Here is a 72089-nt window from a genome sequence, read left to right on the forward strand (position 1 = left end):
AAAGCTGTTCATAGACCACACAGGTCTGGTCACTGCTGTGTGGCTATGGTTGGACGTGTGGCCAAGGGTATTTTAAGTAGTGTTCAAGAGGTATCTAATACATTCTCTTGGAGTTTTTCTTACCTCCTTGGCTGCTCTTTCTCCCTCTCCTCACATCGGGCCTCCTTGCTTCGTAATGCTGTTTCTTAAAATCAAATTTTGTGATACAATTCACATAAATGTACTGATTTTAAGTGTACAGTTGGGTGGTTCTGACAAATACTTATACACCTGTTTAACCACCACCTCAATTGTGACCAGTGGAGGTCACAAATCGTATCCAGTTCTCTCCCCAGTTCTCTCTTGCCTCTTTGTATTCAACACCCCCAGCCATGCCTTCCGGCAATCAGTGATCAATAAAGATGCTTAGCATTGTTTTATATGCACTTTGGCTATTTTTTATTATTTTGTGAAATTTTTGTTCAAGCATATTGTCCAGTTTTACTTCCATTTGTTTTCTTGTTATTGAGTTAGAAGACATCTTTATGTGTTGCGGTTATACGCCCTTCATCAGATGTACGTATTATGAATTTTTCCTATTCTTTGGTTTGCATTTTTATTTATCTTTAGCAATGTCGCTTAGAATTTTGATGAAGTCTAATTTTCAATTTTTTAATCATACAGTTCTGCTTTTTGTGTGCAATCTAAGAAATCTTTGCCTATCCTGTTACAGCAGATTTTCTTCTGTTTTCTACTAAATGTTTTATACTTTCAGCTCTTATGTTAGGCTTGTGACACATTGCAGATTAATTTCATATATTGAATGAGTCAAGAACGAAGTTATTTTTTTTAAAAAAATATGGCTCTTCTATTGTTCACTACTGTTTGTTGAAAAGATTACCCTTTCTGCATTGTGTTGCCTTGGCATTTTTGTAAAAAATCAGTTGACCATATATATGTGGGTTTATTTCTAGATTCTTGTTTCTTTGATCTACATGTCTGCTCTTACATTAATACCACACTAACTGTATTATTGCAGTTTTATAGTAAGTACAGATATCAGGTAGTATAAATCTTCTAACTTTGTTCATCTTTTAAAAATTATTTTGGCTCTACTTGTTCCTTTATACTTACATGAGAATTTTAAAATCAGTATGTCAATTTTCACATAGCTTGCCATATTTTGGTTGAAATAGCATAGCTTTCACAAAGCTTGCCATATTTTGGTTGAAATAACATGGAATCTATGGACCAATTGGGCAGAATTGACATTTTAACAATAGTGAGCTTTCCTATCAATAAATGGGATATACCGGTCCATTTATTTCACACTTCTTTAATTTCTCTTAACAGTATTTTGCCATTTTCAAGTACAGGTAGTTTCTATCTTTTGATAACCTTATCCCTGGGTATTTTATGGTTATGCTACTATTGTAAATGGTATTTTATGATTTTAAATTTCCAATTGTTTTTTGATAGCATATCTTCATAAAATTGATTTTGTATATTCTTATATATTTTCATGAATTGTATCCTACAGCCTTCCAAAATTCATTTATTAGTTCTCCTAGTTTTCTTTGCTGATTCATTATAAATTTATATGTACTCAATAATCTTATTTGTGAATGAAGATAGCTTGCCTCTTCTATTTACCTTTTATTATATATATATATATATACCTTTTATTTCTTTCTCTGGCCTGATTTCCTTGATAGGACTTTCAGTATAATGTTTAATAGAAGGGATGAGAGAAGATATCCTTGGTTTGCTCTTGATCTTGGAGTGGGGGAGGAGAATTTTGTTTTTCACCATGAAGTGTATAATAACTATAAGGTTTTTTAGATGTTCTTTATCTGGTGAAGGAATTTTAATTTTAGTTCCAGTTTATGAGAGTTTTGTCATTAGTGAGTGTTGAATTTTTTTGACAAAAGCATAGGCCCAATTTCAATACTGGCTTTCCCTTTGATCTTTAATTAAAGCATTTACTTAATACAGTCATATTATTCAGATATTAAAAAGTGCTAGTTACTTACATTCATCTTCCCAGTTTCCATTCTTTACCCACAGATGAACACTTTTATCAATTTCCAATATAATAAGATTTCTGAATTTTTAAAATATAACTTACAGAAAATATCAATATATATTCTAATTTGCTCCATCTTTTAAACACATAGCATTCTATGAAATGGTTTTGCACAGTGCTTTTTTTTACTTAATAGACCTTAGAAAGCTTTTCTTGTCTAGTGCTGTTATGGACTGAATGTTATGTCTCCCCTCCACTTCCCCTAAAATCCCATGTGATGATATTTGAAGGTGGGACTTTTGGGTTGTAATTATGTCTAGATGAGGTTGTGAGGGTGGAGCCTCCATAATGGGTTGTGTCCTTACAAGAAGAGGATGAGACCAGAGCTCTCTGTCTTTCCATCATGTAAGAATTTGGCTAAAAAGTGACTGTCTACAAGCCAGAATTGGCAAAGAGGACCTTTGCCAAGAACTGGATCCCTGCTGGTACCTTGATCTTGGCCTTCCCAGCCTCCAGAACTGTGAGAAATAAATTATGTTATTTAAGCTGCTTAGTCTATGGCAATTTGGTATAGCAGCCGGGGTAGACTAAGACAATGTGTGGAGAGATACCTTATTATCTGTTACAGCTACATAATATTCTATTGCAAGGATATACCATCATTTAGAAAACTAGTGCCCTTTGATTAAAATCTGGGTTGTTTCCAATTTTTTGCTGTTGTAGTAACACTGCAGTGGATAAATCATGTATGGATGTCAAATCCCATAACTAGTAACCCAGTTCAAAGGGTACATGCATTTGTAATTTTGTTAGTACAAATTTGTATTAACTTGTTATTTCTCACTACCATGAAAGGATGAGACTCTTGCTGAGATGTGTTATGGGAATATTCTGTCCTGCTCTTGTCTAGATCCTGTTCTTCATTTATTGTCTGGCTCCAAGTCATGTGCTTTTTCTCTTTTAGTTGTCAACAACATATCTCAGAATAGGCTGTGTCAGAATGATTACACTATTTATCATGATTTTATAGTGACTGTAAAGAATTCATAATCCTTTGTTTTGCTCTTGCTTCAGCTCAATATCAGTTACATTCAGTTGTATTTTTGTGCTGCTGGTGTTGCTAGATTACTATAGAAAACATACATGCAGAATTACAGCATAAAAAGATTTTTACTCTCCAGTTAGGCTAGAAAATACCTGCTATAAAATTAAGCTTCCTATCTTTCTTTGCACCACACTCCTTCTTTGCACTATTTCTCTCTGTCCCTGAGAAAAGGGTTATATAGTTCACTTGGAGTAGGAGGAGGAAAAAGACTGACAAATTCAGTCCTATCTGATTTCCCACATTTTGAAAAAGAGATTGGCTCTATCTTCTATCAAAAACAATTGCGTTGGCATCTAAGCATGTTTTACTGAACTGTTTATGTACCCTGGGTGGAGACCATCCCTACTTTTGTTATCTCATGAAACGGTATGATAGGAACTTTCACAAATCCAGTAGATGGGGCCTCAAATATTACTTGCCTATATGTAGGGCTGACTCTGGATTTATTCATTACATTAAAATAAATGCCAGCTTGTACTCCTTGTGGAAAAGAACTAGAAATGGTTATGTATGCTGGAAATAACACTTTAGATGGCCAGTAAATCCAAATAAAATAACACACTTTGTTAATATATTATCCTGCTGTCTCTGAAATTTATGATGATAGCCCTTTCCTATTATTTCTATTATTCCTATTATTTCTATCTTTGGAAGCACCTCTGAAGAGAGTAAAAAAGGCAGAAGGGGAGATATATGCCAGGAGAATAGAACTCACTGTACAGAAACTAAAAGGGTGATGAAATCTCTTGAAGGAACAGAACAATATGCAAAGCGTTCTTGTGTGACTTTACCTTGAGCAAATTACAATGTGATAGAATTTAAATAATTAACAGTATTTTAAGAAATGGTGTAGAAATGTAAAGTGTCAAAATATTTCAGACCCAATGTTAGATTTATATTCCTCTCAAATAGTTTTTTGTTTTGTTTTGTTTTGTTTTTTGTTTTTTTTTTTTCTCAAATAGTTTTGGATGTTGGTGTGAGGGAGCAAGGAGACATTTAAGGCTAGAGACAGCAGAGCAATAAATTCCCTCCTACTGCTTTTAGTTAGAATGAATATATTTTATTCATTTATTATGATCTTTCAATTAAGCATATTTAATTGGAATCACTTTTATATCCCTTTTGTACTAATATATTGAGTTAGTTATTGGTTTGCTGACTTGAAAGAAATACTGGTTAAGAGCAGTGGCTCTGGAGCTTGAGCCCAAATTTGAATTTTGGTTTCCCCATTTATTAACTAATTGTCTCACATAAGCCCTGATTCCTCAGAGGCATAATTTCCTCCTTGGTAAAACAGACATAAAAATACTTATTTTTTAAGGTCATTGTAAGGATTAAATGAGATGATATGTGTTAGACATTCAACGTAGATTCCAAATAATTGTTCAATAAATGATAGCAAAAATGAAAGGAACAAAAATCATTTTCCATTCCAGGATAGGTACACTAATTAAATATGAGGAAATATGCTTCGAGATTATTACTTTAAGTAAAACAACTCAACATACAGAAAAACTTTATATAGACATATATTGTGTATATGTACACGTGCGCACACATAGACACACAAACCCAGATACATATATGCATATGGGGAAAAGCACTTTAGGTAGCAAGAAATGAATATGATTAATCCATTTATGTATGTTTTACAATTCCTTATTCTAATATTTGTATCTGTTTCTATATTAGCACATTCCAGAAGAGTAAGCAATATTTCTAGCACTGCTTATTCAGAAAACACATCTGCATGTACTTTAAGAATCCACTGGGGTTCTAGGCTCCCTGTAGGATAATGCTGTTGAGTATAACTTAGGCTGGAAATCTTTCAGGGATAGCATCATAACACGTCCCGTGACTTCATGCATTATCTGCCTGGCATTGTTCCCAGTGGGGCAAGAAAGACACACACCAACATGGCTGTCGAAACAAGTTAAGATGAATCATCTGAAAATATTTTACAGAATAGGATTAGTGAGGACAGCCTACTAATTTTCATTTAAGTGTTTTGTAATATCACTTGATATTAGGCTGTCTGTTCAGGCACATACCACCTGCAAATTCTATTTCTTTATTAAATCCAAAAAGTCTAACTTTAGAGTAGATGACAGAGAGCTAAAACGAAATGGGGAAAACTAGAAACTTATAAAGAAGAAGTTTTAAATGAGATGACTGAAATTATCCAGAGAATCATTTTTATCATCAGTAAATATGCTTTTCACCCTTTCCTCTTGATTCACATAAATTTAATAAAGAGAGTAAAAAAAAAAAAAAAAAACGTGTGCTGGCCTGCATTTTATTATGTCATAACGTTTGCATGGTACCGCTTCTCTGTTTCTCACTTCATCAGAGCTGTTTTTCATTTGGTTGGACCTCCTCAGCTGTGACAGTGTCGGAAAAAAGCATCTGTAGTTGTGCAATCATCTACTGAAAGCTATTCTGTTTCCATGTAACCATACGTCTCTTTGAGACCAAATGGGAGATGGTTAATGTTAATAAATAAGCAGTTTCTGCATAAATAAAGACCAGGCCCTGAAATCTACAGACTTGATTAATTATTTTTTTTCTGTGCCAAGCCAAATGGACTCATAAAACAAGCGATAAAGCTGTGAATTGTACACTTAGTTACAAATGCATTCAGCATAAATATGGTTTCTATTTGTAAATACAAATATTATAGCGCTACGGGATTCAACCTTAATCCATTACAATAGAGAAAAATACAAATATATGACCCTTGTGCATAAAGTACATTTGTGCCAAAGTACTGCAGCAATGGATAATATGTTTGTCTTTGTTTTAGATGCCAAAAATGTGCTTCAAAGCCCTCGAAGATGTGATCAACTCACCTCCTCTCTGGCCTCTCACTGTTCCTCACAAACTTTAATATTTAATCTGATCAAACGGGGACATTGCATGGTGATTTTCATACTAGCTGTGTATATTTGTGTGCATTTAAGAACATGGTCTTTAAAAAAGTCATGGTACTAATTTTTAAAAGAGGTTGCTTTATACTTCTATAAATGTAGAAGCCGAGGAGTGTAATAAAGGAGGAGTTATGTTAGCTTTTATTTTTCTATTGCTGTGAGGATCATTTTTACTACTGTTTGAATAATTTGGACAAATATTCCCTTTTGCTGCAATTTTTCTCATTTGTTACAGTGACACCATAAAGTCACGACCCACCACAGTAACAGTCAGTTGCCCTAGATTGGATTTTGATGCCATAAATTTACCATTTCACTTTAGGGTCCAATAGCAGGAGAACTCAAGCTGGGAGGAAGGAAAAACCCTGATTAAGTATAAATAGCTTTGACAATCATCTGGGATAGTTAAAAGGATTATGAGAAACACATGAAAGGTAATAGATACTTTTTTTTTTTTGACAATAGAGTTCGAAGTTTCTTCTGTTCTGAATGTTCTACTCTACAAAGAGAAAATATAAACCAAAAAGATAAATTATTATATTGATTTGTGGCCTTGTTTCCATTTAACAACAAAACTATGATGATAAGATTCTGGTAAACTATTGTCTTCTTTTTAAGAAGGAGATTTAGAAAGATTGGCACTTCAAGAATACCCATTTACAATTAACATAAAAATATAATTAAAAAAATAAGCAATGCCTTCAGGAATTTGAGGTTCCTATTAAGAAGCCCCATGTGTTTTGTAAAGTCCAGATAGACTTTAGCTGGCTCCAATGGCAATTGCCTTATGCCCAGTCTGTGTTTCATACCTTCTGCATTCAACTCTCCCTGTCCAATGTGGATCCAGTATCTATGTCCCACTGTGTAAATATTCATATATTGACCCCTGAAAAGGGGGATGGTGACCAAAGCCACTTCTACACCAGTATATATTTTTCAGGCCTAAACTGAAAATTGAATTCAATTCTCAAGTCAAATGGTACCTGCCCTATGAAATTCTCTTCAATTTCTCAACTCTAAATTTAAGTCTTCCTCCTTCTATAATCCTATTACTTATGTAGATACACATGCACACTTCCATTAGAGACACAATCACACTTTAATGTATGCCATGAGTTTGGCCGAGCACCTCTTTTGTAAGATATGGAAAATGTCTTTTTATTGTACACTTGGGTTGATAATCATCTGGGATAGTTAAGATACCCAAGTAATATGTGATGAGTAACTAATTAATTCAAAGTACTTAGAAAATTTAATTTGAAATCCTGGATTGCAGATAAGTTACTGATTTGATACACTCTTTCTTCAGTCTACATGAACCTGTTTCCAGGCCCATAACCTAAAATGTGTTGAATAGTAGAATGAAACAATATTACTTATGTTGTGTTTCCAAATTCTGAGGGAATTAAATGGATTTCTATGAAAAGTATGTGAAGCCAGAAGCAAATAATAATGGAAAAATCATTCATAAGAAGATTCTATAAACACAAAGTATCTTAAATATTTTGGAGACTCTTGGAATGGGGTGTTCAAGTCATTAGAATTTTGGAATCCAAGTGGTCTCTTGCTACTTCAAGTCTTTTTTTTTTTTTTTTTTGAATAAAGAGAGTAATAAACAGGGGAAGTGCATACGTGCATTTAGAAATGTTTGGATTTAGGCAATTAATATTCTATATGTTCTCTTTTGTTTTTGTTGGATAGGGAAATTTACATATTTATCTTCCTATTATATATATTTTGTAATTGAAAGCAATGCTCTTATTAACCATTAATTAGTCTGTTCGAACTTTCTATACCTAGATTTGTCTCCACAAAGGACCTAAAAAAAAGAGGAGTATAAACCACTTAGGCATCACAAGATCCCGAAATTGAAAAGATATGCTTGTCATTTTCTATTGCTACTGTCAACTCATTCCCTTGAATGTTAAATTATCTTCTTTTAGTCTTTGTTTATGGCTTTACAGCCATTGGAGTTACTTTAATATCAATGGTATTATAGTTGCCCCTAAAATGGCACTTACTTTTCTTAATTTGGGTTTAAAAATTTTAAGGTCCCACACATGATATTCACTTTAAGAAATGAACCATCAAAATCTTACCCATGTTTGGCTAAAAGTGGTAGAAGCAGCTCTCAAATCAGCTTAAATTAAAAAAGAGATTTATAGGAAAGATGTCAGGGTGGACCACCGAAGGAAGGTAACAGGAACTAAGACAGCCCCAAATGTCAGAAACTCTCTGCCTCTAATCAGTGCTTTCTAGGTGTTAGGGACATGGCTGCCGGAAATTCTGATGTTGTCTTTATATTGGAGTATCAAGATCAGAAAGGAAAGAGATTCTTATCATCTCTAGCAGAAAAATCCTAGAGGAGACATTTGACTGCCTTACTTGAACACATATAGCCATCCCTGGACCTATCCATGTAGCCAAAATTAAAGCAAATTATGAGTTATCCAGTCTAGGTCTCATGATGGGCTCTATGGTCAAGATATAGGATTTTTTTTTTTTAAAGGAGGGTGATGGGGATGCCAGGCCAACAATGGCAATAGCAACTACAAAAAGAACCCAATTATTTTTATTTCATTAACTTTTTATGACTTATTCTGTAACATCATCAAGATTACAGAAAACCAGATTTACATTAGGTGTCAAATATCTGTAATGGTTCTATTAATTTGAAGGTGGAAATATTTCATCTGTATAGCATTTAAATATTTGCTCTAAGTAGGGATTATTACTTTTTTATTCTAGCTAAGGGTTATTAAAACAAAACAAAAAAACCCACTATTGAGGCCAGATGTTAAAGTGAAATTTTAATTGAAATATTAGAATGTAATGGGCTATGAAATTCTAGAGTGAGATGCCAAACCAAGATGAACATTTTCAAAGGAAATTTCTGTACAAGGGCTTCTTGATGCTCAAAATCTCTTACTCTCTTTGGGAATATAAATAACAAAGAGCAGAGGGTGTGGAGATTAGTGAAAAGGATTTTTCGAACAGAATTAGGATTCCCACTTAATCTACAGTGAAGCGACGATTTCTAACAGGATGATTCAGAGACTGAGCAATGGCCTTAGGGAGTCACAGAAATGTGGAGGGCAAGGGAGCGGCTAGCTACAATGGGAGTGGAAATGTAGCTCCTCTGTTGAGATTGTCCTGCTATACTCCAAGTAGGGGGAAAAGGACGCCTCAGCACTTTGTGCTCATCATATATGGTTGAGAAAGAGACTTTTCATAGATGTTTATTAGATAGCATACAGGAAGGTCTGCAAGAAGGCAAAGAAGCCTCAAAAGGGAGGTTTGGAGGGTAGGGCATCCCAAACAAATATAAAAGTTCCCCAGAAGAGAAAGTATTAGCTTTAAACATCCACTGGTGCTTGAGAGATAGATGGCAACCTAAGACAATGGTAGGTCAAATAAGAATGTTCTTGCTCCAGCTCATCCCTTGTCCTTCCTCTCATGTCTTCTCTAGAGGGAAGCTTTAATAACCACAGTTAGCGAGAGAGTGGTGTAGGAATGACGGCCTAAGGAGAGGAGTTAAGAGGGAAAGAGATACCAAATGAGTACCTCTCACCACTTTACTGGCTTCTTAGAACAGGCCTGTATGCTCCACGTCAGGACGGGGTGTAGCTCTAATTTTCAGTGAAGTTGGATACTTTGACTATTACATGGGCCTGGACATTCTGGGACCAATTCTGAGCTTTGAAACCTGGAGTCATCATAGTCCTTTTTATTATCCGTAAGTGAGAAGAACAGTTACGGGGCTACTTGGGTTTTATTCCAGAGTCAAAGTGAAGAGCTCCTATAGCCGAATAAATTTTGAAAGGAGAACAAATGGGGGAAGAAAAGTGCATTTCTGATTATAATCTTTGAGTTATTTTTTTTCTTGCTTGCTTGCTAAATTTTTCTTTTTCATTTTTAAGCAGATATAGTGCTTTAGCTGAATTATCAGGTTCTTAGGCTATACCTAGCCGAACAATTCTTGTGAAGTGGTGGACGTTTTATCATCTTTGATATATAGAAATTCTGTTTTCTGCATTATTTGTGTCTGTGTGAATGTACCTTTTGTGTTCTTTATCATTTAATTCGTCTGATGTCCCAGTACAATATCAATTATAGGAACACCTTTGTTGAACTTAGAAATTATTTGAGAGTCAGATTCATATTATAAAAGCAATAGAGAAAAATCACCCGCTAATTAGAGCTTGGAAAATATATTTTTACAGATTAAAATGAAAAACAAAATGCCATTTAAATGTTTTAATTGGTTTCAGTTTTACAACTGCAAACCAGATGGTTTCTTTTCAAGTAGTTTACAGTGTCTTTGCCGAATAACTGAATTACCAAACCAGCTGTTATTATTAACATTTACCTAAACAGAAAAACATGTCTGCTATTTGTTTGCTAAAAAAAGTACCTGCTTTGCAAAAGTTTGGCAAGCAAATCACGACTCTGCTCTGGATAGCGTAGTATTTTAATAAAACAAAGGGCAGAGATAAAGGTGCACATATTCATGTATATCCTAAAATGAATGCTAATTTAAAACTTTAACTTATTTGCCAGGTGTCAGAACCAAGCAATCTCTTATGGATCCTTCCAATTTTATAATTCTACAATTGTAAAATGTAGATCCATTTACATGTAAATGTAATGATTACAAATGTAAATCCATTTACATTTTTAATGTGAAGAGACTGCATTTAGACTTGCTTTAAAACCCTGTTAGTAATTCTCTTTAACTGCTTGTTAAAATATTATATTTTGGAAACAACTGGTCCTTGCATAAATTTGTTTCTGATGCAAACTGAGGCTGTCTAACTGTAAACTACCGATAAATGTAAACTAGTAGATACCAGCTGTAGTTGGAGGGCTGAATGCACAATCACTTCTCTTTAGAGTCAGTTAAGGAAGAAGACATTTAAGGGGAAGTAATGGTGAAGAATGCTGTTTCTATCCTTTCACCCAAATGATAAATTATCAGGGAAAACTCTGATTACAGAAATGATGTTGTAAACATTCTGTCATTGTCACTTTCCAATCAGAATTTTCCTTGTCACTTACCTCTTTGGTGAAGGGAGTGAAAAGTAATTTTTGTCCCACAGCTCTATGATTGCCTGGGTATTTTTATTGATCTGGGGTTAGCTTACCTGATCTCAGCAGGACTCTCTCAGACGTCTCTCTCTAGTCATTTGGAGGCTCTGAGGGGGCTGGTTGGTGCAGGATGGTCAACGTAGTGCTGACTCAGCTGTCCTCCTGGTATTCCTCACATTTCCTCAGCAAGCTGGCTCTGGCATGTTCTCATGGTTCTGCTAAGGAGCAAGAGAGCAAGTCACAGTGCATAAGAATTTTTTCTCACCTCTGGTTGTGTCATGTTTGATAACATTCCTTTGGCCAGCACAAGTGCTGTAGGTGAGCCTGGCATCAAGGAGTGGGGGAAGAATGCCCTGACTTCGAATGGGAAGCATAAAGAACTGGAGCCATCAATCAATCAATCACACATTCCTATAGGTTTACAATTAATAGCATTCCTGGGTATGATATATCGTAATTTACTTATTTTTCTATCTAAGGATATTCAATTGATCCTTTTTTCTTTGTAATTACAATCCATGTTGCAATAAAAATCTAGGTACACACAGCTTTATCCACAGGTATGGGTATTTTTAAAATTCTGAACATACAAAAATATGTCCTCACCACTGAGATAAGATAGCTTTTTATATCTTATCGTACTCGTTTCAATCTTCATCAGTATTTTGTTTGTTTGTTTGAAGAAACAGCAACAGCTGCAGCCCCATCTTTTATCCGTGCCTCCATTTCCAGAGGCAACCACTACCCTGAAATTGCTCTGTGCAATTCCAGTATGTGCTATACATAGCTACTATATGCATAAACCTATACTGCTTGCTTTACATTTGAACATTTTTAGATCAGTGTTATACTCACAGAAGTTTCTGCAGCTTCTATTTTTACCCAACATTATGTTTTTGAGATTTAGCCATATTGATGCCTGTAGATTTACTTCAATAACTTTTTAACAACTATCTACATCATTCCACTGCATAAGTAAACCAGTTATTGGAGATGGTTGTATTTTTCCAAAGTTTTGTTGTTGCACAGTGCTCAGTGACCATCCTGTATACATTTCTTTGCGTGTGTATGTGGAAGTTGTCAAGGGTAGAAACCCAGAAACAATTTCTGTTTTGTAGTGGCGCCTGGGTGGCTCAGTGGGTTAAGTGTTTGCCTCCGACTCAGGTCATGATCTTGGGGTCCTGGGACTGAGCCCCAAGCCAGGCTCCCTGCTAAGCAAGGAGTCTGCTTCTCCCTCTCTAACTGTGCTCTCTCACTCTCTCTCAAGTAAATAAATAAAAATCATTAAAAAAAATTACTGTTTAGAGTATATGCATATTGTCTTGCTTTTTTACAATCTCGCCAGGAATGTATAAATGATTTGCATTTCCTCACATCTCATGAAACTTTGATCTTATCTAATCTAGTAGTTTATGTCAATCTGATGATTCTAAAATTGTATTTTATCGTTACTTACATTTATATTCCCATGATTTTAAGAATATTCTCAATTCCAGTTTCTATTGTGTTCCTTTGCTTTTTCATATACATTTTTGGATTTACTTGTTAGGTTCCATAAAAGTCCTGTGGATTGAAACTGCATTAATTTTATAGATTAATTTTGGGAGAAACTGTCATATTTTTATTATTCATGATTGCTATTCATAAACATGTTATAGCCCTTAATTAAGACTTTTACGTGCCTCTGAATAATATTTTACTGTATTTTCTGTAAATATTATACCTCATTTATCAGATTTATCCTCAGGAAATTTATGGGTTTTGTTACTATTGTAGATGATATCTTTTTTAAAATACATTTTTTGTTTGTCACTCAAGTATATTGACCACTACTGATTTTATATACTGAGCTTATGTAAAGAAAAACTTGCTAATGTCTTTTATTCACTGAAATTATCTGTAGGTTTTCACAATAATGTTTTGTTTTTCTTTTTATTTTTTTTAAAGAAATAGTGACAGTATTCTTTCATTTCCAAATGCTTCTTCTATTTCCTATTTTTTAAATAACTCCTTTACCTTATTTAACTGGCAAGATCTCCCAATGCAATGCTGACTAAAATGTTTCTGAATTATAAGGGATTGTCTATCATGTTTAGATTGCTTATCATGTTTTGAAATTGAGTTTGTTATCTGCAGTGGGTTTTGGTAGATAGCGCTCATTAGGGAGAGAAGTTTCCTTCTGTTCCTAGTTGGCTAGTAGTTTTATTAAGTTCCACATATGTGATGAATTTTATCAAAATTGTTTACTTCTGTTGAAATATTTATATGTTTTTTTTTCCTTTAAAGTCACTGTGGTGAATTTACATTAGTCGCTGTAGAGAGCAAGATGGAGTCACTCATGTCAAGCAGGGACCTGTGTCAAGCAAGGACGCCAGCAGTTAAGGGCACCGCAGCTACCAGATATCGTGGAGACCAGCACCAGCTGACCATACCCCAGAGCTGATAACAAGTAGAAGCAGAGGAGGTCTGCAGGAGCCCAAGACTGATTAAGTCCCTTTAAAAAGAGGATTTTCGCAGCAAACTATGGCTCCTCAGACACTGACCCCTCTATGTCTGACCACTTCAAAAGGGCAGCTGCCGCCAGAGGCTTTGCCTGATTGATCTCTGAACAGAACTGAGGTCCTTCGTTGCTTGATCATAACAAACATAAGTGCCCAGAGCTGACCTGGACTGGACCCAGGCCTTATCTCAGCCGTGCGCCCACCAGACTGACTTTGCGTGGGTTCTTTCGCTTACTACTCCCTGTGTTATCTTGTTTGGGTTGTGACTTGTCTTGTGCTCTGCTTTGTGTGCCTTGTAAGAAGTCAAGCTAATCACGTGGTGAAATGTCACTGGGTTTGGATTCCTGAACTTGCTTTTAATTATGTTAGCCTTGCTCTATCACTGAGTAAAGCTGACACTGTGGAAAGACACAACTCCTGTGTGGCCATCATAGTGCGCTCATGACAGGAGCTGTTACAGAGTTAATCACCTTACATTCCTGGGTTCAATCTATTTCTTAATAGGCTGCTATTTTTTTTTTTTTTTTTGGCTAAGATTTTTTTATTTAGAATTTTACATCCAGTTCATAAGCCCCTCATTTTTCTTTCTTTCATTGTCTTTATATAGTCTTTATGTTAAAATTATACTCTCTTCACAAAAAATTGGAATAACCTTCCCTTTCATCTTGCTCCTCTTAGGATCTTACCTATTTCTCAAGTTTTCAGCAATTTCCCTACAATGCATTTGTTGTCTATTAATTCTTTCTTTCCTGCTTGTACTTGAGGGATCTGAGATTTTGTACCTTCTGTCAACTTTGGAAAATTCCAAGCCATTCCAAAAACTATTGCCTCTCTTTTATCCTCTGTTCCCTCTGTCTGGATTCATTTTTATGTTGGATATCCTCATTCTATCGTCAACATCTCTTAACTTCTCTTTAGTAATTTCTGTGATATCTCGGTTCCAGATTGTAGATAATTTCTTAGACTTATTTTTGAGTTTAGTAATATTCTATTTAGTTTTTTTGTTAAAGATTTAATTTACTTATTCATGAGAGACAGAGAGAGAGAGAGAGAGGCAGAGACACAGGCAGAGGGAGAAGCAGGCTCCATGCAGGGAACCTGACGTGGAACTCGATCCCGGGACCCCAGGATCACATCCTGAGCTGAAAGCAGAGGCTCAACCACTGAACCACCCAGGAGGCCCAATCCTCTCTTTAGTTTTTATGTGTTCAATCACTTTAAGAATACTGGTTCTTCTTTAAAGTTTTGTTCTTTAATCTCATATACTTGTGGATAATAATGCTGCTGTTTATACTTTTTGGCTTTGACTAATTCTCTTTTCTTTTTTTCTTTTTTGTATGGGTGGAAGCTATATCTTCTATTTTTTAATCATTTAATATTTTAATATACATACTTAAAAAAATGCAAAGTTATACAATATTTCTACTTTTCTTCTCCCAAAGAAAATATCACACTATTTTCACTCTGATTATTCTTCCTCCTACCTCATATGTCATTGTTGTCTAGGGTTTAATTTCCACTAAATTCTCCCAAATTGAATGTTATTACTCTTTAGGATCGAGGTTTGTTTAGATTTACTCATTTGTATATTCATCCAAATTCTTCTTTCTGGTTTAAATTTCTTCATTCCTAATTTCTTTATTAATTCTTTATTTAATTGTTTATTCCTTTAATTTCTTTATTCCATTCTTTGGACAATATCTCTATAAAAGCTATTGATCATAATGATCATTTTTTTGTTTTTCCAAAAATGTCTTTTATATTGCCCTCAATTTGGAATGATAGATTGATTATAAAATTCTATGTTGAATCTTATTAGCTGCAGTAGTTTAGAGTTGTTATTCCACAACCTTTGGCTTCTATTGATACTATAGCAAATTATACTCTCAGTTTATTTTTCTTCTTTTTAAGGCTGTGGTTAATCTTGAGAGGCATTTACCATATTTCCTTTGTCTATGGTATCTGGTAGTTTTCCTAACATGTTTCTAGGTGCAGATTTTGTTTTATTTATCCTGCTTGAGATGTATAATGTTGCTCAAAAGTAAAAATTCTGCTCTGGAAAATCCTAGCCATTATGTTTGGAATATTTCTCTCTCTTTTTTTTTTCCATTCTGTCTATTCTCTCCTCCTGAATTCCTGTTTCCTCCATATTTAAAAAATTATATTTCATATTTTCCATCACTTTGTAGTTTCCTCAGTTTACAAGTCACTACTTTCCTATTTTGCTGCTTCTCATGCCTTATTTAATTTTAAATAATATTCTTTTAAAATTTATTAATATTCATTTTATTTTTGAAAAATATGTCTGGCTTCATTTTTTTATAATGAGTTACTTTCTAATTTAAAAAAAATTTAAACTTTTTTTATATACTATAATCTATCTTTTTTTTATCAGATGTTTCTGAGGGTCTACTTTAGATGACTATCACTTCTCTTGTGCTTGCTGCTGCTGGTTGGTTTTTTCACATGCTCCCTAATTCTGCATTTGAAATGTATGTACAGAGGTAAATGGGTAGAGAGAATAGTAGCTTAGATTTTTGAGGATATTACAACAATATTGTTTTTGTCACCTGCTCTGTAGTCAAATGCAAAATTTGTCTTTTGAAATACATCTTTATAGGTGTGCCTGGCTGGCTCGATCAGTAGAGCATGCAACTCTTGAGTTCAGTGTCATGAGTTCAAGCATTTCATTGGGTGTGGAGCAAATGAAAAACCCCATATCTTTATGTTTGGTGTGTGATTACGATAATTGAACTAATCATAGAATTTGATGATTAATTTTTGGTTGAAAAATTATATCTTACAGAACATAATAACAAATTATAATAGGGGTGCTTGATGAAAATAGAAAGTTGTTATATGTCATGTAGTGTGATGACAGCTTTACAGGAGTCACACAATAATTATTTCCTGCCAAAATAGAAAGGCAGTCAAAACTATACTGTATAGTTACATATTAGATAGGCAAATGTATACTCTAGTCATAATATTAGGATTTCCCCTTTTCAGATCATATAATTCATGGTTCGAGAGATTAGCCACTTGTGTAAGGTCTTAAAGCTAAGTGATAGACCTGTACTCAGATTCTAGTTTACTTGACTTCAAAATCCTTTCTAATCTCTACTTATATTGACTCTCAGTAAAACCTCATGCATGAAAGGCTCCCAGTTACTATACATTCCTTGATTTTTAGCTGGGCACATGGTAGCCCAAATACAAATAGCATTTTCTACCCTGATTTACATTTTGGTTCATGATATAGGAGAGTTCTTTTCAAAGAAATAGAAGTGATGTGTTATGTGTAGTTTTCAGAAACTGACCTTAAAGAAAAGGGCATGTAATTCACTTCTGATTCCTCCTTTGTTTACCTGGGACACAGATGTGCTCAAAAAAGATTGATTTTAAGGATATGGCCATGTTAAAAAATTAATTTTCAATAAGGAGTAAGACAGTTTTGTTTTCATCATTGCTAGTCTCGTAATACTAAAAACCTAGCTGAAGTCAATTTTTAAAATGTAAACCCTTTGACTGGTTTTGATAAAAACGTTCAAGTGAATTACTTTTTACACTGTATTAATTTTTTCTTCCAATAGAGGTCCAATGTTACCACAATAAATAAATATAAAATTACAGAGAAAAGAAAACACCCATTAAATTAATACCCTTTCACTCACATTTTGTGATTTTTCTTCAAGCTGTTTTTTATAAACTTTATTTTTAACAAAAGACATATAAGCCAAAACACCGATAGAATATTTTTATTTTTTTTCATTTACCATTAGTAAGCTATATTTTTACATATTTCCACTTGGTGGTTAAAATCATTGCTTTAAGTGAGTGCCTGGTAGTGCAAGGACAGACTATGTTTATTTAACTAGACATTTTATGTTATTCCCAAGTTTTGCTGGATAAAACTCATCTCATCTCCACTAAAGATGTAAATTTTGAGAAGTTACTTCTGGATCTCCCTTACCTTCTCTGTAAATGAGGATAGTAATAGTATGTACCTCTAGTGTTCTAGAGAAGATTAGATGTGCCCATGTACTTGATATCTAGAGTAGTCTGGGCATACATGGTAAACACTCACAAAAGTATAGTTACTTTTATCATATTTTTTGTAATGGCTTAAGATTATTGAACAAGCCAGACGATGAAATATAGGTGGAAATTAACTTTATTCTTTCTCGCTCCCTTCCTCCCTCCTTCTTTTTTTTAGGTGCAAATATCAGGATTTTACTGTCTCTTGGTAATAACTCAAAAACTCTCTATTCTGATGAGAAAAAAAGTTTAGTCTAGTCTCATAACTATCCATCATTACAATTCAGTCCAGGGAAATAATAAAAACTTTAAACATTTACCTAGTTTAAAGCTTTTCTCTCCCAGTCCTTGTGCCTGAAGAGGAAGGAAGGGAGGTGTATGTTTTTTCCACTTTATCCTAGCTTTCCCTTCTCCTTGTTGTCTAATAAAAGTTGCTAAATAATAAATTATTTTGGAATTTTCTCCATTTGCTTAAAAAAATCTCCCCTCCCCCAGAAAAATGTGGCTATTTTAGAGACAGAAGAGAAGAAGTTTTACCTGGAAAGAAATAGTTTATTCTTTTTTCTTGACAACTGGCCAATTGATGTCATTTTATTTTCTCACAGAATCCTTAATAATTTATCTATGGAAAGCGATGCCAATTTGAAAACTCCCTGGAGTCCCTAAATTAAAAGAAAAAAATACTGATGATTTTATGTGGGCCTATTACCAGCTGAGTAAAATTTTAAAATTACAGTATTTTTCTTTTGCCCTGTTCTGTTCCAAATAATGTTCTAGTAGCGATTGTTCTTTATAGCATAAAAAAGTTACGGAAGAATTATTGTTAACAATGTAGCTTTTGCTCCAACTTATGATTTTTAGTCCCACTTAATATTTCTTAGCAAAGTTCATTTGTTTTGGAATACTATGTCCTATTTCAAAGCCATCTTTCAATCATGGAAAACACATCAAAAAGCCCAAAGTTTTTGGGACTCCTAACAAGGACTTATTTCAAAGCCCATATCTATCATCAACACTGAAACACAGATTTGTGTCCCTATAACCACTCCATATTCAACCTGAAAAATGGGATAATCAGTGAGGGGAAGAGGATTAGAAAAGATGCTCTTAGCTGAGCTAAACTTTTGAAATATGAATCTTAAGAGATGCACAAGTAGGTGAAATTTTCCAAAGTTTCTGGAATAATTTCTTACAAACCACTGTGTTGATGAAAAACTGAAATATGGCAGGTTCCAAAATTTATAAATGTTTGTATTTCACAAATGATGAAAGAGCTACGACAGAGGTATTTTAAAGTTATAAAAATTTTTGACAACAGTGGTATATCTGGCAGATTAAAATTTTATTTTTTTATTCAAGTTATTTAAATTCTAGTTAGTTAACATACACAGTAAAATTGATTTCAGGTGTATAATTTAGTGATTCATCACTTACATATAACACCCAGTGCTTGTCACAAATGCCCTCCTTAATGCCCATCACCCATCTAGCACATTCCCCACTCAACTTCCTCCATCAACCCTCTGTTCCCCATTGTTAAGAGTCTCTTATGGTTTGCTTCCTACCGCCCTCTTTTTTTCCTTCCCATATGTTCATCTGTTTTGTTAAATTCCACATATGAGTGAAATCATATAGTATTTGTCTTTCTTTGACGGACTTATTTTGCTTAGCATAATACAGTTTAGCTCTATCCATGTCATTGCAAATAGATTTCATTCTTTTTGTTGGCTGAGTCATATTTCATCATCATAATACACACACACACACACACACACACACACCATATCTTCTTTATTCATTCATCTGTTGATGGACATTTAGGCTATTGTTGATAATGCTGCAATAAACATTGGGGTGCATGTGCTCCTTTGAATCTGCATTTTTGCTTCTCTTGGGTAAATACCTAGTAGTGCAATTGCTAGGTCATAGGGCAGTTCTATTTTTAACATTCCTAGGAAGCTCCACACTGTTTTCCAGAGTGACCACACCAGCTTGCATTCCCACCAACAGTATAAGAGGGTTCTCCTTTCTCCCCATCCTCTCCAACATGTGTTGTATCCTGTGTTGTTAATTTTAGCCATTCTGACTGGTGTGAGGTGGTATATTATTGTGGTTTTAATTTGCATTTACCTGATGATGAGTGATGTTGAGCATCTTTTCATGTGTCTGTTGGCCATCTGTATGTCTTCTCTGGGAAAATATCTGCTCATGTCTTCTGCCAATTTCTTAACTGGATTATTTATTTTTTGGGTTTTGAGTTTGATGAATTCTTTATAGATTCTTTATCTGATATGTCATTTGCAAATATCTTCTCCCATTTTTTTGTCTTTTGGTTTTGTCAACTCTTTCCTTTGCTGTGCAGAAGCATTTTATCTTGATGAAGTCCCAATAGTTCATTTTTGCTTTTGTTTCCCTTGCCTCTGGCAATGTGTCTAGTAAGAAGTTGCTACAGCTGAGGTCAAAGAGGTTGCTGCCTGTGTTCTCCTCCAGAATTTTGATGGTTTTCTGTCTCATATTTAGGTCTTCCATCCATTTTGAATTATTTTTGTGTATGGTATATGAAAATGGTCCAGTTTTTCCAACACCATTTATTGAAGACATTGTCTTTTTTCCATTGGATATTTTTTCCTGCTTTGTTGAAGATTAGTCCTTATTATAATCAACCTAATTTTCTTAATGTTCTAAACAGACTCTTTTTTAAAAAAAATTTTAATGTTCTAATAAAATAATATGTCAAAACTTTTTGCAAACTATAAGATTCTATCAGACAGTGTTAATTATTATTAACACTTTTTGTAATGCTTTGCTAACAAGCACAAAAGCACAAGTCAGAAACAATCTTCTAAGTCATTCATTTCATTTAAAATGATCCAAAAATGTTAATTCTCATGAATTCATTATCTAGTAACATATTCCATATGTATGCATTAGTACACTCTACAAAAAGCAAGATCAAATTATTTTCCAAGATTGTGTCAAATACCAAAAAACATTATCCATTATTTTTTTAAGGTTTTTCTAATGTAGCTTTCTTAGAAGTACATTAATGAAATTTATTTAGTAAACATTTTAAACTATATACAATATCAGGCAAAATATGAAATATCTCATCATTTCTTCTTTAAACGATGTTTATTGTATAAAACTGGACACTTAAAATAATAAAAATGTCATCCACATACCCATTATCTAAAAAATTAAGTCCATATTATGGTATATTTCTTCTCAGTGTAGTGTGTATGTGCATGCATATCATGTTTTTCAATATTCTTGGGGTCATATTCTATTTAACTTGGTATACACGTATTTTTCTCCCACTTGGGATTAACATCACTGTCTTCTAGGCTTAAGTCTTTCATAAATGTCATTTTTAATATGACCACAATAATAGTTAATTGAATGTATGTATCCCAATTTCCATATTAGATATGTTTTTAAAATATTAAAAAAATCTCTGTGCATAAGGCTGATTTTATATTTAGGATTATTTTCTTAGGATAGATTCTGAAAAAAAAATCATCCCTATTTTAAAAGAATCTTAGCAGACATCAATAGATATCACTAATAAAAATGGTAAAAATTCTCAAAATTTATATTGTTTTTCATATATACCAATGCCTTAGAATAGCATTAAAAGGGTGAAAAATCTCTCAGTAATTTTCTTTGAACAAATTTTATTTTTAGAAACAGCAGAGTAAACAACAGGTTCAAAGGGGCCTTGTGCTTTTCAAATCAGGGCAAATTTACATTAGAAGACTACTGGTTGGGATAAAAAAGGGAGATGTATTTATCCTTCTGGTGTCAATGCTACTCCTGTCCAGACCTCATTCTTTCTACCTGGATTCCCTTTTACTTTACCTGGATTTGGACTTAGGGTTGTCATCACCCTAGACACTTTCAGGTTTGGGGGAAAATTCTAGTTTTGTGGGCTAGGGTTCCAATAGCTGTTCTGTTATTTTTCATCCTTTGAATCAACGGAATTTAATTACTAAAAAGCATAAAAGAAAAGAAAAATGTTTGAAAATCCAGGTTGTGATGAAATTTTCCAATGTTCTACTCTGGTGAAGGTGAAAGTCTGTAAAAAAAATAAATAATAATAAGAAGTTTTTTTTTTTTTTTTAAAGGAAAGCAATTGAGCAGAATTTGAACACTTCTCTTATATTTTAAGATAGTGTAACATATTGGAAAATGAAAACATCAGAGTTAATGCCTTAAATTTTCCACATAAACTTTTTTTACTTTGGGCCATTCAAGCTCTGTGATCATTTAATTTCATATACAATAGAAATAGTAACACCCATAACAGCCATACCAATACCACACTTTTGTTTAGATCAAATACTATAATATGTAGGGACATGCTTCACTAGAGGGATAAATACAATTATTACTGTTATACCCTACATAAATATTGTTTTAAATGTGTAAAAATTAGAAAAAAGTACTCACATTATAGAAAGTATGAAAAATGCAGATAAATTGAAAGTTCTCTTTGAATCCTATTCCTTGGGTTCCACCCACCTATAAAAGTGTAAGAGGGAATTACTTGTTGGAATTACTTGTTGGTTTTCTCTAACTGCACCGCTCAATATGGTAGCTTCTAATGACATGTGGCTGATAAATGGAAATGACATTTAAATAAAATTAATATCGTTAATCATGCTAGCCATATTTCAAATACTCAATGGCCACATATTGCTACTGTATTGGACAGAGCAGATATAAACCATATCCACCACTGAAGTCCTGGAAGAGAGCATGTAGTAGGCAGAACAATGCTCCCCTTTACCCTAAAGATATCTATGTCCTAATCTCCAGAATCTGAAAATGTTACCTTGCTTGGCAAAAGAGACTTTGCAGATGTGATGAAGTTAAGGATCTGGAGAGGAGTAGATAATCCTGGATTATCTGGGTAGGCCCAATGCGATAGCAACGGTTCTTAGAAGATGTCCAGCAGATCAAAGTCTGAAAAAGATGTGATCAAAACAGAAAGTAGAGTGATGTGTTTTGAAGGTGGAGGAAGGGCCTTGAGCCAAAGAATGGAAATGGCCTCTAGAAGTTAGAAAAGGCAAGGAAACAGACACTCTCCCAGAGCCTCCAGAAGGAAGGCAGACTGCTGACACTGATTTTAGGATTTCTGACCTGCAATACTGAAAGATGGTAAGTTTGCACTGTTTGAATCCATTACATGGGTGGCAATTTGTTACAGTAATGCTAGGAAACTAAGATATACAACAATAGGTATTTCCATTCCCCTCTTAATGAATAATAACTGTCTCCAATTATTTCTATCATAAATAAAACTACAATAACAGTTTTCTATATGCAGAAGCCATATTAGATGGTGAAAAGTGCTATAGAGAAAACTAAACCACAGAGAGAGGATGTTTATATCAGTGGGGATATGTGCAGTGTTATGTTGGTAAACGTTTAAGAATTTCTTTTCCAAAAGACACAATAAAAAAAATCACTGATTTGTGCATTTTCCAATTCCAGTGGTGTAAATACTTTTGGCTACTAACATAACGTCACTGAACACAGTGCTAAGAAGTCAAGTCAGCTTTTGCACACTGTCAGACCTGTGTCTGTGCATGTGCACATGTGTGTGTCTAGGTGTATACGTGTATCTATGTGTGGAGTTTCTATTTTAAATAGGAGGTCTCTCTGATCCTTGTCAGAGCAGAGACTGAAGGAAGTGATGGAGACACTTCTGCGAGTAAATGAGGAAAAAGCATTCTTAGCAGAGGGAATAATAAGTGCAAACACCTGATGGGGGAGTAGTTGGTGTATATGATGGATTTCAGGTGTGTTTGAAGGCTATCGGGGATGCTAATACGGCTGGAGGAGAGTGAGTTGCTTAATTGTGGGAGATAAGGTCAAAGAGTTCATTCTGCATTTGTATGTGTGTTTGTACTTGGCAGGCAGGTAAACCTGAAAAGTCATTGTAGGAACTTTTATTTTGATGGAAATGGAAGGGGTTTGAGGAGAAGAGTTACATAATCTGAGTTAAACCTGGCTCTTCTGTCCAGGATAAATAGAAACAGTCTGAGACACAGTCAGGAGGGTGTTGCAATAATCCAAGTGAGAGATGAAGGTGACTTGGCCAAAAGGGATCAGATACTACAAACAGAGCTCACAAAATGTGTTGAAAGATTGAGTGTGGGGTGAGAGAAAGAGAGGAGCCAAGGATGATTCCAAGATTTTGGCTTGAGTAATTGGAAAAATGGAAGTGCCGTCAGCTGTGGTAGAGAAGTTGGTGTTAGGAGCAGGTTTGGGATATAGGGTATTATCAAGAGCTAATTTTGGATGTGTTAAATTTAGGTGACTTAAAATTCCAGCCTAGTGGAGAATTGGATATAAAGGTCTGATTAGGGAAGAGAATTAGCAGGAGATGTAAAATTGGTACTTAAAGTCATGGATGAGATCACATAGGAAGAGTGTGTAGATAGAGAAGAAATCTGATGACTGAGCTCCGGGGTACTTCAGTATCTAGAGATAAAGGACACAAGGAGAAACCAGAAATGGAGAATGAGTGGTTGTCAAGTAGGAGAAAACCAAAAGAGAATAGCATCAAATTAAAGAAAATGTTTCCTGGAAGGAAGAATTATAAAGCCCAACAGATACTCCTTGTTAGTCAAATAAACTGAAGTCTGAGAATTGGCCACTGGAGTTAAAGTATACTTACTTATGTTGACATACAACAACTTTGAGAAATAAGAACAAAAGTCTGATTGCAGTAGCTTCAGGGGAAAATGGAAGTAAAGGAACTGGAGACATCAAATTTAGCCAATGCTTTCTAGTTTTTTTGTCAAAGGGCAGTAACCAAAGATGGGATCAAGAAAGAGGTTTTTAAAAAAATTTTTTTTTAATTTATTTATTTTACCGGGGGGGGGGGAGGGAGAGAGCACAAACAGGGGGAGCAGCAGGGAGAGGGAGAAGCAGGCCCCCCCATGGGGCAGGGAACCTGATGTGGGGCTTGATCCCAGCACCCTGGGATCACGACCTGAGCTGAAGGCAGACGCCTAACTGACTGAGCCACCCAGACTACCCCAAAAAAGTCTTTAAAAGAGTAGACATTACAACATGTGTACAGAGGGGAAAAAAAAACCCAGCAAGAAAGGAAAATTCATAAAGAAGAAGAAGAGAGAATTAAAGGTCCTTAAGAAAGGGAGGGGACTGGGATCTAGGGCACATGCGGAGTGGACATCTTAGATGGTTCATTCATAGGAGCAAGTGGAGCCTGAAGGTGGTGGTGGGAGTATCTGGAAAGTCTTTATGAGGTGCTTCTAGTTTGTTAGGGAAGCAATGACATCAACTGAGGTCAGTGAGGGATAGGAGTGAAGGAGGGAGGTTTGTGGAAAAGGATGGGTGGATGGAAGAACTTAGCAGATAGCAAAAGATTGCAGGTAATCTGTAAAGCCCACTCGAATGCTCATAAATTTAAGCTGAGACCAGACCCAGGCCGGTCTGTGTGATTTTCTTAAGTCAAAATATCAAGGCTCAGTTGAAAGCACCCAACAGACCAAGATGTTAATTTAAGCAGGGTTGGCGATTGGTCAGGTGACTATAAGGTGAAGGAAAGAGAATGGCTAGAGAGCTGAGAACTGCAAGGAAATATAATAATGCCCAACAGGCCGCAGGAGGGAGGATAAGCAGAAGAGAAGGGTTGGTGGCCCGGTGGGCAAAGAAAGGAAGAGCCTGCTAGCCCATCCAGGTGTCACGTGAGCATCTCTGGATTGGGGACACTGGGAGGAGGAGTGAGCTGAACCCACTGAAGAGGGTGCAGAGTGAGAAGACTGAAGGTATGGAAGGGTGTGGGACTTGGTGGTGACAAGCCCTGGTGTGACTGCAGGGGAGAGTGGCCCACAGGGTGAAAGGTGCTATCACGGGCAGAGAGAGGGTCGCAGACACGGGGGTGGGGGGCAGAGGCGGGAGGGACCACGTAGGGACATGGCTATCACGCCAATTGCCAGTTGTTGGGGATAATGATCACGGGCATTACACCCTGCACGTGTGCACACACTAACAGGGTCAACGTGACCTGACCACTTGCTTACGCCCATCCCTATCCGTGGAATCAGAAGCCCCCCCCCCCCCACACACATGCTCCATGTGGAGCACGATGAAGTCTAGGAACTACTTGCACTGGCAGCACAGAAGATGCAAATATTTATTTATTTATTTATTTATTTATTTATTTATTTATTTATTGGTGTTCAATTTGCCAACATATAGAATAACACCCAGTGCGCATCCCATCAAGTGCCCCCCTCAGTGCCTGTCACCCAGTCACCCCCATCCCCTGCTCCCCTCCCCTTCCACCACCCCTAGTTCGTTTCCCGGAGTTATGTGGTCTATGTATACAATGGAATATACCTCACCCATTAGAGACGACAAATACCCACCATTTGCTTCAACGTGGATGGAACTGGAGGGTATTATGCTGAGTGAAATAAGTCAATCGGAGAAGGACAAACATATGGTCTCATTCATTTGGGGAATATAAAAAACAGTGAAAGGGACTAAAGGGGAAAGGAGAAAAAATGGGTGGGAAATATCAGGGAGGCAGAACATGGGATGTAAAAATTGTTGGGGGACGCAGCAAGGGTTTGAATGGCGTGGCATTTACATTGCATCTAGGGGGCAGCCAGGCGCGGGGCGGGGCGGGGGGGGGGGAGGGGAGGTCACCAAGGCGTGACCCCGGGTCCCAGGATCGAGTCCCACGTCGGGCTCCCTGCAGGGTGCCTGCTCCTCCCTCTGCCTGGGTCTCTCATAAATAAATAAAATCTTAAAAAAAAACTGCATGTAAAGTGATTGCAAAGGTAAAGGGCAGGGGCCCTACCATGAAAGTGCGCAGTAGTATTAAAAAAACAAAACAAAACAAAACAAAACAAAACAAAACAAAAAAACCCCGCAAGTCAGGGTCACGAAAAGGTCTCAAGCAAGACCAAGCGCGAGCACGTAACGGCGGGACTTGCGGGCTCCCGCTCCCGGCAGAGCATCCCGCCGGAGTCCTTCCGGGCGCCCCCCGACCAGCCGCGGGCTCTGGGGGCGGGGCTGGCGCCGGGCTGACGTCACTGCCGAGCGCCCGGCGCGCTCCTGCGGCGCGGGATTCAAACGCTGCGTGCGGGGTGTCGCGGCGGCGGGGAGCCATGGCGGTTTCGGGCGCTCTGTCCCGGAGGACGCACGTAAGGCGGAAGGCGCCCCGGACCTTCCTCAGGCGCCTCTTCCGGCGACAGAAGCCGCGGCTACGTCTGGAGACGGGTGGCGACCTCCTGGTGAGCCGATGGCCCTGGGGCGGGGGGGGGGGAGTAAACGCCGGCGGGCGCCCCGCCCTCCCCCATCACCCCCCTGCCCTCCCCCCTCCCCTCCCCCCTATCTCCCCCGGACCCCGCTCCCCTACCCCATCACCCCCCTACCTTACCCCCCTCACTCCTACCCTACCCCGCCCCCGCGCCGCCGTGGAGGGCGCTTCCGGCCGTTGGTGCCGCCGACGGGTGGGTGTCGGGGCCGCGTCCGGGGGGAGCCGGCGTTCGGTCCCTGCTCTCGGCCTCCGCGTGGTCGCTTTCCCCGGGGCGTGGCCGGCCGCCGCCGCGAAGGGCGGGAAGGCTACGGGGTTAGGAGTTGATTGCGGGGGGGGGGGACCCCTGGGGGCTCTGCGGTTCAGCGCCTGCCTTCCGCCCGGCCGTGACCCCGGGGTCACGGGATCGAGTCCCGCGTGGGCCTCCCTGCATGGAGCCTGCTTCTTTCTCTGCCTGTGTCTCTTATGAATAAATAAATAAATAAGATCTTAAAGAAAATTAATTTTTTTGGTTGGGGGGGGGGAATCCCTAGGTGGTTCAGCGGTTTAGCACCTGCTTTCGGCCCGGGGCGTGACCCGGATCGAGTCCCCGCAGGAAGCCTGCTTCTCCCTCTGCCTGTGTCTCTGCCTCTCTCTCTCTGTTTCTGATGAATAAATAAATAAAATCTTTTAAAAAGAAAATAATTAATTTGGGAATTCTGCCCGGGTTCCGCCAACTGCTGTAAAGGGCATTGCTGACCTGCCCTTTTAGGCGCGTCCCTCCTTGCCTGCCTTCCCTGCTTCCTCCGTTGTCCACCAAGCCTGTATCTCCCCCCGCCACCCGGTCCCGTCCCTGAGCTTCCTCCCCGCGGAACCCCGGCTCCGCCTCACCTGTGCTTTCAGCTGTGAATTCCTTCCCCCGGACAAAGCGGAGCACCTGCTAGTTGGCGACTGAAGGCAAACCACCGACTCCTGGCTCCCACCGCCAGCAGTGCCCGATGAACCAAACCCCAGACCAAACCACCGCGTTGTATTTTCTGTCTTGAGATAAATGTGCAGTTTCTATGTCGAACGCCCGGAACATATGTTTCTCCAGCAGGACAAACGCTCCTTCCCTAGGGTTTATTTTTTTTTTTTTTAAGATTTATTTTATTTATTTATTATAGACATAGAGAGGCAGAGACACAGGAGGAGGGAGAAGCAGGCTCCATGCAGGGAGCCTGACTGGGACTCGATCCTGAGACCCCAGGATCACACCCTGGGCCAAAGGGAGGCGCTAAACTGCTGAGCCACCCAGGGGTCCCCTCCTTCCCTAGGATTTAAACCGTGAGCGGTACCTCCTCGCATTTGTCACAAGAACTTTTTTTTTTAATATTTTATTTATTTATTCATGAGAGACACAGAGAGAGGCAGAGACACAGGCAGAGGGAGAAGCAGGCTCCGTGCAGAGAGCCTGACGTGGGACTCGATCCAGGATCTCCAGGATCACGCCCTGGGCTACAGGCAGAGGAGATGCTCAACTACTGAGCCACCCAGGCATCCCTTGTTTTGACTATTTTAATTTAAACTGTAGTACAGAGGTACCTGGGTGGCTCAGTTGGTTGAGCATCCATCTCTTCCGCTCAGGTTCTGAAATCAATTTCAGGGTCCTGAAATCGAGCTCTGCATGGGGCTCCGTGGTCAGGAGGGAGTCTGCTTGAGATTCTCCCTTTGCATTTACTCCTCCCTTGCATGAGCTTTCTCTCTAAAACAAATGTCTTAAAAAAAAAATCTTAGTGCATTTGAGTGGCACCACTCAATTAACTATTTTATGAGAGAGGATTAGGATTAGGTTACTTAAAAAAATTCTGTGACAATCAAGAAAGCAATATTTATTTGTCTCAGGACCTATGGCTCATGTTTATGAAGAGGAAAAGAGTTTCCTTGTAGGTTAATAGGGTGAACCAACTCTCAAAACAGTGTGGGTTTTTTTTCCCCTTTGCATTTTTTGCTTTTCATTTTTTCAAAATTGAAGTATAGTTTATGTACAACTTAGTGATTCAATAAGTTTGTGTTCTATGCTCACCACAAGTGTAGCTGCCACTACCGTGCAGTGCTATTACAATACATTGACTGTGTTCCCTAAGCTGTACCTTTTATACCCATGACTTACTCATTCCATGACTAGAAGCCTGTATCTTCTACACTTCTAAACCCATTTTGCCCATTCCCCCCTCTCTTCTGTGACACCCGTCAGTTCTCTAAAACAGTGTGGTTTATTGGGGAGTGACTAAAACTTTTTTGTGTGTAATTTGGGGAGATATGGAGGGATTTTTTTTTCTTGCAGTGATAATTATTGACCACCCACTGTATATTGTGCTGTGGACTAAAATCACCGAGGATACAATGTTGGGGAAGATAGACATAGTTCTTACCTTTATATTTCATTGAGGAAGATAGAAATTGCTGCATGGTGTATATAGTGTGTGCAGTGGTAGGAAGTTCAGGGTGCATAACCTTATTTAGACTTTTCAGAGAAGTTTAGGAACTACTAGGATGCCTGTAGCAAGGTTTTATTTGAATACGGAAAGAAGTTCAAAAGACTTACTGTAGAGCTGTAAGTTGAACGATGAAACTGGGAAAGCCTAGTCATTTAGTATTAAGGAATTTATCCTGGGCATATCTGGAAGCTATGTCTCTTAGAAGTAGGAAATCTAGATTAACAGGAAATTGTACCATATTATAGATTGCTTTTTGCTGCAATAGAAATGGGATGTCATTAGAAGTTTAACAAAGAATTGAATAACATGGTATTACATAATCAGAATTAAGTGCTTTCCCCTAGAGTTCTTGTGACAATTAAAGAAGACCATGCATGAAAAAAGTACCAAAGGAAGGTCTCTGTCCATAGGTTCTTTATCTTATTAAATTTAAATTCCCAAACTATTTTTTTCCACATATCACTAAAACCTTCTTAAACATCTGTAACCATCCACTAAAGATTTTTGCATAATATTTGAATTTAAAACACATTACCTAGTTACTTAATATTTAGTGAACTGTGAGGTGTGAGGGAGTGGTTGTATGTAACACACATAGTGAATATTAGACAAGTATTGTTTTAACTGCAAAGAGTAATATGTAAAAGACTAATATATTAAAGATATTGTCTAATTGTACCTAAATAATGTTTATTTTAATTTCTCAAAAAGTTCATTAAAGATTATAAATAGTAGATATGATTACTTTGATATGTTGGATGACAAGTAAACTTGACCTTTATACATGTATTTTTTACATCAGTAAACTTAACATTTCAATTAACATGTTTTTGAATAGATAATTTGAATTAAATATCGGGTTAAAAAATGTTAAATCCATGGATTGTAGAATGAGAGATGATTAACCTTAAACATAGCTGTTAAGTGTTGATTTTAAGTTTTGGGGAAATTACATTATAAATTTAAATTTATTTGGACTTGGGAGCAAGAATATTTGCTACTTAATAGAATCTTACGTAAGCTTTATAATTATTCTTTACGATGATGTTATCATCTAGGGCCTTTGGTCAGCCTTATTATATCCTTGGTTCATGTATTGCAGTAACTAAGTCTCTTGTATGGAATTTAAGTTGAATTTATCTAACTCTGGGAAACGAACTAGGGGTGGTGGGAGTGACTGGGTGACGGACACTGAGGTGGGCACTTGACGGGATGAGCACTGAGTGTTATTCTGTATGTTGGCAAATTGAACACCAATAAAAAATAAATTTATAAAAAAAATTAAATCGAATTCTTTAAAAAGTAAATTCACTTAAGCACACCAGTAAATATTACAATAAATCTTGGAATCTTATTTTTAAAAATCAATATTTCAGAGTATAAGTGTTTGAATTTAAAAATTCTTTTGATTTTCTTTTTAAAGGTGCATCTGAATTGTTTACTGTTTGTTCATCGGTTAGCAGAAGAGTCCAGAATGAATGCTTTTGAGAATAAGGATGGAGTCATTAAAAAAGAGCATGTACAGGCTGCAGCAAAGGTAAAATCTGACTTTCTTCTCATGAGAGCAGGAATGAACTTAAAAAATATCTAGTTTATCACTTCTGTTTTGGATTCCTTATTCAGGTTATTGACTGATGTTTGCCCGCCCCCCCCCCCCCCCCCACCCAATTATGCAGGCATCCTGGTGTATAGTTAACAGATTCGGGATGAATTAGGCCCAGAATGCCAACCAGTTATCGGCTGCTGTTCTAGCAGTGTAACACTTGCCTAGTTACACAGCAACCGAGGCAGCTGTCGACAGTTGGGGGGATGCTTGGCTTTCTATGTTAATGAATTTAATTGGGGAGATTTTTTTTTTTTTTAGTATGTCCATATTATGGATTTCTGAATATTTCTATGAAATATTCATGGCCATGCTTTATCATTACTTAAGGGAAATGAATGGCTCCTAATCCGTATGATTTATAGTAGGCTGTATATATTTGAGAAGGTTTATCACCTTGAAATTTATGAAAACTTCTTGATCATTTTGAGTTTTTCTGACTACTTATTTGTTTTTCTAACTTTGCGATTTGAGTGACTTAAATCACTTACATAAGCAGAGAAAATTGCTTCTTACTGGTGTCTCTGTATAGTGTTAAGAGTATGATAGGATAGTTCTTTGCAAATATGTGTCCAAGATCATTATTTTCCTTTGATTTTAATAGGTGCTGTACTATAAAAAGCTTTGGGAGTCAGTTAAATTTAGATGATATACTGTATTTCTTTGAATAGTCACAATGTTATATAGAGAGATTATTTCTAGTTATGCAAGAAATTGGCAACTGTGGTTGGGGGAATGATGTGGGGAAGAGACTTAGTTTTGACAGTCAATGTAGACTTTTAATATTTTTTTATTTTGAAATAATTGTAGGCTCACAGAAGATGCAAAAATAATAGAGTTCCCGTGTACCTTTTATTATTTTTTAATTTTTCTTTAAAGATTTTATTTATTTATGAGAGATGCAGAGAGAGAGGTGGAGACACAGGTGGAAGGGGAATGTCCCTTCCTCTCCTGCAGGGAGCCTGATGTGGGACTCCATCCCAGGACCCTGGGATCACACCCTGAGCCAAAGGCAGATGCTCAACTGCTGAGCTATGCAGGCATCCCTCCCGTGTACCTTGTAAAACCAGAGAACTACAAGTATTGGCCTGGGATATAGACTGATTCGATGATCTCTGTGGAAGCCTAGAAGTGTGCATGCCCTGGTAGTTTTTTTAGGGGCTTTAAATTTGCTTATATTCTAATAGGTTTCTAGACTAAAAGCAATATAGGCATTTTTTTTCCTGCAGGTAAAAGTAAAGCTTAAGAGCTTGAAGAGTGTATGTGTATATTTTAAATTTAGGGTTTGTTTTCATCATAGATGTACTTAACCTAGAAATAGGTAAGTTCTTTTAAAAAATTTTCTGGATATATTCTGATCTAATGCTTCCAGTCTTTTATAGCCAAAAATCTGATTTTATTTTCTCATGGGCCAAATGTTTTGAAAATTGTCAACCTAATGAGTTTATTTAGCATAAGCTGACAGGTCTTGGTCTCTAAATTCATATAATTACAGCTCAAATATAAGAAATTTGGTGTGTTGCATTGGATTTGTATTGCTTTATAGTTGTTAATGTCTGATTTATAATAGGATTTTTGACACTTGGAACATTCTTTAACTCCCTAGATTACTGAATTGTCTATGAACCTCAAGTTGGGAACCATTAGTCTGGGTACTTTGGGCTTACATTTGAAGAAATTAACATTCAGAAGTGACTATAAAGCCAGATTTTCAGAATTGTATGTATCCCATGTTTTCAGAGAAGCGGATTATTTCAGGGAAGTTTAGGATCTTTTATAAGGCAAATGATTCCATAATCACCTTCCAAATTGAGTTTTATAAACTCAGGCTTGCATATTATGTACATAAGATGATTTAACTTTTTGTTGAGGAGTTTTGTTTTATTTGCCTTGGGTATAATATGAATCTTCATTTTTTTCCCCCTCACAGGTAATTCTAAAGAAGAGCAGAGGTTAGAAGTCAAAGAACACATTTTTGAAAATTATATATTAGGTGGTAACAGACTGTGAAGGCACTTTTTACTTATCAGTTAATATTTTGTATTAAAATATTGACTATTTGAGGGATGTGTGTATTTGTATATTTTTTTACTGATACTGGAATATCTCAAGCACATACGTAGTACTATATAACTTTTTTTTGGGGGGGAATTGTTTCATTCACTTTCAGTGGTCTCCTTTTACTTCCATTTTGTTGGTATTACAAATGTTTTACATAACAAATGACATTTGCTATAGGAAGTAGTTTGAAGAGATGTGTTAGAATTGTTTATAAAGGATTTAGATTTAGTTACAATTAACTACGGACAAAATTTAATTTCTGAAGAAAGACTATATGCAGTCAATCTAGGTACATTTTAATACTGATTTTAATTATTTAATGCCTTCACATTAGCAATGCAATTTTTACTTTACACAATAAATGACATTTCTCAACTAGAAACATCCGCAAGGTGCTTTCAAAACCTTGATCTCTTCCCAATCTAAAAACAGAGCAAACGGACTTATTTTAAGTAAGTTTAATAGATGGGTGTTTCATTTCCCCCTAAGGAATCCTTAAGAAGTTTATTTTGTATCTGATAGTTACTTTTATTCCCCGATGGTTACATTTTGAGTAGTTATAGTATAATACCCAAACCAGGAATTTGATATTAGCATAGTGTGGGTGTAATTTTATTATGTATAGATTTGTGTAACCACAACTATAGTCAAGATAACAGAATTATTTCATCACCAGTAAGTTCTCCATCGTGCTGTTCTTTTAAAATTAACACTTAGCTTTCTATGGACACTGACCCTCACCTCCCCCCCATCCCTAAACCATGGCAATCACTAATCTTCTCTCCATCTCTATAATTTTATCATTTTTTAAATGGAATCATACAGGTTATTACTTTGGGGGATTTATCCCCCCTCCCCCACCATCCCTGCATAACTTCCTTGAGATGCATTCAAATTTTTGCATGTAGGAATTCCTTTTTATTACTGTGTCATATTCCATGGTATTTATGTACCACAGTTTGTGTAGCTATTTACCCATTGTAGTGCATTTTGATTATTTCCAGTTTTTGGCTATTATAAATAAAGCTGCTATGAACCAATGTGTATAAGTTTTTACACGGATGAGTTTTCATTTCTCTGGGATAAACGACTGGGAGTGTAGAGTGGTAAGTTTATCTTTAGTTTTTTACAAAGAAATGGCCAAACTGTTTTCCAGAATGGCTGTACTATTTTATATTCTCATCAGCGATTTATGAGAAATCCAGTTTCTTCACATCCTCATAAACATTTGGTAGTGTTAATTTTTATTTTAAGCTGCTCTGATGGGAGTGTGTCTCATGGTTCTTTCCGTTTCCCTAATGGCTAATGATGTTGCACATATTTTCATGTTTATTTCTCATCCATATTTCCTCTTTGGTAAAATATTTCTTCATTTCTTTTGGTTATTTTCTGTTTGGATTGTTTTTACAATGTTGAATTCTAAGTAGTTTATTTTAGGTATGGGTTATTTGTCAGATACGTGGTTTGCAATATTTTTTCTGATGCCTTTTATGCTCTTAAACAGAATCTTGTGGAAATCAACAGTTTTTCATTTTGATGAAGTCCATCTTAATTGGGTTTCCTCCCACCCTTTTCATGGTATTGGTGTAATGTTCAAGGACTCTTAACCAAGCCCTTGATCCTGAAGATTTTCTCCTATATTATGATTACTATTTTTTACAAGTTTTATAATTTGTTTTACGTTTAAGTCTCTGGTCTATTTTGAGTTAATTTTTGTATGAGGTGTGAGGTTTAGGTCAAGATTTATTTTTTTGACTGTCGATATTAGCACCATTAGTTTGTAAAGACTGCATTTCCTCCATTGAATATCTTTTGCACTTTTGTCACAAATCTGTTAGTCATACTTGTATGGGGTCTTCTGAGTTCTTTGCCCCATTAATTGTCTCAGTCCCTCCACCAATAAAACATAGTCTTTAGTTCTGTGCCTACATAATCAGTTTTGAAATCAGGTAGAGTGATTCCTCTCACATGATTCTTGTTCAGAATTGTTTTGGCTTGTGCTTGCTTCGGCAGCATATATCCTAAAATTGGAACAATATATGGAAAACAATATGGAGAGTCCTCAGGAAGTTAAAAATATAGCTACCGTACAACCCAGCAATTGCACTACTAGGAATTTACCCCAAAGATACAAATGTGATGATCTGAGGGAGCACCTGCACCCCAATTTTATAGCAGCAGTGTCCGCGATAGCCAGACTGTCCCCGATGTCCAACAGATGAATGGATAAGAATATATATATATAGAGAGAACGTTAAGTGTATATGTATATACACACACAAACACAGTGTAATGTTACTCAGCCATCCAAAAGGATAAATACCATTTACATTGATGTGGATGGAACTGGAGGGTGTTCTGCTGAGCAAATTAAGTCCATTAGAGAAAGACAGTTACATGGTTTTGCTCATGTAGAATATAAGAAACAGTGCAGAAGATCATAGGGGAAGGGAGGGAAAACTGGGAAGTCATCAGTAGAAAACCATGAGAAAGTATAGAAAACAAACTGAGGGTTGCTGGAGGGGAGTAGGAGGATGGGGTAATTGGGTGTTGGGCACCGGATGTTATATGCAACTGATGAACACTACATATGAAACTAATGATGTACTATATGTTGGCTAATTTAAATTTAAAAATTGGAGTGATACAGAGATTAGCATGGCCCCTCTGCAAGGATGACAAGCAGATTCATGAAGCATTCTGGATTTTTAAATGGCTATTGGAGATAGACTTGAGTACTTGTTGAAAACTGGTAAAAACAACAACAAAAAATTGTTTTAGCTCTAATAGTTCCTTTGCCTTTCCATATAAATTTTAGAATGATTTTGTTTGTATTTATAAAAAAAATTAATAATCTTGCCAGGATTTTGATAGGAATTTCATTAAACCTGTATCAATTTGGGGAGAATTGACATCTTTATCCTATTGAGTTTTCCAATCTGTGGATATGGAATGTCTGTTTATTTACATCTTTGATTTCTTCATCATTGTCTTGTAGAGTACTTTATCTATTTCCTTTCTGTTTAGAGAACTCCCTCTTTTGATTGTTTTAGGGTAGGGCTTCTGGCGACAAATTTTATTTCCTTCATCTGAGAATGTCTTGATTTCACCATTATTCCCCATGCATTTTTCGCTGGATGTGAAATCTGATTTGACTGTTCTTTTGTACTGGGGAAATATTGTATCTTTTCCTTTTGGCTTCCATGGTCTTTGATTAAAAAAAACAACTGTAATTAGTACATTGTTTCTCTGGCTATTTTCAAGTTTTTTCTTTTGTCTTAGTTTAGAAGATTGATAAGATGTACTTTGGCATGGATGTCTTTGCATATATCCTATTTGCAGGTACTTTGTCAATCTGTGAGGTTTTTTTTGTTTGTTTGCCAAATTTGGGAAATTTTCAACCATTGTTTTTTGGAATACTTTTTAGCCCCATCTATCTTCTCTTCTGGATCTCTAATGACACAAAAGCAAGATTTTATTTTAAGTTCCATAAATTTCTGAGGCCTTTCTTTTGGGGGAGGTATCTGTTTTCTCATAGATTGATTCTGTGTTCTGTCTTCTAATTCAGTGATTATTTCTTCTGTTTCTCCATTCTACTGTTGTGGGTTTTTTTTTTCCCCCAGTTATTAATTTTTTTAGTTAAAGTTCCATTTGTTTTTTTTTCTTTATATCTTATATATTTTTGCTGAGACTTCCTACTTTTTTTTCATTAAGTATGTTTGTAATTATTCAAGAGCTTTTATGATGGCTGCTTCAAAATCCTTGTTTGATAATTGTAACATTTGTGCCATCTTGGTGTTGACATTTGTTTTTTTATTCAGTTTGCAATCTTAATTTTTAGTATTTGTGATTTTTTTTTATATTGAAACTTGGACATTGTGGGTATTATGTTACAAGACTGGATCTTATGTAAATCTTATGCTATCACAGGACTTTGCTGGCACCATTCTAGTGGATAAAACATGGTACTGCCTTGTTACTGCTGGTGAGGATAGAAGTCAAAGTTCTCCTCTTAGCCTCTATAGATGGCCAGTGGTGGTGAAGGAAGGAGCTGTCTCTCATTACTCCTGGGTTGAGGTGGGAGTTTAGGCTCCCAACTAGGCCTTTACTGATACATCTTGGTTGGGAGAAGGAGAAGCTCCTTATTACTACTATCCATCTGTATTCCACTGATGTTTTGGGAAGGTAGTCATGTTACCCAGTGGTGAGAAGTCCCAACTGGACTAGTCTCTGATACCATCTAATGGGAAGGGGATATAGTTTTGGGTTACCATAGCATGAGGGTAAAATATCAGATTTCTTATGGGGTCTTCACCGATTGTGAAGGTGTGCTGTCTTTACTGCTGAGTGGTAGGGGTCCTGCCTCTCCCTGAAGTTTCTGATACCTACAAGGAAAGGATGGGATTCCTTGTTACTGCTAGTTATGGATGAATTTCTGGGCACAGGACGAAATTATTAGCTTCTTACTTGATCTCCGACACCACACTGGTGGCAGGATTTAGAATGCTACATAATATACTGGCAAGAGTAAAAATAAAAGTCGAGGCTGTCTACTTGAGTACTGAAGGGGTAGGGGAGGGGGAATGGAAACTGCAGTTTTTATCTGTGGTATTTGGCTGAAATAGATTGTTCTTGTCTAAAATTCTGTTTTGCTAGGATATCCCTTTTCTTGTCTTTTGATTAGAGAAAGTAGGTCTTTTTTTTTGAAGAGGGGGGGAGGTTTTTCAGTTTCCTGCCTCTTGTCTGTGATTATTGGAGTTTCTGTGTTGCCACCTTCTCTAATATCCAATCTAGGATAGAAAGGGAAAAAAGAAAACCCAGGGTACTCATCTCTGTTTTTTGGGGTTGTTTTTTTGGTCCCAAGTTTCTAGCTAGTCTGCTATTTTCTCTCTACTTTTCAGAGTCATATATATGTGTTTGTGTGTGTGTGTATATATATACATATATATACACACACATACATACATATACACCCACACATATACATACATATATGTATATATGTATTATACACATACATATATACACATACATACATACATATATATACATACATATATATATATACATATTTTTCCACGTGGGTGGACATTATCATGAGCTATGCACATCCATCTTAGTGGCCTAATTCTCTGTGTAATTAATTTCTTTAGAGACAAATCTCTACCCCCACAATTTTTTTCTTTTTCTGGGATAAGGTTTTAGGGAACGGACTGTGTGTGATCTGTCCCACACACAGATCATCAGTTAATCATTTTGTTATTGCCCTATCTTACTCTCTTCTTCCATTGTACATGGCTGGACTCAGGAGAGGCCGCAGAGTGCTTCCTGGGCAGGTAGCTGCTTCTGCTGCAGCATCTTCTATTGTTACCTATGATTTCTTTGGCTCTACTTTGTCACTCTGCATCTAAGAAGTTTCTTGAACTCTCTTGAATGTCTATATCTTATCTCTTCAATTTTGGTTTATACTTTTTTATACTTTATTATTTTAGTGGAGTCCAAGGAGGGAAAGAGAGAGTATGTGTGTGTGTGTGTGTGGGGGGGGGGGGTGTCAGTCTTGAGCAGAAAGCCTCATGAATTCTTAGTTCAACATAAATAAAAGTAAGTTAATACTTCCAAAGCATTAATGTGCCAATATTTCAGCATCTTATTTGCAATATAGATACACATTTTTAACATAAGATCATGTTTCATATAAAGATAATTAGACAAATATTAAGATTTTTCGTTAGAATGTGTAAGTTTGAAAAGACATACTAGAATATGTAATTCATTCTGAAGGGTTCTGTAAATACACATAATAGCAAAATCTTACTTTTCACTTCACCTTAAGAGCTAGATTAGGGCATTTTGGATCCAGGACAACTATAATATATTCAGAATTTTTTTTTTGTTATTTTTATTTTTATTTATTTTATTTTTTTTTTAAATTTTTATTTATTTATAATAGTCACAGAGAGAGAGAGAGAGGCAGAGACACAGGCAGAGGGAGAAGCAGGCTCCATGCACCGGGAGCCCGACGTGGGATTCGATCCCGGGTCTCCAGGATCGCGCCCTGGGCCAAAGGCAGGCGCCAAACCGCTGCGCCACCCAGGGATCCCTTTTTTGTTATTTTTAAAATGAGGTTTTCCCTTGTGCTTGCTTTGGGAGTACATATACTAAGATTGGCACAATACAGAGGTTACTATGGCCCTACTCAAGGGTGACATGCAAATTCATGAATCATTCCATATTTAAAAAAATGAGATTTTCCCATCTTTTCTATTTCCTGTGTAGTGACTAATGACCATCATAATGCAGTTGGACCCACTACCATTTCCTGAAAAGACTTTCAGATAATCTGGACTTATTCTTCTCTCCATATTCAGCTTCTATATGCAATTTTCCTACCTCACCCTAACCTTGAAGTATGAAAACTCAGAGAGTGGGCTAAGATTAAGCTTCTCCAATCGAAGGGCAAAATAGGATTCTACTTGGATGTTTGGAAAAGCTTGGAGGTTTTTTCCCCCATCATTGCAGACCATACTATCGCTAACCAACAGGAAAATACCAGACCAAAAGAGGAGTATGTGTGCAGCCTGGGAGGTGGGGTGGGATGGGGGCATTGGTAGAGTTAAGAGTAGAGGCAATCATAGTGTCAATGTAGGCTTGGTATCTCTTCTGAGAAGTTTTTTGTTATAGGTAGAAATTTTAGTATGTTGGTAAGGAGTTATAACTCCAACATGTTCATAAGAGTTAGAGATGAAGAAAGCCAGAAGCAAGACACAATGAAGTTAGAATAGTAGGAGACACTGGCTTGTCTTCTGTATGTTGGAGTAGTTGTATGCCACCCATTACACCTGAATTAGAAAAGATGAAGAGAATCTAGAATATGAGTTCCAGCAGAGGTGGGGGAAAAAACCAAGTGTTCTGTATGTTGAGGAGGGCCTGTGAGACCTTGAACAAGTACTTTAAATGGAGGCTCAATTTCCTCATCTCTAATATAGTAACTTGTTTTTGGCCCTGTACTCTCCTTCTCACTCTTTCTCTTGAACACTTTTAGGCCTTGATTGCTGAACATGAAGTGGATATAGTACCTAAGGATGGGTGCTTAGTTCACCTTCTCTTTGGTAATTGAATCTTGACATTCAATATCGAGGTGGCTGGAGATGAGTTTCATGATGCTATCTATTTCCTAGAAAATCTCTAGATTTTCAAGCTTTACTAAGCTTCAGAATCACCCGAGGGCTTGAAGTATAGATTGCTGGGTCTAATCCCATCCAATTTCTAATTCAGTAGATCTGGGATAGAGCTGAGAATTTTTCTATTCCCCAGGGGATGCTAATTTTGCTCATCTAGGGACTATACTTTTGAGAAAAAATTGCTCTAGATCACAAGTTCTGTAAATAAAGCTCTATTGGAATATAGGTGCACGTGTCTATTATCTGTGACTGCTTTTATGCTACAAATTATGGTATAGATGATTAGTTGCCACAAATATTATATGTTCTACAAGCCTAAAATATTTACTATCTGGCTACTTACAGAAAGTTTGACCCCTGTTGTAGATCATACTTTTCCTCATCTGGCTATATTGCTTAAACACAAGTTGCCAAATGGCAGATTATTCCAGAGGCTATTTTTCTTCCTAGCTGTGCTTCTATGGTCGCCCAAATACATAAGGTTCAAATCTACCCACCTTGTTCATTTAACAAACACATGGCAATATGCTAGACTGGATATTTAAGCAAAATCCAGACCATAAGAAATGGTTGTTAGAACTTCCATTAAGTAGATAAATGAATTGCCCGGCTCTAGAGATAGATATTTCTTACTTTGTCAATTAAATAGTTCCTCTTACTTGAGGCATGTAGTCAAAATCTTGTATCCAACTAATTTTTCTAAATATTATCAATAAAACTTGATGGGCCCATTGACATGCTGCAGTTAGTTTCCTCCTTATTTATATCAGCTACATTGAATTGACTTTACCAATTAGGGATAGAGTTTTGAGATATTCTTATTATCCCATGTAAAACCATTTGCCTTGTTTTCTTAAGATACTGTCATCTGTGTGCAATTTTCCTTTTTGAGTCTTGGAGTTCCCTGTGTCTGACCATCTATGAGTTTTCTTTGGTAAGTTTTTGTGTGATAGGTATTTTCCATCATACTTTGCAAACATTCTGTATTCTTTAAAATGTGTCTCTGGCAATTAGCATATACTTGGCTTTTATTCTTTTATCCAGTATGATAATATTAGTAATTGGAGTTTGTAATCTATTTACATTTAATACAACCCTGCTACTTTTGGGTTCATATTTACTATTTTACTAATTGTGTTCTATGTGATCCAGCACTTTAAAATTACTTTTTCTTTTTTGTTTTTTTTGAAATTCATGGTTCATTTTACTTTTTATTACCCTAGTTTTACATTGTTACACTAAAGATTATAGTGTGTATTCATTGATTTATTACGCTATTTGTTAATCTATGCACTCTTTTATTAGAGATTGTAACATGTATCTGTGACTAGTTGTAGAACTTTAGAACATTGTAATTCCATTTACCTTCTGTCTTTGATTATTTTGATTTTACATTGTTAAAGCACATAAGAATTACTAATTTTAAATGTTAAACCACATAAGGATTATTATTTTATATATGTTAAACCACACTATAATTATTATTATTTGATACTGCCAGTTTTCAGTGTTTATTTATATCTATCTTCCTATCTACGCTTTGATCATTTCTACAACTCCAGTTTTTTTTCTTTGGAGTTTTTTTGAAATTACCTGAAGAACTCCCTTCAATATTAGTGTCTAGATCTTGGTAATAAATTCCCTGTTTTGTCTGTGAAAAAAATTTCACCTTTAAATTTGAAAGATATTTTCATTAGGTGTAGAATTCTAGATTGGCCGTTAAAACACTTTAAAAATGTTATTCCCTATTTTCAAGCGTCCATCATTTTCTGAGAAGTTCATAAGGCTTACAGCAATATGTGTCCCCACCCCAACCCCTCTTGTTAGCAAAGGTTTTCCTTTCTGGTTTTCAGTAGTGTTACTGTGATTAATTGCCCTAGGATTGTTTTGTTTGTTTTCCTTTTTATTTTGCTTGAAGTTCCTGAATTTTCTGAAAATAGGGTGGTGCCTTTCATCAGTTTTGGAAGGTTCTTAGTCATTACCTTTTCAAATATCGATTCTGCCCATTTTCTTTTTCCTCTTCTGGTATTCCAGTTATGTATTATTATTAAACTCTGTAGATATCTCTCACATTCTTTTTTTTTTTTTCTAAAGATTTTATTTATTTGAGAGAGAAAGAGAACACAAGCAGAGGGAGGGGCAGAGGGACAAGCAGACTCCCTGCTGAGTGCAGAGTTCCATGGGGCTTGATCCCAGGACCCTGATATCATGACCTGAGCTGGTCAGAGGCTTAACCGACTGAGATATCCATATGCCCCCCTTTACACTCTTAATATAAGACTTCTGAAGGTATCTCTTACACTCTTAGTTTTTTTACATTAATTTCTTTCTTTGTCCTTTAGTTTGGATATTTCTGTTCACTTGTCTTTGAGTTTCCTAATTTTGACTTCTGCTCTGTTTCATCTGCTCACAAACACATTTGGTAAGTTCTAAGTTACAGATCTTTTTTTTTTTTTTAAATACGTCTTTGGACATATTAGTTGTATTTTAAGGTAATTGTCAGTGAATTCCAATATTTGGGTTATCTGAGGGTTTTTTTTTTTTTCTGAGTCTTTTTTTTTTTTTATATCCTTTTTGTTTTTTCTCTTGCTTTTTCTTCATGTAGTTTTGCCTCATGGCATGCCTAATAAATTTTGCTCAGATGCTGGATATTTTCTTTAAAAGAAGTTATTCTCCACCGAGGGGTCATTCTCTCCTACACTATGCAGACAGTGATGGCTGGTCACCTTAATCAGTGACTGCTAACTCATGGCTAAGTTGTAGTTTATAAGAGATTCAGTTCACCTCTTGTGTGTGCTTGGCCTTTCAGGTGTTTTAACTGAGAGCTTGATTATGTTTTTTAGTGGCTCTGCTTCTGGCATATGCTGAAGGCTAGTCTTTGACACATGAGAATTCCAAAATCTCTACTTTACTTTTCAGTCTTTCCCACATAGGCCTAGGAAGTCTGTAAATGCCCTAAAGAAAAAAACTGACCTAGTAATCCAACATTCTAGGTCTCCATTAAGAGCTCCATTATAGCTGCCTGGAGTCTCAAACTTCTTCCTTTGTTAGAACGTCAGATGCCTCCCAGGTAAAATTTGCTAAAGATATTAGCTTACTTTTTTCATGTTCTGCCCTCTGGAGTCTTAGTCCTTATATTTCTTGTTGCCTTATCAGATCTCATTTGTCTTCATATAAATGGTTTCTATATGTTATGTAGTTTATTTTGTTCTCAGAAGGAACACTGGTTGGCCATAAGTTACTTCAGTGAGGGTGACCAGCTGTTCCAGTTTAGCACTGTAGATCATCCATCCCAGGAAACTCTTCATTTGAAGGCAAACCGAGACAGTTGGTCATCCTAATTCCAAGCCATCTAGAAACAGAAGTTAATAAAATTAATTTAGCATGAAACTAATATGTAGGAAGATACTTTTAATAAAACTCAAGCAAGAAAGACTACTTTTCACATTGAGGTTGTATGTTATTTACCTCAAAATTGTGGGGCAGCCCCAGTGGCTCAGCGGTTTAGCGCCACCTTCAGCCCAAGGCATGATCCTGGAGACCCGGGATCAAGTCCCACATCAGACTCCTGGCATGGAGCCTGCTTCTCCCTCTGCCTGTGTCTCTGCCTCTCTCTCTCTCTGTCTCTCATGAATAAATAAATAAAATCTTTAAAAAAAATTGTTATAGCCAGTATTTTCATGCATAAGAGTATTCTAGAAAAATGCAAATAATTCTTGTTTAGAAATTATTAGAAATCTATAAAAGACCATCTAATCATTATTAATTATTCTAAGCAGAAAGATGGTAAAATCATTGGTTTGTCTTTGAAATAGTTTTAAATGTCTCTTTCTTAGAGTTGGAGTTGTTACATACAAACCCTAACTTTCATTTATCTTTTTTTAAATGTATTTTTTGACTCTAAAATGTTTTTGATCAGAAACTTTTGTGTATAAATAAAAATTCATGCTGGATGGTATATCCTGTGTTAAGGCATTGAACTCAGTGCTCTGAGGGCTTCATAGCTAGTAAGCACCATAGAAAAGTGAGAACACTGTGCTCTTGGAGACAAAAAAGTTATATTCACTAACCTCAAGAAATAACTTGTTTCACGTAGACACTATCTTGTTTTACTGATATTTACAGTTTGAAAAATTAAAATTTGTCCACTAAATAATGCTGCAGAGGCAGATGTTTTTTATTAATGGAGGTATAATTTTTTAAAAGGGTTGATTGAATATCCCATATGTGATACAATTTTGGGCAATTAAATACCTACCTTTGATAGTTTTCACGCTGTCCAAAGGTGTACTTCAGTTTATATTTTTAATTGTCATTTTATATTCATTTCTGATTTTGCCAAATACAATATAAGTTCTTCTAGAGCAAGAGCTTCTAATTATTTAGTTCCTCAAAGCCCATATACAGATTTTTATTTAATTTCTAAAAGGACTGAATTCTCAATGGGCAGGACTTGATAGAGATGTAGCTTCAATTACATATGGCCAGATACACATCTTTATATATATACCATGACCTTACCGAATCCCAAAACTAATCCAAAGGATAGAACTTTGCTGCTTGTTTTAAGAAATCTAAAGATTTTTTAAAAAATTTATTTATTCATGAGAGACACACAGAGAGAGGCAGAGGGAGAAGCAGGCTCCATGCAGGGAGCCCAATGTGGGACTCGATCCTGGGACTCCAGGATCACGCCCTGGGCGTGACCTGGGCCAAAGGCAGGCACTAAACCACTGAGCCACCCAGGTTGCCTTGTTTTAAGAAATCTAAATAACTATCTCAATTCCGCCATTAACTACACTTAAGGAAAGTTTCTTCCTCTATAAAATTAAGGAATTCAATAGTTTCTAGCATTCCTTCTAACTCTTAAAAAAAAAAAAATATATATATATAGATAGATAGATAGATAGACAGACAGACAGACTGGTTTCTTCTGAGAAAGCCAATGTGGAGAATATTCTATTTGGATATATCAGTGCCTTAACTCGTGTTGTCTGAAGTCCGTGAGCCACCACAATTACAACATTTCTGAGCTCCCTTATCTCTTTAATTTCATTTGCATAAAAGCTCAAAAGAGGGAAAGTTTTTTATTGATAACTTTTCTTAAATCTGTTGCGTTTAGTTGTTTTTCCTATGTTCTCATTACTAATTTTTCCCGTGTGATTTTCTTTAGTAATTGTACTGAAAACAAGCTTTTCAGAGTTAAGATTCACATTCTTCTTGATTTATCTAAAGCTACATATAATGAGGAGAGGAAAATTGTTAGAAGATAGATGTTGTTTCAAGGTTATATCTCAAAGGTGAGATTGGGCCGGTTTTGGCGTGTATACTTAAATTTCATTATAAAAACCTTCGTAGTTAACATAGAAATGTATTTTAAAAGAAAAATGGCTTATGTCTGTTAAGTCTCAACTTGAGCATTCTTTGTGGACTCACAGGCACTGAGATCTCTTTCTTTAATGCAGTACTACTTGCAAACTGTATACTGCCAAGTAAAGAGTATTTGGGATTTGTATGTTGACTTCATAACAACTAGACCAGCTGAAGGAGGTGTTAATGTTCATATTGGAGGGATTTCATCAGCTGTCCATCTATAATGGGGTGTAATAACCAGAGACCATGAACTTGGTGGTTCAAGTGCTATATTGGGACTGCAGAGTTTTGTTTGACACACATAGTTTTGGTGTTTTTAATATAATTAATTACATTTTAAAATTAAATCTCACCTGCAGATTTAACTGTTTTTTTTTTTTTTAATTGGACAATATGGCCATAATACATCCATAATCAATTGGGTCTAAATAGTGACTTCTTTAGATGACAACATTCTTTTGTCACCCCGCTGAATCAGACCTGCTTTACTTATTTATGTTAACTCTGAACCTCTGTAAGCATTTGAGTTCACAACCTATTTGAAAACTTAAAAATTGGTATTTTTCTTGACATTGCTGGCCAATTTTAGTGGCATGCCCTAGCCATGACTCAGTTATGTTCTCTTTTTCAGCATGCATGGTATTTTCCAGAATTTTCTCAAGCTTCTGGTAGCAATTAGCTTGTATCATTGGCTCCAAAGCTTGTTCTGAGTCCAAGAGTAGCAGCCAGGTCCTTAAAGAATCTGGTCTCTGGCAATAGATTAGGGCAAAGTGTTTAAACTCATCCAAGCATATCTCCCCCATCAACCATATCTCACCCATCTAAAAGTAACTCAAGCTTCAGATTTCTTGTATCTTTGTAAGTTGGATTGAAATTCATGTCCAATTTACAATTTCCTAAGGGAGTTTCTTAGACTTCCTATATATGTTGCACAGGTAATAGTGCTATACAGTATTTGCTTCTTTGTATATTCAGCACCAAAAGGAAATTTCTCAAATTGTGCTCATCTCCATAATGTCTCTTTCCTTTGTAATGCTGTACCAGGAACCCTAATGGCACACAGTTATTTGTCCTGTATTTAAGCCACTCTATCCTGACTCCTACGAATTTGATAGGCATGGTGAAAATGCACTTTGTAGACTTAATTCTGAGGTGCCTCTTAGAGTCATCTGATAGAGTAAATCTGAATTCTAGAGATAGTCCTGCAAAATGTACTACTGTCGCTGCATCAGTTGGGCACTCAGTTTTACATTTGTTGAATGGATGACTAATAGAAGTTACTTAAAATTGACCACTTAGCCTGGTCTTTGTTGTGTCACATTAAAAAACAGAAATCTGTTTTCAAAGGTTTTAAAGGATAATGCAGATGGTAACTTTAGTCTTTCTTAAAGGCATAGTGCAGGTTTTTCTATAGCATTTCACCCAGAAAGCTTCTAAAATTTTTCTTGAGATGCATTTTCCTTCTCCTATTTTTTGAAATCTGCTAAAAATTTCTACTGCTTTCACCCTCCAGAGTAGTGTCACCACCATTTTTCCCCTTAGTGTTTACTAGCTCTTCTTTTCCTGCACGGAACTTGCAGACATCCTAATTCTTGTGACCATTTGTCCCTCTGTGTGTGGTACTGTCCCCACCCCATCCATTCTAAATGTAATTTTCCAATCAAGGTTTCTTTTCTCTTCAAAATCTGCTCTTGTGAATGGGTGAATAAAATTGTTCACCTTATTGTATGTCAAAGAAAGCTTGAATGAAGGAAATTTGTTTCTTGTTCCCCTCCAAGTCTTTTTCACCCACTGACTCAGGATTGAGAGACATGAAGGAGGAGAACTGCTGAAATAGTATGGAATATATAAGGTAAATTTAATACCCAGGACTGAATAAAACCAAGTCAGAATACACCCCATCTGCATGACAGCGAAGGTATTTAGTTTTTACTAGAAGCCTGTAAAATAGATGTTATTTACAATTATTCACTTTAATTACAAATCAGGAGACTAAGATTCAGAGAGAAGTAATTTGATGCTCACAATAATGCTCAAAATTGCCTGTGGCAGGCAATTTTCATGTAGACAAAAAGGCTGAAGGAAAAGATCCTGATGAGTCTTGAGACCTGGTTGTGAAATGACTAGAATTTTTATATTTCTTAATTTTCAAGTAGAACCACAGACTGCTGGGGAAAATAGTATTACGATGAATTCAGATCAGGATATCACAGTGTAAAGAAAAATAATATTCTCTGTGTATAAAAATAGGTGTTTATGATGAAGATCTAAAACTACCATTTAGGGATTTCAATAATTAGTAAAGCAAGAAAAAAAATCCCTATTTTTATTTCTCCCTCACTCTGATCCACAAAGTGTTAAGTGAAAATGAGCATTTTTATGTTTTGTGGCCGTAAGAGTCCCCCCCTCCCCGTCATATTTTGTGGGTGATGAAATTCCTTAATTGTGAAGTCCAGATTTCTGATTAAGCAATTGTTCTTAGTAGGCTTTGTAAATCAAATTTTATCTCTGGACTTTGAGAGTTAAGCCTGCCAAGATTTAAATAAGGAAAACATTCATTTTGATCCCTACTGACATTAAATTTTAAGACTTTGCAGTTATAAAACAAATACTAAAAATTCAAATTTGAAAATAAAGTTGGGATTGTGCTATTATTTTATGTGCTATTATTTACTATGAAGGGAAAAAAAGGCAGTCTAATGTATAGTTACATTTGATTTGTATTATAAGATGAAGTTAGAGCCTTGAAAATAATTTTTTCTTTTATAAAAGTTTTATTCCACAGTTATTTTCAAAAAATTATTTATTCTTTGTTATGAAGCCCATGATATAAAAAGAATACATATCTTCCAGTAATTTCCTTGCATAAACAGTTTCGCTAATAAAATGCAGTTGTCAAGACTATGCAACATTTTCAATTATTTTAGAAAATTTATTGAAGTTTTAGCTATAACTTAAACAATTAAAGTTTCTATTTTTAAAATTGCCATATAGTATTTCAGTATCCTATACCTATAAACATCATTTGTAAATGTATACCATACACTCAAATAATCACGTTGGGCATATTCATTTAATTTAGTAATTGCTATGTGCTAAGTACTCATGTAGAGTGAAAGAACAATATCCCTGCATTTAAAAATACCATTTAATTAGGGGTACCTGAGTGACTCAGTGGGTTGAGCGTCTGCCTTCCGCTCAGGTCATGACCCCGGGGTCCTGGGATCCTGCCATTGGTGGGGGAGGGGGGCTCCCCATTGAGTGGGGAGCCTGCTTCTCCCCCTCACTTGTATTTTCTCTCTCAAATAAATTAAAAAAAATACCATGGAGCTATATGAGGGTTTTTACTATAGAGTTTGCTTAAATATTTCTATGTATGTATATGTGTATATATATGTTTGTAAGTCAAGATCATAGTAATCACAGAAATTAATGTAAAGGATCTGAATCAGAAAAGTTTTTGCTTTGTTTTTTTTTTTTGAGAGGGGACACCAAATTCATACTTGGTGGAAAAGGATAATGGAGGATTGAAATTTGGTAGAAAACACATAGGAAATGGTACAGACAAGGAGGAAGGAAGAAACCATAAGAATTCAAGATTAAAGTGCAGGGGCATATATGTTGAGTTTAAAGAGATTGTATGGAAGACTTCCAAATCGTCGGAGAAGTGAGCCACCAGGAATTTAGAGTTAGTGCAGAGGACAGGAGGCAGTGAGATTCTTTGAGTGGGGTTATAGGTAAAGTTTCTGTTTTTTTTTTTTTTTTTTTTAAAGATTATTCCAGTAACCACGAGTGGGTTAAGAGATAATAGAAACAGTGAAACTACTTTGAAAGCTGTTGCAATGTTCAAATATGAAGTAATTACAAAAAAGGTTCAAAGTTTTGAAATATATAGGAGATACTAGATTTGGGAGAACTCACAAAAAGAAAAAAAATATTATATAAAATCTTCTAGTTAGTGTCTAAGTCATTTCAATCTTTAATTTTAACAAGTTCTCAAGATACTGATAAAGTATAATTGTGATTTAAACCATGACCTAAAGGACTTTTGGGGAAGTTAAGATTGGTTACAGAAATCCCAAATATAGCAGCCTAGGCAATTTAGGACTACTGCAAAGGCTTAAATATTTCATCAGGGTCTTGGACTCTCTATCTCTATCTCCCTCCTCTCAATCTTCGGGGTGAAGGCCTTTATATTGCCATTGTTTCAAAATAGATACCGCATCTCCGTGTATCACTTTCGTGTTCTGTACCAGAGAACAAGGAAGAGACAGAAAGTCTGGTACCTGTATCTGAAGAGAAGAAGCTTTTCATTCTATTGACTTAAACATGTCATACAACTACTGCTTGTTGCAGGGGAGTCTGGAGGAAATGATTTTTTAACTTTATTGAAAAATAATTGACAAAAGTAATTGTATATACTTGAATATCATTTGATACATATATATTGTGGGATGATTACTAATAAATATCAAGATAAAACATCCATCACCTCACAAGGTTAACTTTTTTTCCCTTTGAGTGAGAATGCTTAATATTTACTTTAGGCAACTTTCAAGGATATAATACTGTATTATTAACCATAGTCCCTGTGCTGTACACTGGATCATCAGAGCTGTACCCTTTGATCTGTATCACCCTATTTCCTCCTGTCCCCCTCCCTTCCCTGGTGACCACCATTATATTCTCTGTTTCTATAAATCGGCTTAGGTTTTTTTTTTTTTTTTTTTTTTAAGATTCCACATATAAGTGTTACCATACAATATTTGTGGTGTACACATACACATTTTATCCATTCATTCATTGAAGGACATTTAGGCTGATTCCATATTTTGGGTATTGTAAATAATGCTGCAAGGAGCATGTGTGTGTAGATAATCTGTTTGAGATACTGATTTTAATTCCCTTATATATATATACCTAGGAGTAGGAATTCTGGGTCATATGGTAGTTCAATTTTCAATTTTTGGAAGGTCCACCATACTGTTTCTTTAATGGCTGCACCAAATTATGTTTCCACCTACAGTGTATAAAGGTTCCCTTTTTTCCACATGTTTCTCTGACATTTGTTATCTCTTGTCTTGTTGATAATAGCCATCCTGACAGGTGTGAGGTGCTATCTCATTGTGGTTTTGTTTTGTGTTTTCCTGATGACTAATGATATTAAGCACCTTTTCATATACCTATTGGTCATTTGCATGTCGTCTTTGGAAAAAGTGTCTATTCAAGACCTTTGCCCATTTTTAAACTGGTTTGTTTGCTTTTTTTTGCTATTGAGTTGTATGAGTTTTTTTTTTTTTTTTGTAGGAGTTCTTTTAAGTATATTTTGGATATCAGACACGATTTGCAAATATTTTTTCCCATTCTATAGGTTGTTTCTTCAGTTTATTATAGTTTTTATTGGTGTGCAGCAGCCCTTTAGTTTGGTGTAGTGCTACCTATTTATTTTAGCTTTTTGGTGTCTTATCTAAGAAATTATTGCCAAGACCACCATCGCCAAGGATCTTTTTTCCTGTGTTTTCTTCTAGGAGTTTTATGGCTTTAGGTCTTAAATTTATGTCTTTTATCCATTTTGAGTTAATTTTTGTATGATGTAAGATAGAGATTCAGTTTCATTGTTTTGCATGTGGCTATCCAGTTTTCCCAGCACCATTTATTGAAGAGACTGTTCTTTCCCTATTGTGTTCTTGGCACTCATGTCAAAAATTAGTTGATCATATATCTGGGCTTTCTCTCTGTTTCACTGGTTTGTGTACCTGTTTTTATGCCAGTACTGTACTGTTTTGTTTAATATAGCTTGAAATCAGGAAGTATGATGCCTCCAGCTTTGTTCTTCTTTCTTAAGGTTGCTTTGGGTATTTGGGCTCTCTTGTGGTTCCATGCAAATTTTAGGATAGTTTATTGTATTTCTGTGAAAAATGCCATTGGGATCTTGATAGGGATTGCATTGAATCTATAGATCACATTGGATGGTATGGACAATTTGATAATATTCTTCCAATCCAAGAACATGGGATACCTTTTTATTTGTATCTTCAGTGGCTTTCAGTGTTTTATAGTTTTCAATGTTCAGGTTTTTCACTTCCTTGATTAATTTTATTCCTTGTTTACTTATTGTTTTTGGCACTTAATCTCTCTGAGCACAGTCAAGGTTGTCATTAAAGGAAGGAGAAGCACATACTATGTAGATGTCTGTCAGAAGAGTCATTTTGTATAATCCACTGATTCTACAAAAAATTATATTAAGCCATAAAGTTAAAAACCTTAACATATTGTTCTGTAGTTCTTTCAGTTGTCTGAATACTGACTGACTCAGGACATTTGTTACTGTTTTTGATCCTATCGCTTTCTCAGACTGTGTGGCCAGAAGAAACTCAGATTATACCTGGGAGAAAAATGTAGAAAATTCAGGTATTCTAAGGACAAATAAATATGAAGAATATTACATTAATATGTGGTTTTAAACATCTTTCATTTTCATTTATATTCTATGTTTATAGTTTTAAAGCTTAACATCTTAAATTATATTTTCAAAATTGTGTACTTTATGCTCTTTCTAATACCTGTGGTCCCAGGTCAAGGTAAGCCTTTAAGTTAAATGACCAGTACTTATAACAGTTTTGTAATATGAAATAAATGTAGCCAGATTATCAGGTATGCATAGTACTTGTTCCCCAAATAATATATTACTTATGTGCAAATTGTATAACTAAAGATATTTAGCCAATGAGATCACTGATTTGGCCAAGTATTCTTGAATGTTTTAAGAATGAGGTTCTGAAGCTATATGGTTGTTTAAAATATATTTTGGACAAGACTCCAGAGATGCAAAAGAAGTTCAAACATACAGCCAAAAGATTGAATCAGTGAAGTGCAGAAAGAACCAGCAACAAGCTTGTTACATGTCTTTTCTGGAAATGCAATCATTTCATTGTTACTCACAAAAGTCTTCTAAAGTGCTTTGGGACATCATGGGTAATATAGATTCTATGCCCTTGTGTAATAAAGTAAAATGTTACTCTTATTTAGAATTTTAAACATTACTCTATTTCTAGATGCAGCTGAGTAATTTTTTTTCGGTTTCTAAGGGAGGCCTCAATATAATTATATTTCCTCCTTATAGTTGAACAATTATGTAAAAATGCTTCTTCACATATGAAAAATGATAGAGGTATAAGATACAAATAATATCAAAATAATGTTTTAGATTCTGAAAACTTGTTAAGACAGTTCTCCAAGGTTTTTTACATATAAGGAAATGATTTTGAAATACAATTAACTTTATTCTAAAACTTCCAAGAGCCAAAAGAAATTAGATGGGCCTCTAAAGTACTTAGGCTGTGGACAAGATAATAATCAGTACCTATAATTTTTGGAACACTGTGCTAGAGAGTGAGGGACATAAAAACCATTAAACACACATTTCTTGCCCTTAAGAAAATTATCGTTTGAGCAAATAACAGAAATACTCATGACACAGGATAGTTTATTAATATTTAAAGCCAGTCTAGTCATAAAAATCTATGCTGCTAACACGACTGCCTATTTTGGTTACTGCTGCATAACAAATCATTCTAAAACTTAATGGCTTAAGACAGCAGCCATTAATTTGATTATTTTTCATGATTCTATGGATTGGCTGGGGCTCAGCTGGGCAGTTCTTTTGGTTTCATTTGAAGTCTCTCAAATTCTTACAGTCAGATGATAGCTGGGCCGGGGTGTTCCCATAATGTCTCAGCCTCCAGAACATCTTTATGTGGTATCTTTTTCCAGTGTTGTTTCCTTACATCATGCATTAGGTCTCCAAGAGTCAGGAATTAGACATGTCTAGTACTTTTTCCTGTGATCAGAAGTACCATAATATACATTTTCACCCTTTCTGTTGGTCAAGGCAGCCACAAGACTGGCCTGTGCTGGTAGGATAGAGTCAGAAGAATAAGCTTGATGTGAGGAAGAGCAGATAGGTAGTGGAGGCATTTTTGGAGGTCATCTTTGGAGGTAAGCTACCTTATTGGCTGATTAGTGGTCTAGGCCATAACTGCTGTGGGAGTTACAAGAAATAGAGGACTCTCTGGGTTTGGGTGACTGAAGTATTTTCAAAGATTTACTAAAGCTTTTCCCTGAGTCAAAAAGGCTGAGCACAGAGGAGATGGTTAGGGTAGGATGGCAAGCAGTGGAGTGGATTATGGGATCCTCTAGGAAGAATAGCATATGCAAAAGTACACTGGTGGGAAAACAAAGAGATTAGGTTAATAAGAGGTAAATCAAAAAGAATATGACCCAAAGTAATAGTCATCAGAGCTAGCATTGCCTCTTTCAATTAATGTAGAAAAGACTGGTAAAAATGCTTGGAAAGTAGATGTTTTTAAAAGGCTGATGCAATTTTAAATAGGGAGCATATCACTGAACAACAGCAAGGCCAGTGACTTTAAAATTGAGCCAGGAATGGGCTTAAAAATAAGATGGTAAAATTTGATTTAGAAGAATTTTTCATTGGTTTCCTTCATATGTGAGATTTTATTCAGGTAGCTGGACAATGCCAGACTAATGAAGCATTGCTACCTGAATACAGGACAACTAAGAAAAGGCAGATATGGACATGGCTTGGTAGTTTTGCTTCTGGATGATCCGGATTGATAGAATGCAGGTTCATAGCAACTGAGCTCATCATATCCATCAGCATTGAGGTGAAAGCTGATAGCTCAGGGAGCAAATAGTATGAATCTCCTGAGAACAAAAAAGTCTTGACCTTAAGATAGTTATGTTGTGAAATAAGAGAGCATAAATTCTTAATAAAGCAAATCATTGCAGCTGACCCCACTTGGAAATTTAAATAACAAAAATCAACTCCACGTGTATAATCATTCATTTCTTTAACACTTTTGTGGATTCACTGCTGTGTGACTAGCTTAATTCAACGGTGTCCTAATTTCTAGAAAGTTTTTTATTACTCTGGAACCTATACCCCTGTTACTCCCATGCATTGGCACTATTTCTGTGCTCTAAATGAATATATAAACTAATGTCTTCTGTAAGATATTCCTACATCATCCAGGGACGCCTTGGTGGCTCAGCGGTTGAGCATCTGCCTTTGGCTCAGGGCGTGATCTTGGAGTCCTGCGATCAAGTCCCACGTCGGGCTTCCAGCATGGAGCCTGCTTCTCCCTCTGCCTGTGTCTCTGCCTCTCTCTCATTCTCTCTCCCTCTCTCTCTGTGTCTCTCATAAATAAATAAAAAAAAATTTTTTAAAAATATATTCCTACATCATCCCCACAAGCATCCCTACATGCATCCTACAAGCATTCCCACTGACCACGTCTTTTTGCTCCCCAGATTCTTTGATTATTAATGTTTCACTGAAGTTTTCATTATCTTCATTTTTTCATTAATTCATTTAGCAGATATTTATTGAGTTTTATCTATGAGTTAGACACAGCCAAAATGACTTTTGAACTATAATATGAAAAGGAGTCAACCTAGAGGAGATCTGGTAAGAGTTTCAGCATAAAGCACAAAGGCCTTGTAGAGGAAATAAACCTAATGCATTCAAGGAAAAGAAAAGTAAGTCAGCCTTAGAGCATTGCTGAAGAAGATGTGAGTTAGGTCACATAATGTGCAGTCTTGGAAGCTATAGTAAGGATTTTGAAACTTATTCTGAGTGGGAAGGGAGGACATTGGAACATTCTGAGTAGGAAAGTGATGTGACCACAATTTACCTTTTATGAGGATCACTTCTGATTCTGGGTAGAGAAGAAACAGGAAAAAGGGTCAGGAAGAGGCCAGAGAGCTATTGAAATAGCCCATGATGATGATGGTGATCTGGACTAGGTAAAGGGGTAAAATTGCCGAGAAGTCGAGTGCTCTCTGTACCTCAGTTTTGTCCATCCCGTCTATGCTCTCCACATATTGCTCCTCTCTCCTCATTTTAGTGTAACAGGTGCCTCTCTGGGGCCTCACAGCTCTTCACTTCTGCCTCAAGCTCTCTTTTCTTTCCTACTTTACTTCCTCTTTTGTTTCTTGCTATTTTCCTCTAGTTGTTTTTTTTTTTTCCCCAATACCATTCCTTTCTGATTTTTCCCTTTTCTCTCTCACTCTTCATTTTGCTATATATGGGCTTTTTAAAGGCATCTTAGTCCCATTCATTGATAAATTAATCCTCTACTCCTTTGAGAAGGCATATGTAGGGGCCTGTTTTTCCTAATTTACTCAGCGTAGGAAATTTAAAATATTCTGATCTGGTCTATCTTTCTTATACAGGAGCCTGTAGAACCAGGTCTCATTGTATCATTGACTGGCACTGGAAAGGTCTCACTGTAGTAACTCATCAAAGGAAGCTACAAACACATGTATGTCCTGGAACTGGATGAGATCTTAGTGTTGATTTGGCTGTGCTTAAGAGTCTGGCTCAGCAGAGGGAATGAGTGAGTAAATTAGTGAATGAATGAATGGAAATAAAAACTTGGTGCAGAAGAGGAAAAGTTTTACTGGTCCATACAAGCTGATAACCATCTATCCCTACATAACAGCTACAAAAATTTATACCTTTGTAGTGGCTTTTACATCCTAGGTGGACAAGTGTGCTAGGCAGCCCACCTTGCTCCTGAGATGAAATGAGCCTCTTTCAGTGTCAGCATATTCTGGACTTGGGATTCCAATTATCTATATGTTTGTATTTATTTCTATGTTGGTAATCGTAGGCCCCTCTTGTTCCTGTCATCGATGTTCAGAGGTAGCGACTCAGGAGCCAGTCAGATCTCCCACTAATAATAATAGAGCTGACGGGTTGGTGAGAGCTAAGAAAGCAGACCAGCAGATACTGCAGCTCAAGTCCTGGAACTGGGCATTTCTTAGGAATGTCTACCATTAGAATTTCTATGGCTGATTCTATCACACACATCATGTTTTTTAGCTTTATTAAAATACTTAAATATTTTTCAAGGCAGACTGAAAGACATGTAATACTTTTGCTTAATCATAGGAGTTGGCAGCAGGGAGTGTTTACATGGTGAGTGAAGTGCCACTGCCAGAGAAAAAGAGAGGAGTACAGAGTGCCTTGTCCTGAGGGGAGCACCCTGGTGCCTCTGTGTCTAGGATGGGGCTGCGGGTTGGTGCACTCATTCTCCTCTTGACAAAGCCCACGTTAAATTGATTATTCTATATTTACAGTTCAGCCTATGTGTACACATAGGTAAGGTGAGGCTGATCTATGTTTGTTGGTGAAGGAACTCTGCATTTAAATTTAAATTATTTAAATTTTATTTTCTCATTAGATTCTAGGATTTGAAGAGAGAACTAAGATAAAAGCCGCAGGGTCTTTTCCCCAGGGATGTGCAGAAAGGGGGTTATGTGAATTGGGGAGAGCAGGAGAGCCTTTGACCCAGACTTCTGTTCATAAAGAGTTACACATTTATACTGCTACGTTTTTTTTTTTTTTAAGATTTTATTTATTTATTCATGAGAGACAGAGAGAGAGAGAGAGGCAGAGACACAGGCAGAGGGAGAAGCAGGCTCCATGCAGGGAGCCCCATGTGGGACTCAATCCCGGGTCTCCAGGATCGCGCCCTGGGCCAAAGGCAGGTGCTAAATCACTGAGCCACCCAGGGATCCCTATATTGCTACTTTTCAACTAAAATTTTATAGATGGTTACAGAGATACAATTTAAGGAAAAGCAGGTGTTCTTTTATGGGACCATGTATTCCCAATGAATTGTTCACTACTTTACATATTCATCAGTTAATCTTATCCCTATCCTCCTATCGTAAAGGAGAAAGTCCAGCATTAGTTCCTACAGTATTGAGCTAGTTATGAATTGCTGCTTAAAAAAAAAAAACTTGTTTTATTAACCTTGGTAAAACATAGTGGTGGGCACGTGTTATCACTGTCTACTTAATTTTTAAGATGTGGCTCTTAATAAACTATTCTTTCGTAACATCTGGAGATGGGGAAGGTAGAGGAAACAGACCTGGTAATAGCTTCTGCAGCATTGCCAAATTCAGGTTGAAGAAGATGACAGGTAAGGACCTTGCCAGATACTTGAACCTGTGTGAGTCTGTTGTACCACAAAATTGGGGCTGCTAGGAACTTTGCTCAAAAACACTTATACTTTTAAGAGATGTATTTTAAGTTTTGAATTGTTTTTGCATAAGCAAACCACATGCTAACACACCACTCACTTTAAGAGCACTATCCAAACATCACAAAGTCAGTTCCAAAGTCTAGACAATTTCCAGTCCCTCTGTCAGAAAGCAAATAACAACAAAAGACTTATTCCAAACATAAGTCAACCAGAACCTTGGAGAACCTTCACAGTAACATGCTTTGTACAATCACTTCAGGAAATTTTGTGAATAGCCCACAGCGGGGAGCACACAACCCCATAATACTCAGAACATATTGCCCAAGTTATACATGATGACAAGGTAAACATTTGCTTAAGAACCTTTCAAAGAAGGAAGTGGTATGGAAACCAGGGGACGCTCTCCCATCTTTGAAACCCCAAATTAACGACAACATTGGCTGTACCCAGCACCCTTAGGGTCTGAGCACTGTGAATTATATCATCTTCTGGTTCAAACAGAAACTTAACTTTTCCACCATAATGCATCTAACCATTAACCTACTGGAATGAAGGTTGGAACAGGTATGCAATGATGATAGGTGGTGGTGGTTCTGCTTCTTTTGTGCTTGGTTTGTAAGCATTTGTCCTCTGGCTGCTGGTGACTCCATGCCTACATACAACTATTTATATATTCCTTTAGTACTTTTCTGCCGAACAGCACATAATGATCAGTCACTTGTGGAGCTTTCTAGCATGGATGCGATTCACAGTCATCGTTATAGTGCCATAAAACCATGGTACACTGACTTCGTTTTAGTAGTTTTACACTTAGCTATTATCCAACATACAAGGGTCATTAAAGTTGAAATGTCCCTTGAGTTTCTTTCTAACATTAAGTTTATTTCAGTCACTACAGATGGAAACAAAACAAAAAGACATACTGGTCTTCAACACTATGCCTGGAAAAAGTAAAACTATAATGATGAGCTATTTTATCTTAATGTTTATGGACTCCTTCTTGCTGCGATATATTGCCCAGTGCACATTGGGTGCATAAAACAGGGAATAGTAATTAATCTCAATTATTGAAAATATGAACCTAAAATCCAGGAGAAGATCAGAGCCGTGTGTACACAAGATCCATAAAACGTGGAATGTGAGACGTATGTATGTGACAATTTGGAAATATTCCTGATTCTCAGTTACTCAGAGGACAAGGAAAGCCATTTCATGTTCTTTATGGAAAAAGGTCAGGTATATGTCTGAATAAAGAAGCAGGTGAGGTTAGCTACTAGCACTGTAAATGGAAATACATTGTATATAGAAACTTAAAGAATTGACTTTGTATTAAATATAGAAGAAAGAAATATTTTGCATTACTTTGTTATATCAGTGATTTTTTTTTTTTTTTTTTGGTAAATAATGGAAATTTTAGTGCTTGACTCTTTTATGCTGGTTACACATCCTGTGTTAATTCTTATTGAGGGACGCCTGGGGGGCTCAGCAGTTGAGTGTCTGCCTTCGGTTCAGAGCGTGACCCCGGGGTCCTGGGATCAACTCCCGCATCAGGCTTCCCGGAGGGAGCCTGCTTCTCCCTCTGCCTGTATCTCTGCCTCTCTCTGGGTCTCTCATGAATAAATACGTGAAATATTTTTTACAAAACCTTATTGAGATTGAAAAATAAAAGTTAATGCTGAAAAATGAATCAGTTACAGTAATTAATCCCCTCAACAAACATAGACGGAGCACCAGCTTTGTACCAAGTCCCCTCTGTGCAAACATGGATTATCCAAGTAAGAGACAGTCTGTCCCATCTCCAAGGAGCCCCAAGTACATGAAACAGTGCAGGTTCCCATAATTCCAGGAGACAGTTTTTTGTTGGAAATTTTTAAGATTAAATCTTAAACTGTAAGATGGAGACTTTACCTTTCTCTTATAAAGGTGGTCCTTCATAGAAATGGGTAAGTTTATTGGAAGAATGCTTGAGGAGATTTTACTAATACTTGAACCTGAGGTCTACATAATACATGTCTTGGAAATAAAGATACTGGCCTCCAGTGCTGTCAGGTTAGCCTGTTAGGTGAATTTAGTGCTCTTGATTTTTATTATGCTGCTCTGCTTCCCCTGAAACCTACACTGGTTTATTCCAACCAATGTGGTCTGAATTCCATCCAACATTTTGCTAATATTTATCAGTGCTAAACTCAGTATTGCTTGATAAGTCAAATTTGTTGCAAATCACTTCCAGTTGTACAAATACATTATTTACTCATAACTGGTAAAAACCCCATGCTGTCATTAAATGGGTCGACATATTCATGTAATTACCTAGGCTGGAAATATGGTTAAGTGTGATTATTCTGGAGAAAGAAAAATCAAAAGAATTAAAGTATAATTCCGTGAAACTATAATCTTTGACAGTTATAAAAGCAGACTTTTTCAAAAATGTGTTTCATTTTATTGTAGCTTTTAAATTTTTTTCAGTTTCTTTTTATAAAGTCTCTATAAATTGTCCAAAGTTTGGATGGATGTATTTAAATATTTCAATCAAAGCTTGGCAGCTGATGAACTGAACCTCGTTTTATTACCAGTTCCAAATGACCCACCCTTTAGGCTGAGTTCATGGGTTATGCCACCAACCCCTAAAGTCATGGGTGTAGTGACTCATTTGCCAGGGGAAATGCTTGTGGCACTAGTCCAGTCTGGAAAAGAGACTGGCAGTTGATTTAAGCTTGGGAACAGAGGCAGAGAAGGAGCCCACGTCCAAGCTGAAGCTGGAATAAGGCTGTCATAGGATTGAAACACATCTTCCCCGATTCACTGGGCTGTTTTCACATTGTGTATTGGATTGAAGGTAATGAGACCTCAGGTCTGGTGCTGATTTAATTCTGAAACATACCTGTGAGCGTGGTGATGAGCAATGGCCCCACTGTGTTTGTCTCTAATGCTGGCAGAAGGGACTCCCTCTGTTTTAGGCTCAACTGTCACAAAAGTCGTGGAGAGAACTGATGCAAAAGGTGGTAAATTCTCCTGTGACATGTGACTCTTTTCTCAGGTGTCTCCTTGAGGACCTCAGCAGGTCCTCAACCTACCTGTTCACATAATGCATAGTAGGCACAAAATATGTCATTAATAAGTATTAAGCTCCTGTTAGACACCAAGACTGGCGTACCTGGAATATCGGGTGTGTATCATAGCAGCCTCCACAGATGTGCTACCTGTATCATGAATTTCAAGTGTGGGCTTGCTGGATTTATTAACTTCCTAAACCTATTTTTTTTTTTTTTTTTTTAGTTTGCTTTGATATAACGATATCAATAGCATGGAAACCTTGAAGAGTCACTGTTTGTAGAGATATTAACTCTCTCTCTATTATCTTAGAATGTTTCAGTGGCATCCAAGTCACTTCTATTGCTAGCAGAACCACCCTTCAGAGGGGTCTCACACTGTAGAGATCTAGTTGACGACATCCCAAACACATGGTGCAGTTTACTAAAGCACATGTGAGCCTCTCCGTTGCTCATGATCCAGTGTCCAGCCCCGATAGAGCTTAAACTTCCCTGAACCTGAAACCTTAGGACACTTAAACGTCCTGAACATCTACGATCAAGAGTAACATCTTTCAGGGCCCAGGGAAATGCCTTCCTACTTATTCTGCCTGCCCCCCCACCCCCGCCCCCGTGTTCTTGAAACAAAAGGCGACTGTACATACTTGTGGTGGGTTTGGGGATTGAATTGCTGTCCTTTGGAGATGGATAAAGCTTCAGTGTGTGGGAAAGATTTTTTTTTTTCTCCCCAGCTTTATTGAGATACAGTTGACACATAACATTGTACAAGGTATACACCATATTGATTTGGCGAACTTAAGTATTGCATTAGGATTATCCCTTAGGGTTATCACTGTAGTGTCAGGTAATAATACCTCTGTCACACATTTAAGTGGAAGAAGAACTTAGGCAATTAGATAAATTAACTTGTTAAATCTTTCTTTTTAAAAATATTTTATTTATTTATTCATGAGAGACAGAGAGAGGCAGAGACACAGGCAGAGGGAAAAGCAGGCTCCATACAGGGAGTCCAATGGGACTTGATCCTGGGACTCTAGGATCATGCCCTGGGTCAAAGGCAGGCACTCAACCACTGAGCCACGCAGGGATCCCTTGTTAAATCTTCATAGCATGGATGAAATCAGCTATTGTTAACCAGTAAGTAGTACATAACATACATACATTTACCAGGAGTATAAAACATACCCATTGTTTTGGCTGCTTTTGGGTTCCACTTTGAATCCGGGCATACTCACTTATTAGCATGGTATTTACAACATGTGCATGAGGCAGCTAAAGAATGTTATGCAATATTTTACGATTTATATTACACTTAAATTTCCATATATGTATATGTGTAATATGCCTAAAGCATGATATCAGATAGAATTAGATTGATGCTGAGTGTTAGAATTGCTAATCATTTAATTTTTGTTAAAATATTTAATAAAAATATTGAGTACATTTAATTATAGTTTCAAACAATGCATTTTCAGCACTCTTTAAATATATTTAAAAATTTGATATGAATTATAATTTGTACTTTATCCTTCATTTTTAGTAGATGTTGAATACTCTAGAGGAATATTTTTTGAAAATATACATGCAAGATAATGTTTTGATGTTTACAATTACCTTAACATCTTTATAAAATCCATATTTTGTGTACTTTTATGACTGTATTTTTTTAAAAGATTTTATTTATTTATTCATGAGAGACACACAGAGAGAGAGGCAGAGACACAGGCAGAGGGAGAAGCAGCCTCCCTGCAGGGAGCCTGATGAGGGACTCGGTCCCAGGACCTTGGGGTCAGGCCCTGAGCCAACGGCAGATGCTCAACCTCTGAGCCACCCAGGAGTCCCTATGATTGTATTTTGTTCTTAATGAAGTTATTACTTTCAAAATAGCACAGATTGTAAAAATCTTAAATAGAGTAATGTATTTTGCTGAAATGAAGGTAAGAAAAACAATTTCTAGAAAAGTTTATGCGTTACATCATTTTATTACTCAGTCCACTCACAGACCACTTATACAACAATAATACTTATTGAATTTGATTCTGTTATATGAAAAAAGCATAGTTTTATACATTTATCTTTCTGTAATGAAGCTATTATTTGTCAGAGTAGGAGGATAAAATATATTTTATTTAAAAGTTGCCTTGGGATCCCTGGGTGGCGCAGCGGTTTGGTGCCTGCCTTTGGCCCGGGGCGCGATCCTGGAGACCCGGGATCGAATCCCACATCAGGCTCCCGGTGCATGGAGCCTGCTTCTCCCTCCGCCTGTGTCTCTGCCTCTCTCTCTCTCTCTCTGTGACTATCATAAAAAAAAAAAAAAAAAAAAAAGTTGCCTTGATTTATAACTTTTGAGTATATAGAATATAGTATGTTGTCCTCTATTTGTATTCTTGTCTCCAGATTCTCAAATGTTAGGGGTTACCAGGATGGCTTGTTAATGGGTATAGACTTCATCATAGAACTTCAATGTTCCCACACTTTATTTTTTACAAATTATTGCAAAACTGAAATGATTTAAACAAATCTCTTTTAAGGGCTTACTTTAGTTTTTTAGCTGGCTTCATAATTGCCAATTCCGATGGCCACCACTTAGGGGACTGTCTCTACAGGCTATTTGTGTGGCAGGAGCTCTGTAAGAGTTGCCCCGGGGTTACCACTAGTGCAGAAACTGTGTCCTTCTCTGCCCCTCCTCCACCACTGCGTCTAAACTTTTCTCTTGACTGACTCTATTCTGTTGATTTTGCTCCAAGAGGTTTTCCTCTGATTTACCCTTTGTATCGATGCTGTCTTTAGGCCGTTGGCCAAGTTTTTAATTTGGCATCACCTCAAAACGTTGCATTTGCTACCATCTCCCTCATATCCTCCACTCATACACCTTCCCAGTCCATTCTTCCTAGCTCCCCAATGACCCTTCCACCTGTTTTCCATATTGAGGAGAATATATAGTTTTGTAGATAAGATAACCTTTCCTAGAACCAAAATTCAGTTGGTAATGCCTAAAATCCATAAGTCAAGGAATTGCATTGTAAGTGCATGTTTTTTGAAATATCGGGTTTTATTAGATATAAAAGTGTACCTGGGGGGTGTGATTCAGTGTTAGAATTTATCATTTTAAACCATTCTGTACAATTTGATTTTTTTCCCTACATACATGATTTACATGAAGTTCAATTAATTTTTGTTTGGTCTTAATTACACCCTTTACTAATAAGAGCTCAAATCCAGTCTGTGTGGTCAGAAAGGAGACAAAGGTTTTCTTCTTTCCTACTTGTGGTATCTTCTTCAATTAGACTGTTTCACTGTCTCCCAGGTATAAAATAAACATCCCATGCATACCATCGGAGGGAGAAAATCCCCGTGAAGTGAATGGTGTCAGTGTTGTCAATCTACTGCAGTGCCCCATCCTGTCCTCAAACTATCAGTGGCTGTTTGAGCTAATGCCCTTGCTATTTGACCATTTTGACTCTGTCTTCAGAACATAATGTCATCAATTCCATTAGTCAATTTCCACTGTTTTTTGGATCCATTCCTGCATATTGTAAAAATTCTGTATCAGTGTATGCACACTGGGCCTGTGAGTCACAGATAGGCAAGATCTTTAAAAAGATTAGTGTTTATGTTTTTAAATTGCTTGAATAGTTAGTGTACATTAGAGAAAAGTCTCCAAATTGGCTTTTCTGTTCTTTTAAAATATTTTTTTTCTTTTTATTCAACACATTTCTTTTTCCCACTTAGCTACTTCTAAGTAAACACTAGGGGTACAAAGATGAATAAAACATGGCCTTGATACTAGAAGATGGCCTTGATACTAGAAGAACTCATAGTCCAGAAACAATTGTCTTTTATCTTGATAAGTATTATGGTTGTATATAAATAAATTGTGGGAGCACAAAAGTGGGAAGCAGTAAGATTAAAAATGACATTCTCCAATTGAATGGAGCAGACTTTTTGGGATTTAGTCTATTTAGTAATAGTATTAAATGTAATCATTATTTTAAAATAATTACAATTTACAGATAAATTATAACCTTTTAAATGACTAAGTGATTTATTTAGAAATGAATAAGTTAAGGAATTTAGTATCTGGTGAAAGAGTAAGTCCAGACTATGAATTCTTAATCTTAGTTATGAATTAGATAACTAAGAAAATGATTTTCTAGTTTTTCTCCTTTACAAATAAATTCTTTCTACTTTCCATTGAGAACCTATCTATTCTTTTTGTACTAGCTCCCAGTGAACTGTACCACAGTCTTTTTTAGACATGAAATCTCTGTATCACCAGACCAGACCATATCCTAGCCACTCCAAATAAATCACAGTGAAAAAAAAAGTGAACTCTGAAGTATGAAAAAGTTACTGCAGGAATCATATAAATATAAATTTGGCGTTTTATATCCAGTGTACTTTGGTTTTGGAAATTATATGTAAGTTCTACAAAAGAGTGTTACTATTTTTTTTACCTTGGTTTTCTACCTAAAAAACCTATCATAATTTTTCTATCTCCAGATAAAGTAATAAGTGTTTTCAAAGACAATTAATGTATTTATACTTCTCTAAATAAGTATCGAAAAAGCAAACATCTCCCTACCTGAGAATTTTAAGGCTAACCGCACTATTGTATGGACAGCTGCAAAGAAGATGTGAATAAGTCAGTGTCATTAATTTGTTTTAGCAAGGGGTTAAGAATCTTCCTAAACCAATAATTAAGAGATTTACAACTACTCTAAGGTTTACATAAACTGCTTTGGGGCTATCAGTTATTAATAGATAGACTTGTCGAAAGGCCTAGATGAGTAGATTTGATCTGGAATGATAGTTCATATATAATTCAGAAGGGCCAGCAAAACTTCCCGAGTCCATTTTCCTACATGCCAACCACATGTATTTTCCCCTCACTACTTTAATATAAGCCTGAATTCTAGACGTTATGAAACATGTTAGCCAGACCCCCTACTGACTTTTAGTAAACAGAATTGAGTGTAAATAATATTTATGACTGTAGACTACTTGGCTGAATCCACCTTAAAAGACAGTTTCATTCGGCTTATACAGCAATGTTTCACCATCTACAGTAGCACACACGCACATATACAAATTACACTCAGACCAAGCCAAAAGGAGAGACGAAGATGTAATTCACCAAGGAAAGAAATGTATAAAGGAAGGTGACTAAACTGAGACTTCATACAACTGTTTATTTGTCATAAAACCATCCATGAGCTAAGATATAAGCATAAGCATTAAGTGAATGACAGTTGTTTTATTGTATTTTCAACATTTTTAGTTGTATCTTAAGGAATACCAGATGCTGTTCACATGATGCCAAACATATGGCTTTTGGCTGTGCTCTTGTGATCTGTAGTAGATTGCTATATAATGTACAGGGCAAGAAAAAAAAAAAAAAAAAAACGATTTACAGATAGCCCTGGCCTGAGTGGCTCACAGCTGGATCTAATTTCACTGCACTGATGGCCTCTTCCCTCCAGCACCTTCTATTTTATCAAATGCTGCATATTGTTTTTTTGAAGTGGTTCTTGTTGTCCTAGTGAATACCACAGATGGATAGCACACAGGACATTTGGTTGTCTGTTTTCTGACTAGGGTCAGGACCTACTGTTGTTCATGTTTGGGTGGAGGACGTATTTCATGGGACTGCCCAAGAAATTTAATGAGTTTCAGCTGTCCAAGAAATAATGTATATAAGACATTGCTCACTTGGTTGACATACTTGAGGCCATTATAGTCATTTGGGTTCTCAGGCTCTAATGTGGTTCCTCCCAAGTGTGTCTTTGTATCAGTTACCAAGCTGACATATCACCTAAAAGAAAGATGAAACGGGTAAGGAGAATAAATAAATGCTAATAATTATTCAATTTAATTATGATTGCCTATATGTTTTCCTGTCTTTCCTACTAGATTTTAAGCTTCTTGAAGGTATAAAATATGTCTTGTTCAACACTTAATAGCCTGCATGTAGCCCAGGGGCTGGTACACATTAGGGACTTAAATATTTGTTGAATGAATAGATGGAAGAACAAACATTCAAAGAGTTTCTGTAGATTTGATAATTATGGGAGGAGAGGATAACTAAAACACAGTTTGTAGATCTCATTCTGTTTCCTAATTTTTCTCTAAGCCCTGTTGTTTTAAAATCCATAGTTGTTGTTCTTTGTTCAAAATGATCTGTTTCTTCATGTGTGCATTGGCCACATTTTACCTATCACTCCTTAACTGATGGATGCCAATACTGACTCCGTCTCCCTTCCAACACAGGGTAATTTCCAGGCATCTCTACTGCTGCCATGATACAGTGATATGGGACTGTATGGGAGACAATTGCTATCTATACATGCAGGTGAGGCTGGTTAAGTTTTAAAATGTTACTGAAGCTGTAGTTTCTTTCTTCTTTTTTTTCCTCTTTTTAAAATGAGGGACTTTACCATGAGGTTTTTACTTATCTTAGGCTTCATTTAGAAAACAGGCACAGATTTCCCCAAACCACTTTTAGGAATTCTCTTGTCCGCCGCTACTCTCTCCAGTTAAGTCCCCAGAAAGGAGAGTACATTTCTTTTTCCTCTCTGAAACTCAGCCTCATCCAACATACTCAAACTAGTTTACATTGTCAGGGCAATGAAAATTATATATATAATTATTACACATGCACACACACTTATGACAGTCATCTTCATGGCTCTGCTTTTTGAGTTCCATAACACCCCACTCTAGCAAATAAAAACTGGTTTCTCACATATGTTCTTGAATTCTTATGAGCCACTGTCTATAATGTAGGTAGTTGTTCTTTAAAAACATTTTTAAGCACTTACTTTTTTCAATTTATCTTTATCATAAAAGACACATTACACAAAATTTACCACCTTAATTTTTAAATGTATAGTTCAGTGGTATTAAACACATTCATAATGTTCTACAACCAACACCACAATCCATCTTCATAACTATTTCATATTGTAAAACTGAAACTCTATACCATTAAACAATGTCTCCATTCCCCCTCTTTCCAGCCCTAGGAAACACTATTCTACTTTCTGTCTTTATGATTTTGACTATTCTAAGTACTTATATAAATGTAATCATACTCTATAAGTGTAGTATGTGTCTTCCTGCCCCCCCCCCCACAATACACACATAAGTAATATTATACAGTATTTGCCTTTTTCTGTCTGGCTTATTTCTCTTAGCAGTGTCCTTGAATTTCATCCATGTTGTAGCATCTGTCAGAATTTCCTTATTTTTTAAGGTTGAATAGTGTTCCAGTGTATATACTTTCCACATTTTGCTTATTTATTCATCTATTGCTAGATACTTGAGTTGCTGAATGATGCTGCTGTGCCATCTCTTTGAGACCCTGCTTTCAATTCTTTCGAGTATATGTCTCAAAGCTTGATCATATGGCTATTTTTTTTTTAATTTTTTGAGAACTGCTATACTTTTTTTCTATATCATTTTACAATCCCTTCAAGAGTATACAGGGTTTAAATTACTCCACATCCTTCGAATGTTTGTTATTTTCTGATTTTTTGATAGTAGCCATCGTGGTGTGAGATGGTATCTCATTGTAGTTTTGATTTGCACTTCCCTAATGATTAGTGATGTTGATCATCTTTAATGTGCTTATTGACCATTTGTGTATCTTCTTTAGAGAAATGTTTAAATCTTTTGCTCATTTTAAAAATAGGATTGTTCTTGAGTTTTAGTTTTCTGGATATGAATGCCTTATCAGAGATGTGATTTGCAAATATCTTCTCCAGTTCTGTGGGTTGTCCTTATACTCTATTGATAGTGTTTTTTGATATGCAGATTAAAAAAATATATAAAGTCTAATTTGGCTTTTTTTTTCTCTTGTTGACTGGGCCTTTGGTGTCATATCCAAGAAACTATATCCAAATTCAATGTTGTGAAGTTTTGCCTTATGTTTTCCTTTGAGTTTTATAGTTTAGGTCTTACATTTAAGTCTTTGATCCATTTTAAACTAATTTTTGTATATAGTGTTAGTAAGGGTTCAAGTTCATTCTTTTACATGTAGAGATCCAGTTTTCTCAGCACCATTGGTTCAAGTTCATTCTTTTACATGTAGAGATCCAGTTTTCTCAGCACTGTCTTTTTTCCATTGAATGCTCTTGGCACCATTGTATAAATTACTTAACCAGGAGAAGATAGCAGAGTAGGAGGATCCCAAGCTCACCTCATCCCATGAATACAACCAGATAATACCCACATAGTTAAATAGCCCAGAAAATGACCCAAAGACTGGCAGAACAGATTCTCCACAGCTACATGTAGAAAAGAGGCCATACTAAAGAGGGTAGAAGGGGCAGAGTTGCTGTTGGGAGCCAAATGGACCCACAGGATTGTCCATAGTAGGGAGGTACGTGGCAGGTGCAGAGAGGGGAGAGGACCAGACTCCCACACTAGGTACTCTAGACATAAGGCACCCACACGAGGAAGATGAATCCCCATAACATTTGACTTTGAAAACCTTAGAGGCCTAACAATCAGTGGGGCTTAACACCTGCAGCTTTAAAAATCAGTAGGCTTGGTTCTGGGAGATCTGAGAAGGTGGAGTCCTTGCCCTTAAAGAGACAACACAACAGCTCCAGTAAGATACAGCATAGACTCAGCAGTTTGAAAAATGCCTGGAGTATATAGGAAGATCTATTTACTAATCTCAGAGCTTGTGCTGGAGTGGCAGGGAGTCTTGAGAGACTTTGCTAAGAAAAAAAGAGCTGGCAGGAGACATTTCCCTCCCCAGCCTCCTCCCCTACCTTGTCTGGCTTAGTTATATGGACACCTGCAGGAACCAGCACAGCACCAACACTCTCCACCTACCTTGCTAACAATATGCCCCAACCTGGCATGCTTCTGTAGATCCACTCCCTCCAACCCAGTCATCTTGACCCTTTTACCAGCCAGCTACTGGCTCCCTCCTGCAGAGCACCAGCTCTGATCTTGCTGTATTGCACACCCTATCTCCATGTTCCCCTACAGACTTGCTCCTTCCAATACCCTGTTGGCTAGAGCCCATCCAAAATGCCACAAGCCTGGTAGTGTGCAAGCACCCCAACATGGACCAGCACCACTCCAAAATAACTCCTGCCCCAGGAAGAGGGGAATATAACCACACATTACAGTGGCCCCAATAGTGGGCTGGGGGCATTCATCTGATCTGACTGCAGCCCCCACCCACCAACACAAGCTTCTCAGGGGACAACACAGAGAAAGTGCCATGTGGTTTAGTGCTATTGCATTTCTGGCAAATGCTGTCTGACTCAACTTAAGACCAATGTGGCCCAGACTGGCCTACTAACAACACAGGGACCAAATCCTGCCTACAACAGGCAAAGAGCCATTTCAGATGACTGGACTAAAAAGAAATGTGCTCCAGCCACAACAGTAGGGTGCATGCAACACACATAGGAGATACTCCTGAAGTGCCAGTTTCTGGTGAAGAGGGGACACTGCACTTCAGGGCACTACAGGACCTCTTCTTCATAAAGCTACTACTTTCAAGAGTAGGAGACATAACTGACTTTCCAAATACATGGAAATGGACACATAAAGTTAGACAAAATGAGGAGACAGATGAATATGTACCAGATGAAAGGACAGGACAAACAGAAGAGAGCTGAGGAAAACAAGAATAAGTTCTATAATTCATAGAGAATTTATAGTAATGATCATAAAGATACTGGACTTGAGGAGTGCAGGACCTCAGTGAGACCCTTAACAAAGAGATATCACAAAAAGAAACCAATTAGACATGAAGAACTCAACTAGTGTATTAAAAATACACTATAGAGAATAAATAGTTGACTAGAGGAAGCAGAAGAATGGCTCAGTGACCTGGAGGACAGAGTAATAGAAAGCACTCAAGCTGAACATATTAAAAAAATAAGAAATGAACACAGGGAATTCAGTGACACTCTAAAGAGTAACAACATTTACACTATAGGGATCCCAAAAGAAGAATAGAGAGAAAGGGGAGCAGAAATTTTATTTGAAGAAAGAGTATCTGAAAACTTCCTGAATCTGAGAAAGGAAACAGAAATCCAGATCCAGGAGACACATATAGCCCCCAACAATATCAGCCCAAGCGGTCCACAGCAAGGCACATAGTAATTAAGAGGAAAAAACAGTGATAGAGAATTTTAAAAGCAGAAAGAGAAAGAAAACAGTGACATACAAGGGAAACCCGATAAGACTATCAGCTAATTTTTCAGCAGAAATTTTGGAGGCCAGAAGGCAGTCACATGATGAATTCAAAGTGCTGAAGGAAAAAAAAAAAAACCTGCAGCCAAGAATATTCTATTTAGTAATGCTATTGTTCAGAATAGAGGAGCAAAGAATTTCCCACAAAAACAAAAGGTAAAAGAATTCATGACTATTAAGCCAGCACTATAAGAAATGTTAAAGGGGACACTTTCAGTGGAAAGAAAGGGCCACAAGTAGGAGTAAGAAAAGTAGGAACCACAAAAGTAATAAACTAAAGGATCTCTATGAAAGTCAGTCAGTTGATTCACAAAATAAAAGGATGTAAAATATGATACCATATACCTAAAACATGAGGGGTAGTGGAGAAAAGAATGAGTTCAAACTGTAGTGACCATCAATTTAATATAGACTGCTATATACGTAACATTTATACATAAACCTAATGGTAACCACAAATAAAAAACCAATAATAAATATGCAAAAATAAAGAGAAAGATATCCAAGTATAACATTAAAGAAAGCAGCAAACTGTGAGAGAAAGGAACAAAAGAAGAAAGAAACATAACTATGAAAACCACAAAATAAGTAACAAAATGGCAACAAGTACATACCTACCAATAATTACTTTGAATGTAAATGCACTATGTGCTCCAATCAAGAGACAAGGTGATGGAATGGATAGAAAAGCAAGACCCATCTTTTTGCTTCCTACAAGAGATATATTTCACACCTAAAGACACATGCAGATTAAAACTGAAGAGATGGAAAAGCACTTATCATGCAAATGGCAGTGAAAAGAGAGCCAAGGAGCAATACTTATATGGGACAAATAGACTTTAAGGTAAGGACTATATGTAACAAGAGACAAAGAAGGACACTCTGTAATAATAAAGAGAATAAGCCAACCAGAAGATATAGCAATTGTAATATTTATGCACCAAACATGGGAGCACCCAAATACATAAAGCAGCTAACAACAAACACAAAAGTGTTCAAAAGTAATACAATGATAGTAGGGGACTTTAACACTCCACTTATAACAATGGATAGTCATCCAAACAGAAAATCAACAAGGAAACAGGGGCCCTGACTG

At 36.5% G+C, this 72089-nt stretch overlaps 1 protein-coding gene, 1 non-coding gene and 1 pseudogene across 2 annotated transcripts; all 3 read left to right on the top strand.

Moving 5' to 3' along the window:
• Positions 1-26756: 26756 nt before the first annotated feature.
• CENPW (centromere protein W) lies at positions 26757-34113 on the top strand. The gene is made up of 3 exons (XM_041744821.1): positions 26757-26942; positions 30848-30961; positions 32958-34113. The coding sequence occupies exons 1-3, from the start codon at positions 26817-26819 to the stop codon at positions 32982-32984; spliced, it is 267 nt and encodes an 88-aa protein (XP_041600755.1). The 5' UTR covers positions 26757-26816; the 3' UTR covers positions 32985-34113.
• A 1584-nt stretch (positions 34114-35697) lies between these two features.
• On the top strand, positions 35698-35798 carry LOC121485959 (annotated as a pseudogene).
• Positions 35799-39222: 3424 nt separating this feature from the next.
• LOC121485978 lies at positions 39223-39325 on the top strand. Its single transcript, XR_005986469.1, has one exon. It is a non-coding gene; the product is annotated as a U6 spliceosomal RNA (small nuclear RNA).
• Positions 39326-72089: the final 32764 nt, after the last annotated feature.

Source organism: Vulpes lagopus, chromosome 2, assembly GCF_018345385.1.
Source record: "Vulpes lagopus strain Blue_001 chromosome 2, ASM1834538v1, whole genome shotgun sequence".
Classification (NCBI taxonomy): domain Eukaryota; kingdom Metazoa; phylum Chordata; class Mammalia; order Carnivora; family Canidae; genus Vulpes; species Vulpes lagopus.

Excerpts from the sequence above, each read along its gene's own strand:
- CENPW (XM_041744821.1), top strand. The coding sequence starts at position 26,817 with ATGGCGGTTTCGGGCGCTCTGTCCCGGAGGACGCACGTAAGGCGGAAG. Across the intron at positions 26,943-30,847 it reads AGACGGGTGGCGACCTCCTG|GTGCATCTGAATTGTTTACT; the intron begins GTGAGCCGATGG and ends TTCTTTTTAAAG. Across the intron at positions 30,962-32,957 it reads ATGTACAGGCTGCAGCAAAG|GTAATTCTAAAGAAGAGCAG; the intron begins GTAAAATCTGAC and ends TCCCCCTCACAG.